At 45.8% G+C, this 57929-nt stretch overlaps 3 protein-coding genes across 5 annotated transcripts in view; all 3 read right to left on the bottom strand.

Annotated features, from left to right (window-relative positions):
* Window positions 1-276: 276 nt before the first annotated feature.
* LOC117444219 (NLR family CARD domain-containing protein 3-like) lies at window positions 277-36758 on the bottom strand. 3 transcript variants are annotated; one of them, XM_071202709.1, is made up of 11 exons: window positions 36668-36758; window positions 20691-21332; window positions 19760-19996; window positions 18253-18513; window positions 17874-17981; window positions 17559-17637; window positions 10755-10980; window positions 7470-9261; window positions 7193-7366; window positions 6672-6848; window positions 277-460 (listed from the first exon to the last, which is right to left on the bottom strand). In XM_071202709.1, exons 2-11 carry the CDS (start codon window positions 21323-21325, stop codon window positions 337-339), a joined length of 3813 nt encoding a protein of 1270 aa, XP_071058810.1. In that variant the 5' UTR covers window positions 21326-21332; window positions 36668-36758; the 3' UTR covers window positions 277-336. The 3 variants fall into 3 exon arrangements, with proteins under 3 accessions (XP_071058810.1, XP_033935766.2, XP_033935767.1); XM_034079876.2 differs by lacking the exon at window positions 20691-21332 and having other exon boundaries at window positions 281-460; window positions 36668-36732; XM_034079875.2 differs by lacking the exons at window positions 17874-17981; window positions 18253-18513 and having other exon boundaries at window positions 279-460.
* Window positions 36759-37212: 454 nt separating this feature from the next.
* On the bottom strand, window positions 37213-39402 carry LOC139433625 (filaggrin-2-like). The gene is made up of 2 exons (XM_071202708.1): window positions 39378-39402; window positions 37213-38582 (listed from the first exon to the last, which is right to left on the bottom strand). Exons 1-2 carry the CDS (start codon window positions 39400-39402, stop codon window positions 37213-37215), a joined length of 1395 nt encoding a protein of 464 aa, XP_071058809.1.
* A 16385-nt stretch (window positions 39403-55787) lies between these two features.
* Window positions 55788-57929, bottom strand: part of LOC117444220 (NLR family CARD domain-containing protein 3-like) — a 15022-nt gene continuing 12880 nt past the window's right edge. Inside the window, exon 6 of the mRNA XM_034079878.2 lies at window positions 55788-57859. Within this exon, the coding sequence (XP_033935769.2) occupies window positions 57318-57859 (542 nt within the window). The 3' untranslated portion in view covers window positions 55788-57317. The remainder of the gene's footprint in view (window positions 57860-57929) is intronic.

Genomic DNA, 57929 nt, shown 5'->3' with positions numbered 1-57929 from the left:
TGAAGGGGAATTCTAAAAGCAAACATTAAAGGGGAGGCATGTGGGAGGGAGGGGGAGGGGGGAGGCATGTGGGAGGGAGGGGTAGGGGGGAGGTTTGGTCAGTGTTTGTTAGTTTTGAAAAATGAGTGGGGATGCAGTATTAATTTATTAATTTATTGGAGTCATGAAAATCTTGAATATAATGTAGTTCTACCCTCACTCATCCTGTTAAAAACATCTAATTATACAAAACAAAAAAAGATTACATTTGAAACCCTAAATATATGAGAATATACCTATAACAGTGAAAAGAAGAAGTGAGCTTTCTGTAATGAAATGTATCTGTTGGTTCTGTGTTCACTGTGTTGTGTTGTGGATCTCATGTGCAGTGTAACCTGAGCAGCTCTGAGGAATCAAACTGAAAACACACTCACACTTCCTCACACCAGGTTTCAACCACTGCAGTCCACCATGGTCCATCCTGCAGGAAGAGACAGTCAGAATCAACTTCATACGCCTTCCCTCAAATCCACCATTAAACAGGAATCTGTCTGTCTGTCTGTCCGTCCGTCCGTCCGTCAGTCAGTCAGTCAGTCAGTCAGTCCGTCTCTCTGTCCGTCTCTCTGTCCGTCTGTCTGTCTGTCTCTCTGTCTGTCCGTCAGTCTGTCTGTCTGTCTGTCTGTCTGTCTGTCTGTCTGTCTGTCCGTCTCTCTGTCTCTCTCTCTGTCTGTCTGTCTGTCTGTCTGTCTTATGTCTTTATTAGGATCCCCATTAGCACTATTATGAGCATTGGCTATTCTTCCTGGGGTCCTCACACACTCAAAACATACAACAAAATTAAAACAAAACAGCTCATAATTGCATGCAATTTACAGTGAAATTAAGTGAAAACTAAAATGGTTATCCAATTATCGCCATCCTAAGGCCAAACAAAAGTAAATACAAATAAGTGTACATCATAATGCATACATAGCCACATCAAAATTACTTTATAATACTTAAATAATTTTTTAACAACCTTTTGAAATGTACTTGAGAATTTTCCTGAATGGTGTGAACCGGTGCAGAGCTCCAGCTGATCACGGCTCTGGACTGTTTTCTGTCCCATATTTGATTTAGATTTGGTAATACGAACCTTTCTTCTATTGTATGTCGTGTTTGATAGTTATGTTGAGCACACTGCGCTATAAACCTTTGTGATAATATATCTGCTGAGTGAGTCACTGTAATATTTCTGACAAATTGTAATAAAATATAAGTTGACCTCTGTCTGACAGTTAACCATTTCAGTGTCTCCAGCATCTCAGTGACTCTGTTCTGTAGGAGCTCTGAGTGCACATCGTGCTGCCTTATGTTGTGCTACTTGTAGTTTGTTTAAATCCTTTTCAGCAGCACTGACCATATAACCAAACAATAATCAAGCTGCGACAGAACCAAAGCATCCAAAACTTGTCTACTGACATCCATAGGCAAATATTTTACAATTATTTTTACAAGTGACACACCCCTTCCCATTTTACATACAACACTATCAATGTGTTTAGACCAAGATCATTTATGATCCAGGGTTATACCTAGCAATGTTGTCTCCTTGACCTGTTCAATTTCAAAATGGTTTAAATGTAGTTGCAATTTTGGTTCACCTTTTAACTGATGATTTGATCCTATTAATAACGATTTTGTTTTTCCTGCATTAAGTACCAACTTATTATTTATGACCCACTCTGATATCAGTAGTATATCTTTATTCATAACATTTGGCAACTCTCTTGGAGTTGATGCTGCATAATATATTGTTGAGTCATCTGCATACATTACAATTTTAGCTTTTTCTAACACTAATGGTAGGTCATTTGTAAAAATAGAAAATAAAAGTGGTCCCAAACAACTACCCTGAGGTACTCCACAAGTGACTGTTTTCATCTTTGAGACTTCCATTAAAAAAAAACAGTTGATTTGTCAGGTAACTTTCTAACCACCTCAGCGTTTCAAAATGAAAACCATATTGTTCCAGCTTGTGTAACAACAAAGAATGGTCAATGACATCAAAAGCAGAACTAAAATCGAGTAGTATTGCACCCACTAACTTCCTATTATCTAGTTCGCCCTTCCCCATCTGTCATTTGTGTTAAAGCGGTGCATGTGGAATGGCCAGGTCTGTAAGCATGTTGATACACAGTATTAAGTTTGTTACCTTCAAAGTATTTTTGTATTTGATTGAAAATGATTCTCTCCATTATCTTTGCTAATGCTGGTAATAAACGTATTGGACGGCTATTTGTACCAGAATATAGTCCGGCTGTATTTTTTGCAAGTGGAATAATTGTTGCTATTTTCCATGCCTGTGGGAAAATATATTTATCAATACTCAAATGTATAATATGACAGATAGGCTCTGCAACAAAATTAGCAACATATCTAAGAAATGATCCACTAAATTATCCACTCCTGGTGGTTTATCATTTACATAGCAGACATTCAACATCTGTAATTGTCACTTTTTCTATTTTAAATGTACACTTCTTATTTTTCATAATTAAATCCTTTTTAGAAATGTGGAGTTACTATTTATAGTTTGATTAATATTTCTCCTCAAATGTTTTACTTTATCAAGAAAATAATCATTCAAATGATTAGTAATGTGTACTGGTTTAGTTAAAAATGTCCCACCTCAAGATATGTTGGGTGGATTTCGGCTTACGGCCCATCATGCCATTCACTAAACTCCACAGTTTTTTCTTGTCATCCTTTATCTCTTTAATTTTATTTCCATAATACAACTGTTTTTTATTTGTATTTAATACTGTAACATAATTCCTTAACCTTCTATACATTTGCCCATCTGACTCATAACTTGATGAGAGAGCTACATGTTTTGCATCATCTCTTTGTTTCATTAGATCCCTTAACTCCTCATCTAACCAGGGTGCTCTAAAGTCCCTTACAGTCTGCTTTCTAAGTGCAGCATGTTTATCAATCACCTGCTTGAATAACAAATTAAAGACATCAAGAGCATCATCTGGATCGACTTTCTCAAAAACATGATTCCAACATCTCTTTTGAACATCCTGTATAAATGACGCTTCACTAAAATATTTCATTGATCTCCTCACAATTACTTTTGGTCCAGCTTTTGGCACCTTTGTCTTTCTCACGATAATTATTACATTATGATCAGAACACCCTACTGGAATTGATATTGCCTGAGAACATACATGGCTAAAATTAGTAAATATATGATCAATACAAGTTGCACTTTTTGACCCATCTTTCTTTAAGCATATCCTGTAGGTTTAGTCACCAAGTTACACATTAACTATTGTCTGCAGCTTGTTTTTAAAGGCACAGTGCAACATATTCCAGTCAATGTTTAAATCTCCGATAAAATAAATCTCTCTGTCAAGATCACAAACTTTATCTAACATTTCACATAATTTGTCAAAATAAATGAAGTTTGCATTTGGAGGTCTGTAACAACATCCTACCAACAAAGGTTTCAAGTGAGGTCAATTAATTTGCAACCAAAGTACTTCAATATCAGCAGACATCAAATAATATCTCACTTTAGCTGGTATTTGCTTTTGAATGTATACTGCCACCCCACCTCCATATGCATTCCTGTCCTTTCTAAATATACTATATCCATCAATGTCCAGAGCAGCGTCATTACATGTGTCATCTAAGTGAGTTTCAGATATTGCTAACAAATGAATACCACATCATAATATTTCCTCTATCTCAGACACTTTATTTCTTAAACTACATATATTAATGTGAGCCAATTTAAACCCTTTACTTGGTAACTTCTTCGACATTAAGATGGCAATTTAAATGTTATCTCTTTTTCACTTCCTATCAAAATGAGAGCTGAACTAAAACATACATGTAACACAATTTCAACCGCACACACCATCACATACATAACCCAACATTTATCTGCACATAGATTGCTATAAATGTGCAGACTCACTCGCTCAATTAGACGAGCTTCACGGTAGCTCCCAAACATCTTTAGATAATAGTATGAAACAGATTCTAGAGTAATGTCTCGCAACACCAGATCTAGTTTATAAATAACAATTACGTTTTAGGAGGAATGAACAACAATAGAGACCAGTTGAAATGTGTCTCTATTCAAAATCTAATAAACCTAATTTCATACTCGCAGATGATGAATTAAATAACTTCAAATAAATGAGTAGATAACTCATAGACCAGAGAATATTGGCCCACAAGAAAATAAAACAATTGTTGAAATCACCAAAACTGCAACAATTCCCATTTTCATAATACAATCAATTTCTTCTCCTATATGTATAATCATACCCTCTATCTGGTCATGTCCATCAGTCATTTCTGGTTTGAACTGAAACTGGGCTTATCACTGTTTTATAGAAATGCTCAGCTTCACGACAGTCACTTGGTTTGTCCATTGAAGGTTACGATGAGCGTTGCGGGGAACAAGAGTCCATGCCTCGCCTCAGCCTTGCGCATCCTGACGTCATTGAATAGGGCTCTCTTCCTGGCAATATCCGGAGTAATATCAGGAAATATCTTCACTCGCATGTCACGGAAAATAATCTCTCCCGTGCTCCTTGCCAGCTTCAAGGTAGCTTCCTTTGCTTGATATCTCTGCATAGTGACAATCATAGGTCTGGGTCTCAAATCATTCCCCTGCCCAATCCTGTATGCAATCTCAACTGCCGGTTCACATGAGAGCTCACTTCCAAACACCTCATTTAAAAAGTTTGTCACAAAGGCAATGGGATCGCTCTTCTCAATGTCCGTTTTCAGTCCAATCACAGGTAGATTAAACTTTCTGCTTTGAATCTCCATCCTCTCTATTTTGTCTTTCAACTCTTTGTTTTCCTTCTTTAGATTGCCATTTGCTGTTTCGAGTATAGCAACCTTACAATCCATGTCGGTCAGCCCCTCCTCCATATCACCGAGCCTCTGACAACATGAGTCAAGTTCTCCCTTTAAAGCATCAAGCTGCGGCCGGAATCTCTCGAAAGCAGCCCCTATCTCCTCTCTCCCCCCCCTCCCCCATCAGAAGCAGCCCCTATCTCCTCTCTTATTATGGAGCGTATTAGTGCCGACAGCTCCGAGTGGTTCACCTGCGAGGCCCCGCTCTCCATGGCGTTCCCCTCTGCTGCTTGTGTGTCACTCACTCCCGAAAGACCGCTGCTCTCATTCAATGGCACTTTAGCCTTTTTTTTTGGTTTCTTCGGTGGCATTACATTCCCCGCATTGTATTTCACTATACACTTTGACTGAACAACTTGCTCATCTGATCATAACCTGATTTTTTTTAAAGTTTGCTACGGGGGCTACATGCTCTCAGACTTCACACACAACTTCCGCGCACGTGTGGTACACCCCAAAAATGGTACAATTATTTGTGTATTATTTTTGCTAAACAGTGAATTTATTGTTTTGAAAAGCCCAACATTATCTGTATTTATTTTGGTGACATTCATATCATTTTATGGTTTATCTGTACTGTTTGAGAAGCAGTACGAGTAAGTAGCGCCAAGGTGGAACCTTTGGCATGTGAGCGGTGACATCTGGGTTATCTCAGGGGGGACAATTCCGCCCCCTCCTCAGAAGCAATCCAGACGATCAACCGGATCCTGTGTATAATTATTGCTGCTGCACTTTTCTGTTTTCTACAGGTCAGTACATAATGAAAATGATCGATGTTAACTTGTGTGAATTAGATATGATGTTGGAGATGTTTAGGAGAGTGTGTCAGAAAGTTTTTAGCATGTTTGACATAGTAACGGTATTTTAAAAATACTAAACTGTCGGCAACAATAGATGCCATTTTTGCGGGCTTCAGCCGCGCCTGGGTAAATGTGACCTGAGCGAAGGCTCGCAGGCAGGTTAGCTGCTGCGCATGGGTAATATGTTTTGTTTACCTGAGTGGAGTCTTGCAGGCACATTGCCTTGTTTTTTTGTTTATTAACATTGACAGTGTATTTTTGTGATCTCCATAATATGTTATACTTGGTAAAGATAGATATATTGATAGAAAGTATTATTTGATAGCGTTATGCGTTTATATTGACTATGTTGAATTTCTCCTTGAGATACAGTAATTGACTGTGACAGACGGATAACTTAAATGGAGAAATGTGATGTTTGTAAAGTACAGCTATTTGAATGTAACTGTGTACTTTCAATTTTGAATAAGAAGCAATCCAGACGATCAACTGGATCCTGTGTATAATTATTGATGCTGCACCTTTCTGTTTTCTACAGAAATCATTTATTGTTGCTGTGGTACCCAAGCTTTTGGGATCCGTAACGAATTTTGGGGGCTCGTCCGGGATCTGTCTTCACAAATCAATGGGAGCAGATTCAGAGATATCAGAACCACGAGGCCAAGGTGACGTGACTGCGTCTGTGACGACAGCTGGTGGGTGTCCACGAGGGGAGAACAGAGCCAGGATAAATCATTTATTGTTGCTGTGGTACCCAAGCTTTTGGGACCCGTAACACACGCGCATTGTCATGGATAAAATCCCTCTCTTGTAATCCTGATTTGTGTAACTGTAAGGGAATACCGTTTTATTTGTATCCTGATTACTTAAAGGTGGGGTAGGTAATTTTGGAGAAGCCAGCTCGAGTGTCTGTCTGTCCTTCTTTTGTCTGTCTGTCTGTCTGTCTGTATGTCTGTCTGTCTTTACCTGAGAGTTTCCAGTCTCCAGAGTGGATCCTCACGTCCAGCAGACAGCAGCTTCTCTCCTGAGTCTCCTGGATGATTGTAGCTCAGGTCCAGCTCTCTCAGATGGGAGGAGGGGTTGGAGCTCAGAGCTGAAGCCAGAGAAACACAGCCTTCTTCTGTGACCAGACAGCCTGACAGACTACACACACACACACACACACACACACACACACACACACACACACACACACACACACACACACACACACACACACACACACACACACACACACACACCCACACACACACACACACACACACACACACACACACACACACACACACACACACACACACACACACACACACACACACACACACACACACACACACACACACACAATGAGGTCGATCATCTTCGTCTTTTGTAGCTGAAAACCTTCAAACAAATATTGATGACCAGCTCTGTGGTGGTTTCATCCGATCTGCAGTAACATTTCTACAGTCACAATTTTAACCAATTTTAAACAGTTTTTCACTAACCTGAGAGTCTCCAGTTCACAGTGTGGACTCTCCAGTCCAGCAGACAGCAGCTTCACTCCTGGATTCAGCAGGTCGTTGTTACTCAGGTCCAGCTCTCTCAGACTAGAGGACTGGGAGCTGAGGACTGAGGACAGAGCTGCACAGCTTCTCTCTGACAGGTTACAGACACTCAGTCTGGAGAGGAATCAGTAATACAGAAGAAATCAATAACAAACTTGTATTTGTTTCTGATTAAATAATAAATAAATGTAATCTGGATAGTTATGTGTTCACGTACAGAGCTTTCCTGGAGGCTTTGACCACTGGCAGCAGCCTCAGAAGAGCCTCCTCTGAGGCAGAGTATTTCTTCAGGTCAAACACGTCCAGATCTTCTCCTGATGACAGTAAGATGAAGACCAGAGCTGACCACAGAGTAGGAGACAGTTTATCTGTGGAGAGACTTCCTGAACTCAGGTACTGTTGGATCTCCTTCACTAGAGAACGATCATTCAGTTCATTCAGACAGTGGAACAGGTTGATGCTTCTCTCTGGAGACAGATCCTCTTCAATCTTCTTCTTGATGTACTGGACTGTTTTCTCTTCAGTCCCTGAGTCACTTCCTGTCTGCGTCAGCAGGCCTCGTAGGAGTTTCTGATTGGTCTGCAGTGAAAGACCCAGGAGGAAGCGCAGGAACAAGTCCAGGTGTCCGTTTGGACTCTGTAAGGCCTGGTCCACAGCCCTCTGGTAGAGATGTGTTAGTTCAGGTTTGACCTCAGACTCCTGGGAGGTTGCTGGTTCTTCTGCCAGCAGGTTGACTCCAGAGTTGATGAAGGTCAGATGGACATGGAGAGCAGCCAGAAACTCCTGAACGCTCAGATGGACGAAGCAGAACACCTTTTCCTGGTACAGTCCTCTCTCCTCTCTGAAGACCTGTGTGAAAACTCCTGAGTACACTGAGGCTGCTCTGATATCGATGCCACACTCTGTCAGGTCGGACTCATAGAAGATCAGGTTGCCTTTCTGCAGCTGCTCAAAAGCCAGTTTCCCCAGAGCCTCCGTCATCTCCCTGCTCTCTGGACTCCAGTGTGGATCTGTCTCGGCTCCTCCATCATACTTGATGTTCTTCACTTTGGACTGAACCACCAGGAAGTGGATGTACATCTCAGTCAGGGTCTTGGGCAGCTCTCCCCCCTCTCTGGTTTTCAACACCTCCTCCAGAACTGAAGCAGAGATCCAGCAGAAGACTGGGATGTGGCACATGATGTGGAGGCTTCGTGAGGTCTTGATGTGGGAGATGATGGTGCCGGCCTGCTCCTGATCTCTGAATCTCTTCCTGAAGTACTCCTCCTTCTGTGGGTCAGTGAACCCTCGGACCTCTGTCACCATGTCCACACACTCAGGAGGGATCTGATTGGCTGCTGCAGGGCGTGTGGTTATCCAGAGGCGAGCAGAGGGAAGCAGCTTCCCCCTGATGAGGTTTGTCAGCAGCCGATCCACTGAGGTGGACTCTGTGACATCAGTCAGGACCTCAGTGTTGAGGAAGTCCAGAGGAAGTCGACACTCATCCAGACCGTCAAAGATGAACACGACCGGGAACCGATCGAACCTGCAGATTCCTGCGTCTCTGGTTTCAGGGAAGAAGAGATGAACGAGTTCCACCAAGCTGTACTTGTTCTCTCTCACCACATTCAGCTCTCTGAAGGTGAATGGAAATATGAACTGGATGTCCTGGTGGGCTTTGCCTTCAGCCCAGTCCAGAGTGAACTTCTGTGTGAAGACTGTCTTCCCAATGCCAGCCACGCCCTTTGTCAGCACTGCTCTGATTGGTGCATCTCTTCCAGGTGAGGCTTTAAAGAGGTCTTCTTGTCTGATGGTTGTTTCTGGTCTGTGTGGTTTCCTGGATGCTGATTCAATCTGTCTGACCTCATGTTCCTTGTTGACCTCTGCAGACCCCCCCTCTGTGATGTAGAGCTCTGTGTAGATCTGGTTCAGCAGGGTTTGGTTTCCTGCTTTAGCGATGCCCTCAAACACACACTGGAACCTCTCCTTCAGGGTGGACTTGAGTTTACTGCACCCTGCAGCAGGAGATCCTGAGTGAACAAACAACAAGTGGAATCAGTGAGTGGGTCCTGCAGAAACACTGAGACTCTGAACATTTAGGTGTGGCTGTATAGTAGGGCTGTAGCGATACACTAATCTCACGATACGATACACGATATTCAGCCAACGATACGATATATATCACGATATTCAGCCAACGATACGATTCGATACGATTCGATATAAGTCGATACACTTATATCATTTTCTGAAAGATTGTAAAGGGACAGTGGGATTTTGGTGACATCTTGTGAGTGTTCCATTGACTTGGATTGAATTAATTCAACTGAAAACTGAAAGCATCCATTATACAATATATGGCTCTGACAGAGAGTCTCCAGCTCGCAAATGCTGGACAAAATGAATCAAAAGATGTGGTGAGAAAATTAGTTTCATTTATTGAAACAGTGCAAACTGTAGCTGTAAAGTGCAGTATCACGATGGAGAATGAAAAGGTGCAGCAGGAGGCGGAACACGGGGGATTTGAATGGGACTCGTTAGAAATTAAAATCAATGTTTTGATGGCATAAAATACCACAAACATACCGTCAGTTTAAATGCTGTTTTATACTGAAAAACCAGAAGTTCTTGTGCACAACCAGTTGTTAAGCTTTTATTCTGAAAATCCTTCATCTCCGGTTAGCATTTAGCATGTGGCTAATATACCATTTCCTATAGAGATGAATTTAGTAGAGATATGACACGGAGTGTTGCACACCGAAACCTACTGATTTCAACACTACAACTATAGACGTCGAGATATTATTATTGCTGAATATTAAATGAAGGTACAGTTTATTTGAATACGTTTGTTTACAGACGTGGGTAGCATGAGACAACATTCGGAACTACCGGAAATGAAACCAGCCGTGAGGTATTTTTGGAGTATTGATTACAGCGTTTAAAATGTATTAAATGAAAAGTCATGAAAGAGATAAGGAGGAGAAAAGGCGTATATTTAATGTACAATGACTGAATCCTCAACAACGAACATTGGAGACGTGGAGGGCCGGCCCCCAGCAGCGCCAACCGGCCCCCGGGGAGGAGCCAGCAGAGGATATTTAACAGCTGGAAAGGTGGAGCTCGCTCTCTTCCCTTCGCTCACGAGAGCCAGAACACAGCTGTTTTTCTGACTGAACCATCTCCTGCTTGTAACATTACCGCGCTTTTTATTAATTAAAGTATACATTTGAACCTTCTCAGAGACTCAATTAGTCTCCTTTTTAAAGCTTCTCTCCTGGACGCGAGGATAACGAACACAGTTATCGATACCCGCGGCTGAAATATCGATACTTTCTCGGGAAACTAAATATCGATATATATCGCAGGAACGATTAAATTGCACAGCCCTACTGTACAGTTTGAATCAGCTCCTCAGAGGACATGTGACGCAGACGTGTGCAGCACATTAACAGCAGAGTGTGAACTCCTCCATGTTCCTCCATCTCCTCTCCGTCACATTCAACGTGTTGAACCCTCTTACTGCTCTGCAGGCGCTCAGCCAGCTCCTCCTGCTCCATGCTCCTCAGGAAGTGCAGCGAGATGCTCAGAACTGCCTCTCTGCTGCTCCTCTGCTCTTCATCCTCAGCCTCCAGCACCTCCTCTTCCTCACTCTGACCCTCTGAGCCTTCTGGGTAATCTGAACTCAGAGCCTTCTGGATCTTCTTCAGCTCGTTCTTCACAAAAGCCACGATGTTCTCCTCCAGCAGCTGGAACAGAGTGATGAACATTGATCAGATGAATAACGTTAAAACTAAAGTTATTATGTTATTATGTAAAGGGTCACCCGACTCCAATCTTGATATCCTCTTTTTTCTATAATCATCCCACCCTCTTGGATTGCTCGACTGCCACCCTCACACTTAGGCAGGGCCACACCTCACTACAGAACCCTCTGGGATCTCTTAAGCAGATTTAGTCGCCTGCCTTCAAACAGCAGTTCATTGAACCTGGTTCTCCAGAAGTTAGCAGAGGTGAGACCTTTCAGATCCAGGTGGATCCGATCCTAAACTTGCATAGACTCATTAGCTTCTGATAGGTCAATCAGTAGGTCTGATCAATAGTCAGAGATGAATTAAAGTAAGACGTAGTTGCACCTTGCAGCGGAAGGAGGAACCTATTGCGGTGAGCACGTTGTAACTTCCGGTTGTTGTTGTCATCTCCGGGTATCCTGTGTGACTGTTCTGTTGCTGATAGCTTATTAACTTAACTTAATCGATCGTTTTAAAACTCTTGATCACGGCAAGTGCCTGACGTTGTAATCACACGTTACTACAGCTTAAGCACTCACAACTCTCCTTCTCTTAGCGACTGTAACTCCACAGTTGCCTACACTCTTTTCGGGTTTGCTAACGGTAGCTACTTTAGCTTGATAGCTAGCCATGGCTCTTTCCCCACCCTCTGGTGCTATTTCCTGCTCTTCCTGTCTCATGTTTGGTTACTTCCCGGCCTCCCTTACTGGTAAGGATACATGTGTTAAATGTAGTATAGTTGTTAGGTTGGAGGCGGGAATCATAGCCATAGAAGCCCGGCTCCGCATCTTAGAAAGTAACTCAGCTAAAGTAAAGCCCATGTTAGCCAGTGCGGACCGGCCAACGGTAGCTCCTCTTAGCCGTCCCCCGGCAACTCCCGAGCAGCAGGGAGGCTGGGTGACTGTTCAGAAGGGGCATAACGCGAAACCCGCAGGTCCCCACCAACCCGTTCACGTATCTAACAGATATTCCCCACTCAGCGAGACACCCGCTGAGAAGCCAACTCTGGTTATTGGTAGCTCTATTATGAGACACGTGAATTTAGAGACCGAAGCCTCCACAGTCACATGCATTCCGGGGGCCAGAGCGGGCGACGTTGAGGCGCATCTTAAACTGCTGGCTAAAGATAAACGTAAATACAGTAGGATTGTTATTCACGTCGGTGGTAATGATGTTCGTGTACGCCAATCAGAAAGCACCAAACTTAACGTGGAGTCGGTGTGTAGTTATGCTAAAACAATGTCGGACACCGTAATCTTCTCTGGTCCCCTCCCCAATCTGATCAATGATGACATGTATAGCCGCATGTCATCATTTCAGCGCTGGTGGTCTTGGTGGTGCCCAGCAAACAATGTGGGCTTCGTAAATAACTGGACAGCCTTCTGGGGAAAACCTGGTCTGATTAATCAATCAATCAATCAATCAATGTTTATTTATATAGCCCAATATCACAAATGTTACATTTGTCTCAGTGGTCTTCACAGTGTGTACAGAATATCAGTATGACAATACGACACCCTCTGTCCTTAGACCCTCACATCGTACAAGGAAAAACTTCCAAAGAAAACCCAGTTTAAAGGGAAAATGGGAGAAACCTCAGGGAGAGCAACAGAGGAGGGATCCCTCTCCCAGGACGGACAGACGTGCAATAGATGCCGTGTGTAAATTGAAAAGATAATACATTTGCAACATAGGTAGTCCAAATGTTTGGAAATGCATGTGTGTATAATAGGAAGATGAATCCACGAGGATATCCATCCAGGACCGATGATCCAGGACCACAGCCACGACTCAAGATCCAGCGCTCGCGATCCAGGACTCAGGACCGCAGGATCATCCATGACTCCGGATCCCAGCGTATATAGACACCAAAAAGAAAGACATTTGGGGAAGCTGGGTTAATCGGAACATGAGTGTACACGGGTATAGACAGAGAGAAGGAAGAAGTAAGATGTCCCCCGACAAACTAAGCCTATATCAGCAAAACTAGGGGCTGAATCTAATCAGCCCTAACTATAAGCTTTATCAAAAAGGAAGGTCTTAAGCGCACTCTTAAAAACGGATAGGGTGTCTGCCGCCCGAACACAAACTGGAAGCTGATTCCACAAATGTGGAGCTTGATAAGAAAAGGCTCTGGCTCCCATTGTACTTTTAGAGACTCTAGGAACAACCAACAACCCTGCATTCTTGGAACGCAATGCCCTAGTAGGCCAGCAGGGTATAACTAGTTCTTTAAGGTAGGATGGCGCCTGCCCATTAAGGGCTTTGTAGGCGAGAAGAAGAATTTTAAATTCTCTCCTGTGTTCTATAGGGAGCCAGTGTAAGGCAGCCAGAACAGGAGTAACGTGGTCCCTTTTCCTAACTCTGGTTAGTACACGAGCCGCAGCATTTTGAATCAGCTGAAGCGACTTGACTGACTTCTTGGTACTCCCTGATAATAAAGAGTTACAATAATCCAGCCTAGAAGTAACAAATGCATGGACTAGTTTCTCTGCATCGTTTTGAGGCAAGATATGCCTGATTTTTGCAATGTTACGTAGATGGAAGTAGGCGGTCCTTGAAATTGATTTTATGTGGGCGTTAAAGGATAAATCCTGATCAAATATAACACCAAGATTCCTTACAGTCTCACTGGAGGCCAAATTAATGCCATCCATAGTTAGTATATCTTTAGATAATTTGTTTCGTAGATTCTTCGGGCCAAGTACAATAACTTCAGTTTTGGTCGTGTTTATTAAGAGAGACGGCATTCACCCTACTCTGGAAGGTGCAGATCTCATTTCGGCAAACATCTCAGGGCTTTGTGGACTTAATCCATGACGAACTGGAGTTGAGCCCAGGAGGCGGAGTCGCAGTCTTACACGCTTCTCTGCGCTCTCTCCTAGGCAGTCATCCATAGGAATCCCGAATCCAATAAAATACCCAATATTAGCGGTGTGTGTGTCTGCCCAAGGACAATTTAAGGTAAAACCTAATAGAGGTGTCATACATAATAACCTAATAAAAGTAAATGTAACAACTACTACAGTGCAACAAAACAGGAAGATTAAATGTGGTCTCTTAAACATAAGATCTCTAGCATCTAAAGCAATATTGGTAAATGATTTAATATCAGATTATAATATTGATATATGCTGTCTCACTGAAACTTGGTTGAGACATGAAGAATATGTCAGCATAAATGAGGCCACTCCACCCAGCCATATCAACACTCATATTGCTCGAGGCACGGGCCGAGGAGGTGGAGTTGCAGCAATCTTTGACTCAAGTTTACTTATCAATACTAAACCAAAATTAAATTATACCTCCTTTGAAAGCCTCGTTTTTAGTCTTACGCATCCGACCTGGAAAACTTTGCAGCCAATCTTATTTGTTACAGTGTATCGTGCACCAGGTCCTTATTCAGAATTCTTATCAGAATTCTCTGAGTTTTTATCAACTTTGGTTCTTAAAACAGACAAAGTAATTATCGTAGGTGACTTTAATATTCATGTTGACGATGATAAAAATAGCCTTACTGTCGCATTTAACTCTATATTAGATTCTGTTGGTTTCTGTCAGAGTGTGAATAAACCAACCCACTGTTATAATCACACTCTCGACCTTGTTCTGACTTATGGTATTGAAATTGAGCAACTATTAGTCGAACCGCATAATCCTGCTTTATCCGACCATTTCTTAGTAACTTTTCAAGTACTGTTACGAGACTACAAAGCATTAGTCAAAAGCTCTTGCAGCAGAAACCTGTTAGTGCTATAGCCACATTTAAGGAAGAGATTCCACCAATACTTAACTCGATAGCATGTCTGCATGTAGGGGAGGAAACTTATACAAAATGTACACCACCCCAAATTGATCATGTTGTTGATAGTGCTATAGATGCGCTGCGAATAAAATTAGACTCCTTTGCTCCTTTGAAAAAGAAGAAAATAAAACAACATAGATTAGCTCCATGGCATAATGCCGAAACCCGCAAAATAAAGCAAAAGTCTAGACAACTTGAAAGGATATGGCGTTCCACTAAACTTGAAGAATCTCGTTTAATTTGGCATATTACTCTCAATGAATATAAGAAAGCACTGCGTAAAGCGAGAGCAGCTACTACTCTTCATTAATAGATGAGAATAAGAATAATGCAAGATTTCTTTTCAGCACTGTAGCCAGGCTGACAGAGAGCCACAGCTCCATTGAGCCTTCTATTCCCTTAGCACTCAGTAGCAATGATTTTATGTGCTTTTTTAACCATAACATTGTTACTCTTAGAAACAAAATGAATGACCTCTTGCCTTTGACCAGTATAGTGTTATCAACAGCTCCCGGAAACGTAAGTTCTAATATTACACTAGATAGTAAACTAGAATGCTTTTCAGCCATTAACCTTGAACAATTACATTCAATGATTCTCTCTTCTAAACCATCAACGTGCATGTTAGACCCAATTCCAACTAAGCTGTTGAAGGAAGTGTTTCCATTAATTAGCACTTCTTTATTAAATATTATGAATATGTCTTTATTATCAGGCTATGTTCCACAATCATTCAAAGTAGCAGTGATAAAACCGCTTCTTAAAAAGCACAACCTCGATCCAGAGGTTTTAGCCAACTATAGACCTATTTCTAATCTTCCGTTCCTCTCACAGATTCTTGAGAAAGCGGTCGCAAAGCAGTTGTGTGATTACTTAAAAAACAATGATTTATTTGAAGACTTTTAGTCTGGCTTTAGAACACATCATAGCACAGAGACAGCTCTGGTTAAAGTCACACATGACATTCTAATAGCCTCAGACAAGGGACTTGTCTCTATTCTTGTTTTGCTCGATCTCAGTGCTGCATTTGATACTATCGACCATGACATCCTATTGCAAAGACTAGAGCACTTAGTTGGCATACAGGGAACTGCTTTAGGCTGGTTTAGGTCCTATCTATCTGAACGCTCTCAGTTTGTACGTGTTAACGATGAATCTTCCACGCAAACCAAAGTTAGCCATGGAGTGCCACAGGGCTCAGTGCTCGGACCTATTCTGTTCACATTATATATGCTTCCATTAGGCAATATTATAAGGAATCATTCTGTAAACTTTCATTGTTATGCGGATGATACTCAACTATATTTATCAATCAAGCCTGATGAAATTAATCATCTAAATAAAATTCAAGACTGCCTTAAGGACTTAAAAACGTGGATGACCTTAAACTTTTTGATGTTAAACACGACCAAAACTGTTATTGTACTTGGCCCGAAGAATCTACGAAACAAATTATCTAAAGATATACTAACTATGGATGGCATTAATTTGGCCTCCAGTGAGACTGTAAGGAATCTTGGTGTTATATTTGATCAGGATTTATCCTTTAACGCCCACATAAAATCAATTTCAAGGACCGCCTACTTCCATCTACGTAACATTGCAAAAATCAGGCATATCTTGCCTCAAAGCGATGCAGAGAAACTAGTCCATGCATTTGTTACTTCTGTTACTTCATTACTCCTGTTCTGGCTGCCTTACACTGGCTCCCTATAGAACACAGGATAGAATTTAAAATTCTTCTTCTCGCCTACAAAGCCCTTAATGGGCAGGCGCCATCTTACCTTAAAGAACTCATTATACCCTGCTGGCCTACTAGGGCATTGCGTTCCAAGAATGCAGGGTTGTTGGTTGTTCCTAGAGTCTCTAAAAGTACAATGGGAGCCAGAGCCTTTTCTTATCAAGCTCCACATTTGTGGAATCAGCTTCCAGTTTGTGTTCGGGCGGCAGACACCCTATCCGTTTTTAAGAGTTTTGCTGATATAGAATTAGTTTGTCGGGGGACATCTTACTTCTTCCTTCTCTCTGTCTGTACCCGTGTACACTCATGTTCCGATTAACCCAGCTTCCCCACATGTCTTTCTTTTTGGTGTCTCTATACGCCGGGATCCGGAGTCATGGATGATCCTGCGGTCCTGTGTCCTGGATCGCGAGCGCTGGATCTTGAGTCGTGGCTGTGGTCCTGGATCATCGGTCCTGATGGATATCCTCGTGGATTCATCTTCCTATTATACACGTCCAAACATCTGGACTACCTATGTTGCAAATGTATTATCTTTTCAATTTACACACGGCATCTATTGCACGTCTGTCCGTCCTGGGAGAGGGATCCCTCCTCTGCTGCTCTCCCTGAGGTTTCTCCCATTTTTCCCTTTAAACTGGGTTTTCTTTGGAAGTTTTTCCTTGTACGATGTGAGGGTCTAAGGACAGAGGGTCTGAGGACAGAGGGTCTAAGGACAGAGGGTGTCGTATTGTCATACTGATATTCTGTATAAACTGTGAAGACCACTGAGACAAATGTAACATTTGTGATATTGGGCTATATAAATAAACATTGATTGATTGATTGATGAATTCAGGTCCCCCGACGCAGCAACAGTTAATTTAAAGAAGACAACATGTGATCATCTGTCCGTCTGAAGGCCTGCTGGTCCAAACAGCAGCATGGACACAGTCTGGACCTGAATGGTACATCATCTGTAGTTCATAGTAAATGTATATTTGTACACACCATAAATATGGAGTCCAGGTCTGTGTGATGCTTCGGGGCGGACTGATCACTGGGAACCTCTGAGAACTCCTGCAGAACTCTGTGGAGAAAACATCCAGAACATTTAGAGAGTCTAATCTGCACACAGCTGACTGAAGGTGTCCTGAGATGGAGACAGAATAACAGGGTGACTGTGGGACCATCAGAAGCCTCCCAGCAGCTGATGGTGCGAGGAACAGAAAGCCCCGTTATGATCTGGAGCCTGATCTGAACCAGTCTGTGGTGCCTTCTCCAAAGAGAGTCGGATGGTAACAGAGTCCAGTTTGACATTCTTACCGTTCATCAGCACTTTGTCCAGCTTTAAAGTTCATAGGAGACTCCATAGAAAAGACACTCTTCATGGACTCACAGCGGGGTCCAGGTCTCTGCTGCTGGATCCTGACACTGATAAAGAACAGAGTAATAAAACCACCAGACACCTCACGCCGCGCTTCATCACCAGCTCGCTGCCTGCCGTCAAACAGAAGAGGGGGTCGTCTAAAACAATCCATGATTAAAGTCATCATTTGGTTGAGTAATCTGTCTTTGCTCATTATATGATTCACAATACAAATAGAAGTCATTTGAAACCAACTCAAGAGAGGTACGTTGGAGCAGGATTTACTCTTCTCCAAAGAGAGTCGGATGGTAACAGAGTCCAGTTTGAAATTCTTACCGTTCATCAGCACTTTGTCCAGCTTTAAAGTAAAGAGGAGACTCCATAGAAAAGTCACTCTTCATGGACTCACAGCTGGGTCCAGGTCCATCTCCAGGTCCAGGTCCATCTCCATCTCCAGGTCCAGGTCCAGGTCCAGGTCCATCTCCAGGTCCAGGTTCAGGTTCAGGTCCAGGTCCATCTGCAAGTCCATCTTCAGGTCTAGGTCCATCTTCAGGTCCAGGTTCTGGTCTGGGTTTAGGTCCAGGTCTCTTCTTCTTCCTGATACAAACAAGTCAAAGTGAACAAAGTGAGTTACAGCAGATTCTCTCTGGTTCCAGTTCTTGGATCAGTTTGCTCTTTCTTTAGCTTCACATCAGTTCCAGATGTCCACTTCTTCTTTAGCGTACCTCTAGAGGACATCTGACTTCTAGCAGAGAAAAAACTACCACAAAACAACAACAACAACAACAACAACAACACAAGAACCAAAGAAACCTCTCTGAAAGGATGGAGGGAGGTAGAAGAACCAAAGAAACCTCTCTGAAAGGATGGAGGGAGGTAGAAGAACCAAAGAAACCTCTCTGAAAGGATGGAGGGAGGTAGAAGAACCAAAGAAACCTCTCTGAAAGGATGGAGGGAGGTAGAAGAACCAAAGAAACCTCTCTGAAAGGATGGAGGGAGGTAGAAGAACCAAAGAAACCTCTCTGAAAGGATGGAGGAAGGTAGAAGAACCAAAGAAACCTCTCTGAAAGGATGGAGGACGGTAGAAGAACCAAAGAAACCTCTCTGAAAGGATGGAGGAAGGTAGAAGAACCAAAGAAACCTCTCTGAAAGGATGGAGGGAGGTAGAAGAACCAAAGAAACCTCTCTGAAAGGATGGAGGGAGGTAGAAGAACCAAAGAAACCTCTCTGAAAGGATGGAGGACGGTAGAAGAACCAAAGAAAACCTCTCTGAAAGGATGGAGGGAGGTAGAAGAACCAAAGAAACCTCTCTGAAAGGATGGAGGGAGGTAGAAGAACCAAAGAAACCTCTCTGAAAGGATGGAGGACGGTAGAAGAACCAAAGAAACCTCTCTGAAAGGATGGAGGAAGGTAGAAGAACCAAAGAAACCTCTCTGAAAGGATGGAGGACGGTAGAAGAACCAAAGAAACCTCTCTGAAAGGATGGAGGGAGGTAGAAGAACCAAAGAAACCTCTCTGAAAGGATGGAGGACGGTAGAAGAACCAAAGAAACCTCTCTGAAAGGATGGAGGAAGGTAGAAGAACCAAAGAAACCTCTCTGAAAGGATGGAGGACGGTAGAAGAACCAAAGAAACCTCTCTGAAAGGATGGAGGGAGGTAGAAGAACCAAAGAAACCTCTCTGAAAGGATGGAGGACGGTAGAAGAACCAAAGAAAACCTCTCTGAAAGGATGGAGGAAGGTAGAAGAACCAAAGAGCTACAGAACAATGTCCCGGCGTCCGGGAGAAGAAACTCTGAACTCCTCAGAAAGAAGCTGATCACGTGACACACTTCACATTCTCACCTTCCCTCTGCAGGACGTCCAGATTTAAAGACAAGAGGGGGGTCCATAGACCTGCCACTCTTCATGGACACACAGCTGGATCCAGGTCCAGGTTTAGGTCCAGGTTCAGGTCCGGGTTCAGGTGCAGGTCCAGGTTCAGGTCCAGGTGCAGGTTCAGTTCCAGGTCCATCTTCAGGTCCAGGTCCATCCTCAGGTCCAGGTTCTGGTCTGGGTTCAGGTCCAGGTCTCTTCTTCTTCCTGATACAAACAAGTCAAAGTGAACAAAGTGAGTTACAGCAGATTCTCTCTGGTTCCAGTTCATGGATCAGTTTGCTCTTTCTTTAGCTTCACATCAGTTCCAGATGTCCACTTCTTCTTTAGCGTCCCTCTAGAGCAGTGCTTCTCAAAGTGTGGTCCGCGGACCACTGGTGGTCCGTGAGCGCCCCCTAGTGGTCCGCGAGTATATTGGTAACATTTGAAATTAATTAATTAATTTGAGTTTTCCGCACTCTCGCGGGAATATCTCCGCAAAGCAGCGAGCTTAAGTTTCACTTTTAATTGCATTATATAGCCCCGCGCAACACCTTCATCACACATTTTGCCACTTGTTTGTACCATATTCAGGCGATTTGTAATCTGTTCTAGAAAAACGATGTAATTTTGGATATTTGTGAAGTTAGGTGGTCAGCGAGTGTTTTTTTATTGGTTAAGTGACTCCTTGGAATGAAAAAGTTTGAGAAACACTGCTCTAGAGGACATCTGACTTCAAGCAGAGAAAAAACTACAACAACAACAACAACAACAACAACACAAGAATCAAAGAAACCTATCTGAAAAGATGGAGGAAGGTAGAAGAACCAAAGAGCTACAGAACAATGTCCCGGCGTCCGGGAGAAGAAACTCTGAACTCCTCAGAAAGAAGCTGATCACGTGACACACTTCACATTCTCACCTTCCCTCTGCAGGACGTCCAGATTTAAAGACAAGAGGGGGGTCCATAGACCTGCCACTCTTCATGGACACACAGCTGGATCCAGGTCCAGGTCCAGGTCCAGGTTCAGGTCCAGGTGCAGGTCCAGCTTCAGGTCCGGGTTCAGGTCCAGGTCCGGGTTCAGGTCCAGGTCCAGGTTTAGGTCCAGGTTCAGGTCCGGGTTCAGGTGCAGGTCCAGGTTCAGGTCCGGGTTCAGGTCCAGGTCCAGCTTCAGGTCCGGGTTCAGGTCCAGGTCCAGGTTCAGGTCCGGGTTCAGGTCCGGGTTCAGGTCCAGGTCCGGGTTCAGGTCCGGGTTCAGGTCCAGGTCCAGCTTCAGGTCCGGGTTCAGGTCCGGGTTCAGGTCCAGGTCCAGCTTCAGGTCCGGGTTCAGGTCCGGGTTCAGGTCCAGGTCCGGGTTCAGGTCCGGGTTCAGGTCCAGGTCCAGGTTCAGGTCCGGGTTCAGGTCCAGGTTCAGGTCCAGGTTCAGGTCCAGGTTCAGGTCCGGGTTCAGGTCCAGGTTCAGGTCCGGGTTCAGGTCCAGGTCCAGGTCCAGGTTCAGGTCCAGGTTCAGGTCCGGGTTCAGGTCCAGGTTCAGGTTCAGGTCTCTGCTGCTGCATCCTAATACTGATATGAGAGAAAGATAAAGATGGCGTCTCCTCTCCGTTAACATGAGTCAGCAAAATGGCTCCTGAACCCAATCAATGAGTTCATTCATTAATAAAACAAATGTTGATTTGAAAAACAAAACAAAATAATTCAATTCAAAACAAATTTGATTGATTTTAAAATATTTTCAAATTAAAATCTACGTTATTGATTTAAAGAATATTTGTCAGATTTACACATTTTATAAACATCTTTATTTATTTTTACATAAGTATTGTATTTATTTTATAAATGATGTGAATGAAAAGTAAATAATAAATTGTGTATTATTGTGTTGATTTAGGGAAATTATTTTATTGAATTCAATTTTATTGATTGATTCTTGTAATTGATGTAAACATTATGAATTTATCAAAATGTATTTCATTGATTAAACAAATATTCCTCTTCATTTCAAAAAGGTTTTAATTGAATGCATTAAAGAAGTTAAAAAAATGCATTATTACATTTATATTTAAATCATTAAAAAGTAATTTTACTGATAAAATATATTGTATAAAACAATATTATTGATTTGAAAATAGGGCTGTCAAGTTAACGCAATTTTTTTTTAACGCCATTAATTATTTTAACGTGCGATTAACGCATGTGTATTTGTCCTCGGCCGCCCCGTAGTTTCAGAGCCCAAAGGCTTGACCTAGTTGTTGTTGTTAGTTGGATGGTGGGAGTTTCTAGCGAGACATATGGATACAAAAAAGGTGTTTGAAACAGCAAGCCAAGCACCTGAAGTTACCTACTGTAACCCTTTAGTATCGGCTAAAGGGTTACGCATGTAAACCCGCGCCAGAGATGGGGACTCGAGTCTGCGACTCGGACTCGAGTCGCACTTAAGTCGCACACACAGAGACTTCAGACTTGACTTGGACCCGTGACCAAAAGACTTCAGACTCGACTTGGACTCGCGTGTTGGGACTCGTGAACAATCATTGTGTTTTCTATTGTTGGCATATTAAAGGTGGGGTAGGTACATCTGAGAGAAACCGGCTCGAGATCGCTAGAATTTGAAAATACACAACCGGAGATAATCTGCTAGAGGCTGCTACTTCCTTATAGAGCCCCTCCTCAAACCCAGATGGAAGGCTGACAGGCAGGTAGGCCATCCAGTTATTTTATACGCAGACGTGCGCGCCTCTGTTACTACCTCGTAGTAACACCATGGCGACCGGCGGCACACCTGCGGCTGTCCCGCTTGTAATTAGGTTCAACTACAACAACTTCGAACAAAACGCCGGCGGCACCAACAAAAGGAGCACACTGCAAAGTCTGCAATATCAAAATCAAGGATGCTGGCGCAACAACGTCGGATTTCATCAGGCACTTGAAAAGTCACCCGGAGAGGTTAGTCACATTAACGCATGGACGGTTAGCAAACATGTTTAGCTCAGCATCAGCTGTGTAATGCTAACTTAGCTTGCTGCTAGCTTTGTCTTTGTAATGCTAACTTAGCTTGCTGCTAGCTTTGTCTTTGTGATGCTAACTTAGCTTGCTGCTAGCTTTGTCTTTGTGATGCTAACTTAGCTTGCTGCTAGCTTTGTCTTTGTGATGCTAACTTAGCTTGCTGCTAGCTTTGTCTTTGTGATGCTAACTTAGCTTGCTGCTAGCTTTGTCTTTGTGATGCTAACTTAGCTTGCTGCTAGCTTTGTCTTTGTGATGCTAACTTAGCTTGCTGCTAGCTTTGTCTTTGTGATGCTAACTTAGCTTGCTGCTAGCTTTGTCTTTGTGATGCTAACTTAGCTTGCTGCTAGCTTTGGAACTGAATATTTGAAAAGATTAGTGCATGTTTGTCACACTTGTTTGAGTTGAGTGGCGTTGACATCCAACTCTTGACATGACATAAAAAAGGTCGGTAACGTTAATCATTACGTTCCGCTGCCACCATCTACTGGCTAACGTTAAACGTAGAAAAATACATAGTTACATACATAAATACATCTGTGGGTTTATAGGCAGGTTACAGGTTTATTGTTGACCGCGTAACGTTAATGTTACAGGTTTATCAGGTTACCATGACACTGGCTTTGAGTGAGAGGATAGAGGAATATGTTTATTAATAGTAGACTTAAAAGATGTCATTAGAGACCCAGTGTAATTAAACAATACGGTTGCAGAGGTGCAGTATAGAGCTGTGCAGTATTCTGAACAGACTGGATAGCAGCAGACAATAGAAGGCTGATTACAACCAGAAGAGACATGAGACTTTTATTTTTTAGAGACTTGAGACTTGACTTGGACTCGTGACCAAAGACTTGAGAACATCTCTGACCCGCGCAGCACTGAAACACTTGTAGTCCATGCCCACCTGCGAGGTGGGCCCCACCCTCAGGCTCCCTTCCAGTATAAATAGGAAGGAGGCCAGACAATCTGCTCCCACACAAACAGCTTTTCTTCAGCTATTCGTGGAGCCAGTGGGGCCCAGCACTTAGAGGGCTGCGCCATTACTCATAGAAGCTGGGTTACAGAACTTCAGTTCTATTTCGTATATGGCTTCGCCCTCGAAGGCTATCGCTGTTGGGTTAAGAACGAAGCATGATGTAGTCTGCGCCCCACTGGGTCCGCCCGGCACTAGAAGCACAGACACACCTGCTCAGATAATAACCCATGCCTATTGCGCCATGCGAATGGTGCATCACCGTCCCTGGAGTATAGCATAAGATGAATATTTTCCATGAGGGGACGAAGGCTGGGAACAATACAAACCTGCCGCTGTGAGAAAGTAGAGACGAAGGTCACACTTTGCCCAGTGACAAAAAGAGGGGGGAAAAGGGCCGCTCTCTGCGTGCAGACAGGCAGGAGAGCGCACAGCTGGATCCCTGACGTCACTCACTCTGACAGGACACCCAGTACAGGGTGCGTCAGAGAGGAAAGGGAGACATCCCTCAAATACAATTGAGTAAATGAACAGGGGGAAGACCAAGATGCAGCAGGGCAAATGTCTTCCACTGACATTCCTCCGTGCAACGCCGTGGAGGAGGAAATTCCTCTGGTGGAGTGCGCACTGATGTTCTCCGGGGGCTCCACCCCAGAGGAGACATATGCCTGCGACACAGCCTCACACAGCCCGAATGAGCGCTCTCTGTAATGCACAACCAGGCGCTTTGCTGGGCGCAAAGCAGCCGTACGCGCCACATAGCAGGACAGCGCGCGCACGGGACAGAGGAGATGAGATGTGGCTTCCTCCTCCGACCTGTGAGGGGGAGGGAGGAAGCCATCCAAGGTGATCAGCACAATTACCTCTGACGCACAGGGTCGATGCGCAGGCGAAGGAACCACCTCTGGAGTCTCCTCCTGTGGACATACAGCTGAGCAGCTGTATCTCGGAGAGGGCTGTCACCACGCTGACCAACGGAGGAGAGCCGTCTGTTTCTCCACTCTCTGCCGCGAGAACCGCGCTCTCATGCTGGCTGAGTTTAATTCCACTCCCAGATAAATGATTGTCTGAGAGGGAAGAGGACAGATCTTCTTCCAATGTATGAAAAAACCCAGACTTTGACAGATGCGATACGAGATGTACCGTCTGTAAAGCGACTTCCTCCCTGGAGCGAGCCAGCCAATAGCAGGTCGTCCAGAGGAAACCACCCTCTCATCCCTCCTCTGTGTAGCGGCTCCAGCCTTCTCTACAGGGAGGGGTAATCACGAGACGAGAAGCAGCCGGGCAGGGGAGGAGAAACACAAGGGCAACAGGTGAACACAATCAGACAATTAGACACACCGGGGACACTAACGACAGGGAGGACAGAACAGCAAAATAACCCCAAAACTAGACACACAAAAACTCACACCCTGACATAACCCCCCCCTCAAGTGACGGATTCCAGACGTCCCTAAACAAAGTCAAACATTTCACATTTGGGTGGGTGGAGGGGGTCCGGAGGACGGGTCTAGATCAACAGCCCAGAAAAGGCAGAGTCCATGGAGGGGGTCTCGGGTGGACGGCCCGGGGGCAAGGCAGAGTCCATGGAGGGGGTCTCGGGCGGACGACCCGGGGGCAAGGCAGAGTCCATGGAGGGGGTCTCGGGCGGACGACCCGGGGGCAAGGCAGAGTCCATGGAGGGGGTCTCGGGCGGACGACCCGGGGGCAAGGCAGAGTTCATAAAGGGGCAAAGGCCACAGCGGGCGAACTCAGGGGGCCGAGCATGAGGGCGAAGGCAGCGGCCGGGAAAGTCAGGGGGCCGGGCTCGAGGGCGAAAACCGCGGCTGGGGAACTCCGGAGGACGGGCAGGTAGGCGCTGACGGGACAGCTCCTGAGGGTGGGCAGGACCCGGTGTCGGCCGGACAGGAACCGGAGCCGGTGGGACAGGCGTAGACGAGATCCTGGACATGACATGGGCTGGTGTCAATGGGACCCCGGATGGAGCAAGGGCTGGTGTTGATTGGACCACCAACGCAACAGGGCAAGGAGTAGGCAGGACCCCCGGCGAGACAGGTGTCGGCAGGATCCCCCACGGAAGAGGACAAGGAGTTGGCAGGACCCCCGGCGAGACAGGTGACGGCGGGACCCCCAACGGAACCTCCAACGGACCAGGACATTGGTGAGGGAATGCTCCAGTTCAGATTGAATACAACATCAACCCAATTTCTCCGGTCAATGACGGGAGAGTTTTGAAAGTGACAAAACACTGTTCCACACATTTAAAAACACTTAAACAATATTTACCCAGGATCCAGGCACCTTCCCTGGCTTGTAAAATGCGGTGATGCGCACTGGAGGTATCAGACTATTTAAAACATGTATACCCAGGATTCAATCACTTTTCCTGGCTTGTAACGTGCTGTGAAGCAGCCTGTTCTCTGGGTGCAGTCTGGGTGCAAGAGCCATGGAGCAAGGAGATCTCTGGGTGCGCTCTGTGGCTCTCACAGCCCGTTTCTCTCTGGCTGCTCTCTCCCTCTATTCACAGCACTTTCCCCCAGCTTTCAAAGACTTATTGCTGGGTGGAAGAGCCATGTGCATCACCCTGGGTCTCTGCCTGTGTGCCTGTGAGTCTGAGACCCTGCTTCTCCGGGGTGCTGGAGAGTCATTTTCAGGCTCCTCTCCACAGTTGTCCCCTAAAACTGATTTGTAATCATTATTTTTGCATTGAAATGAGTTATTGTATCATTAATATGGTTCCATAACACAATGCACATAGTCTGGAGCTCACTGGGGTCCTGCATATGCTTTAATCAGGCCTTTTAACACTTTTCTCCATGAAAATGATTTGTATTCACTATCATGGGGCTATATAAATCCAATTCCGGGTAATTCGGAGCACAATTATACCTTTTACTATTTAAATGCATTTTTATTATATATGTTTGGGCTATAAAAGTGACATTTCTGGGTGACTTTGTCAGTTTATGGAGCTTAGCCCACAAATTCTGGAGGTTCCTAGGCCGAATTTGGGAGCTCATAGGCGGCCTGCCATGCGCGCCCACCCGTGGAAAGAAGAAAAAAGTAAAGAAAACGGTCAATTATATCTTAAAATAATCAAAAATGAAGTTTTAAAAAAATGGTTGAAAAAAGTGCCAACAGAGAAGGGGCTTTGAAAAGCTCAACCTGTCGGCGCTTCCGGCCGAAGCCCCGGACACTTTTCCACTCCCCCGTTGCAACTTGCAACGGAGAGGGGAAACCAAGCCTCCCTTCTCCGTCCAAAAAATGCATTCATCATTTTCAAGCTACCATCTGCACGAAATCGGAAACCCAGTTTTTGAGAGGACTGAGAAAAAAAACGGCTGTCTCACTTCATGGAGGAATGTGTCCGCTCCTAGTGCACTCTGGCTCGGATGAATTTGTTGCCTAGAGACCCCCCAGCATGGTTCTTACCAAACTTTAAGTTTTTGAACTGGTCTCTGGAGGAATGCAAGGGGAGTTTGAGGGGACTCTATCAGCATTATGAGGCACTATTTTCAGATACATTTTATCACTTTTAGCCCTTTTTTATGGTTCTCCAAAAAGTTAACTCAGACTTTTTTCTGACTCTGGAGGAATGTAAGGGGAGTTGACAGGGGACCCTACCCGCCTTATGAGGCACTATTTTCGGATACTTTTTTACATTTTCACCCCTTTTGCCTGGTTCTTTTTATTTATTTCTGTTTTGGCCCGTTTCACCCGGCTCCTTCTACCGGGGGCACTGCCCGGTCCTGGGTGCCCCCCAACGGCCTTTGTCCAGCCGTTCCCCCCCCCCAAACTCGACCGTACATTAACGGATTTTGTCCATTTTTGCTGCGTTCTTCTCCTCTCACCTCACTGATCGAATGGCAAACGCGACCCGCCATCGGAGGGTCTTCTCCCCCGGTCCACGTGCCGGTGCTCTGGCTGTCGGTTCCTCCGAACTGCGGGTTCGACTCTGATGGCCGACCGATATGAAGCGTTTCCAAAACGAACCGTCTGACTCGGGGGTCCCACCACGGGTTCCGCAGCGGGGTGGAAGTTCCACCTCCCCACTTCGCCGCGGAGTGCCAGGCAAACACCAGTTTCTCTAATCCTCCACTGTTGCATAGCGGCCTTAGTCGGCTGCGGCATTCAGCAATTGGCCTTGCTCCGGGCACCAGTTCCCTCGGGGACCACGGCTTGGTGGCTTCACATGATATAGGGTCGACCCTACTTCATCACAGGCTACCGGTTTGATCCTGCGTAACAACCACATATGCTTGTCTGCAAAGAGGGAACTGCCTGGTCCCGCCCTGGTGTTCCTCCACGGCAGGGGTGGGGAACCTCCGGCCCCCGGGCCGTATACGGCCCACGAGACCTTTTGCCACGGCCCTCGAGGCAATTTATAAACATAGGCAAAAAAGAAAAAAATTAAAGAAATGTAGAGCGCAAAAAAACAAGCGAATGCCTGTTTTTCCTGGCCAAGGTCAGGGTCCTTGAACACAACACGAGCCTAACGTGTCCTCACGTGGTATATGTCTCGTCTGACTTGGATACAGTTCTGACGGAGAGCACCAGAACACCGCTCCGGCACTTCCACAAACTGCAGTACCCATAAGGAGCCGTACACATGCCGCAGTTTCTGCGTGGCTGTGTCTTTAGTTGAAAGCCCAGTGGCATCTGTTCATCTGTCACACTGATCATACAGTCAATAACTTTGTTGTTATTAGCATCTGGTTAGCTAGCTATGCTAACGAATATAAGAAGCTTTTTCTCCAACCAGTGAGGTAAAGGCACATCTTTATATGATCATTATCGTTATACAAAAATAAGAGAATAAAATACTATGACAGTAAATAACAGTTGTTATTAATAAACAAGAATCCAGTTTGAAAGGGGAGTGATTTGTAAAATATCCATAAAGAAAAAGAAAATCTGCTTCCAGTTCTGTTGCATCTGGGTGTTGAGAGATGTTTCCATAGATCTCCTAATGTTGCTCTCAAAGTGCACCAGATGGATGCTTTCAACTTCAATATTTAAAAAAAAATCTTCCTGGGGACACCCCCCTAGAGGAGGGTAGGTCCCCCCCACTTAAATCATGTCCACATGGATAGGAAACTAAATACATTTGCACACATCTTGTGTCCATATCTTTCTGTTTTGGTGGACATGCCACACCGTGCACATGCATGCGTGAGTCATGGTGAGATATCTGGATTCAGAGGTTGCGTTTTCTTTGCACAGCATGAAAGAAAGGCCAAATGAATGGGCTGTGATTTTAGTATTTTTAAGCAGAGGTCAATAATGTGTACGGCCCTCGGAGGATGTTGGAAACATTTAAATGGCCCTTGAGAGGAAAAAGGCTCCCCACCCCTGCTCTACGGCTAGTGTCCAGCCGTCAGCTGTGCTATCAGCAAATTTGACCCGCCATCGGAGGGCCTCCTCCCCGGGTCCACGTGCCGGTGCTTGGCGGTCGGAAGAATGATATTTTGCAGGACATGACGGAGCTCCTGAGTCTGCACTTTGAAGCTCCTGGAGCGGACAAAGATATGTGTATTTGCCTGAATGATGGAAATAAACAAAGAATGATATTTTACAGGACATGACGGAGATAGGTGTATTTTCCTGGCTTTTTGGAAATACACCAAATGTGATATTGCAGGGCAACACGGAGCTCATTTACCCATGTGATGTTGTGCAGTACATTACTGAGCTCATTTAACGACATGGAGTACCAGGGGCACTAAGGGGCACTAAGGTCTTACCCGGGTGTCCTTATGTGTTTAGTCAGAGTGAGAGTGCTTGAGTTTGGGTACACAGCTTTGCCAGGCGCACCCACTCGTGGAAAGACGAACTATGACAAAACAGTTAAAGTGTGAACCTCCAGCACAGGGGGGGGGGGTGCCGTGAAGAAGGCCGAATATGGATGCTGATGGGCGGACGGTAAAGCACCGCAAAATCCACCCCCCTTATAGGGTTTCCAGGGGCATGAGGTTCTGTAGGGTGTGATCATCTGGGTTTAGTCCGTGGGGGAGTGCTTAAGTCCGGGGGCCCGGGGTCTCACGGTGTGCAAGGTTATGGAAGTGCCCATGTTAGGGAGACATGCTGGAGGTCTGTAGTCCGTCCTTTGGTGGTCTGTGAGGGGCTACAGAGAGGTGCTTTTCGCGGTCTCTCTCCTGGAGGAGTGAAATAACCTGAGTCCCCATTTCAGGGACACATGCTGGAGGTCTCTCTCCCGAGAGTGGACGTCCATTGCCTCTAAATAGAGGTAGGGACTTGAGAGGGGACTCGAGAGGTGACTTGAGAGGGAACTCGAGAGGAGACTTGAGAGGTGACTTGAGAGGGGCCTCGAGAAGGGACTTGAGAGGGGGCTTGAGAGATGACTTGAGAGGGGACTTGAGAGGGGACTAGAGTAGGGACTAGAGTAGGGACTAGAGTAGGGACTAGGGTAGGGACTAGAGAAGGGACTTGAGTAGGGAGAAGGGACTTGAGAGGAGAGTAGGGACTGGAGAAGGGACTAGAGAAGGGACTAGAGAAGGGACTGGAGAAGGGACTAGAGTAGGGACTTTAGTTGGGACTAGAGAAGGGACTTGAGTTGGGACTATAGAAGGGACTTGAGAAGGGACTTGGGAAGGGAAAAGAGTAGGGACTGGAGAAGGGACTAGAGAAGGGACTGGAGAAGGGACTAGAGTAGGGACTTCAGTTGGGACTAGAGAAGGGACTTGAGTAGGGACTGGAGATGGAACTAGAGTAGGGACTGGAGAGGGGACTAGAGAAGGGACTAGAGAAGGGACTTGGGAAGGGAAAAGAGGAGGGACTTTAGAAGGGACTAGAGAAGGGACTAGGGAAGGGACTAGATGAGGGACTTGAGAAGGGACTTGAGAAGGGAATTGAGTAGGGACTAGAGAAGGGACTAGAGAAGGGACTTGAGAAGGGACTAGAGAAGGGACTAGAGAAGGGATTTGGGAAGGGACTAGAGAGGGGACTTGAAAAGGAACTAGAGAAGGGACTAGAGGAGGGACTAGGGGAGGGACTCGAGAAGGGAATTGAGTAGGGACTAGATAAGGGACTAGAGAAGGGACTGGAGAAGGGACTAGATAAGGGACTAGAGAAGGGACTGGAGAAGGGAATAGAGAAGGGACTAGAGGAGGGACTAGAGAAGGGACTAGACAAGGGACTTGAGAAGGAAATTGAGTAGGGACTTGAGTTGGGACTAGAGGAGGGACCATGGCTGCTGGGGCCGGAGCCAGGGCTGTGTGGGCCGGTACTGGACCCGGAACCAGGGCTGTGTGGGCCGGTACTGGAGCCGGAACCAGGGCTGTGTGGGCCGGTACTGGAGCCGGAACCAGGGCTGTGTGGGCCGGTACTGGAGCCCAAAGCATGGCTTCTGGGGCTCGGGCTGCTAGCCTGGACTTGCGTCTCCTTCTCTTAGATGGCTTTTGGAGGCTCCGTGGACCTCCAAAAGCCAGACGAGTACCCAAGAACGGCTCCTGGACAGGAGCAGGAAATGGGGAAGAAGCAGGGGTTGACTCCAGACGGAACACACCGAGACGTATGGTGTCAGGTTGGGAATTGGGAGGCAGGGAGCTAGCATGCCTGGGGCTAGCAGGCCGGGAAACAGGTTTGACCTGGAGGCTGGGTAGGAGTCCTCTGACTCCTGCCCAGCACTCGGATCCAGGAACTCAAGGGCTGGTCTACGGAGTAGGACTCCTGGACTAGCCAATCACCCTCCTTGGCCGCAATAGCGAGAGCGTCCGCTCTTCGCTGTCTGTCGGCCAGAGGGAGACGGGCACAATGACAATGAGCACATGACACCTGCTGGGCGAGAGCTGTGTGCGCGTGCTCCGACCCCAGGCAGGATGCGTCTGGCATGAGCAGCAAACTCCAACACAACCCTGTGTACTCATGTTTAAGGATCTTTTTCGAGGTGGCTCTGAAAAGAGCCTTTACTCTTTAGTGTCTCTACAGTGCTTCAGTGCCGCGGTGCTGAAGAACAGAGGGAGCAGATTGTCGGGCCTCCTTCCTATTTATACCGGAAGGTAGCCCAATCATGCAGAGTGGGAAGGCTCCTGGCATAGACGGCCTGCCTGCAGACTTCTAAAAGGCTCTCTGGCCAGTTATAGGTGACGACCTGCTGAGTGTGCTCAGAGACAGTCTAAGTAACGGGAGGTTGCCTCTGAGTTGCAGGAGAGCTGTGCTCACTCTCCTCCCTAAGAAAGGAGACCTGCAGGAGATTAGGAACTGGCGTCCTGTGTCTCTACTCTGTACCGACTACAAGCTGCTTTCCAAAGTGTTAGCGACGAGGCTGAGGAATAAAGTAAATAAAGACGCTCTCTTAGCATCCCCTCGAGCACCGTTAATGTTTAAAGAGCCCAGCTTTATGTCACTCATAATGAAATTATAGTTGCATCCTAACAAAATCAAAAACCTGGCTGAAGATAAATTAAAAATTAAAAATAAAACCAAGATGTACTTATTCATAATTCTTTGCAGTTTCCTCTCTAATCCTCTGAAGTATCTTCTTTAACCTTCTCTGGGCCGCTGAAGAAAGGTTCCCTAAGGCTTCTGGGCGCCGCATGAGAGCCCTGGCAGCATCGTGAAAGATCTGCAAATCTGCAAAAAAGTCCTCTACCTTCACCCCTTAGTTTCCGCCAGAAAGGATCTGATCCTCTGGAAAGAGGACTCCTCTCCCTTTGCTACCTCAACGATGTCAAAGAATGACTCGCTGTCACTGTCCTCTGGGACTCCCTCTGGGACTCCCTCTGGCTGAGAGGAGGAACACAGCAACTCCTTCTTTGACACCTTCCCTGTTTGAGTCACACTTCCTTTGCTCACTTGTTTGTTTTTTCTTTTAACAGGTAACTTTAATAAATCCTCATCCATTACCACATCCTCCAGAACAGACTCAGCCACTCTGGCTGCAGTGTGCTCACTATCTGCTTCCTGTGTGACCTGAGTGTCCGTGTGTGTGATACTGTGTGTACCGGCTGCCTGTGTGCTTTCCACGCGTGAGACCGTTGGCTCTGCCACGGACCGACCGACCTGCGGCTCCACCAACGGCGTTTCCGCCGCGGACGCAGCCCCGGCCGTGGACAAAGCACCCGGTAGCGGCTCTGCCGCGGACACCGTCGGGCCGGCTGCGAGCGCGGACACCACGGGCGCGTCACCCGCCCTCTCCGGGCACACGCGGATCTGGTGTCCTGCCGCTCCACAACCACAACATCTCAAACTGTCAGACGTAACATGGACAGTATACACAAAACCCTTCATCCTTCTTCAGGACATAAGCACCTGTCTCCTAAAAGACACCACGTGCTTGAGGTGCGGGGATTTGCAGCCCTGTCCGTGTCGAGCCAGCTCTCTCTCCAACAAATCGTTTCTCAGAAACGGGGGTACATTTGAGATGAGGACTGTTTAGCTGGAGTGACAAGGGGTAGCACGGGTAACAGCGTCCCTTTAATCACTAGCCCGCTCTCCACCAGCTGGTTAGCTTTCTCCGTGCAGTCTAAACAAATAACCACTGCACTGTTCACCACACTCCTCCCCCACAGCACAGGGAGAGAGAGAGAGAGGGGGAGAGAGGGGGGAGCGAGAGAGAGAGAGAGAGAGAGAGGGAGAGAGAGAGAGAGGGAGAGACAGAGAGAGAGAGAGGGAGAGAGAGGACAGAGAGGGAGGGAGAGAGAGAGAGAGAGGGAGAAGGGGGAGAGAGGGGTAATAGGGTGAGGGAGGTTTTTCGTGCTTTCTCTTGGAGGCTCGCTCTCTCTCGTTTTCTTTCCTCTCTCTCTCTTGCTTTCTCTCTCTGCTTTCCTCTCTCTGCCTCAGAGCTACCTCGCTCTCTACTAACGGCCTAGAGAGAGAGAGAGGAGAGGAGAGGATGTGAACCCGTGTCCTCTCGCGTTAAGAACAAGACCAGGAAGATCAGAGACGGATCAGAGACGGGTCAGAGACGGGTCAGAGACGGGTCAGAGACGGGTCAGAGACGGGTCAGAGACAAACAAGACTCTCCCGTCTCATCCTGTAGGGCTGGGCATCGGTTCAATTCCCACCATTCTGATCTCGAGTCCGGTTCTTACCGGTTCTCGAGTCCGGTTCTTACCGGTTCTCGAGTCCGGTTCTTACCGGTTCTCGAGTCCGGTTCTTAACGGTTCTCGAGTCCGGTTCTTACCGGTTCTCGAGTCCGGTTCTTAACGGTTCTCGAGTCCGGTTCTTACCGGTTCTCGAGTCCGGTTCTTTGAGGGTAACAGAATGATACGTGCTTCTTCCACCAGAAGATTACATTTATTAGAGAAACTTTTCCACAGGTTAGTTTCCAGTAACATCACGTGAACCCGTCTGTGTTCCCTGCTCTGCAGCCGACCTGAGCCCTGAGGCTGCAGCTGACCTGAGCCCTGAAGCTGCAGCTGACCTGAGCCCTGAAGCTGCAGCTGACCTGAGCCCTGAGGCTGCAGCTGGGCGACTCTCAAAGGACCCCCCCCCCATTTAAAGACAGTTCTTGTTGAGAAGAACCAGCATCTGCCTCTCAGGCGTACCGGGAAGAAAGGTCTGAACACTTTAAAGCAGAATGCTTCAATCTGGTGCACTTTGAGCAGAATGACTAGAGACCTGATCTAGGGGGAACGTAAACACCCAGATGACAAAGATCGGTTTACATTTTAATAATTAAATAAGTATGTGAGCATAACCAGTAACCCATAGCAACAACACATACATGTAACGTGTTTTATGTTTGTTGTTCATTCAGATCTTATTTTACTATTTTATTTATGCATATTTTTTTATCTCTCCAGTTTAAACGATGTGTCTGGTTTACTGTCCTCTAGTTTACACTGGAATGATTTCAAACCTGTTTCATCCCAATCATTATAAAGAGAGCCTTTAAATATGTGTTTACATCGTGATCAAACCGTTTGAGACGCACTGAGACAACTGAGACTAAAGTGAACTATCTCAACACAAATAACAACAGCTCCCTCCCTCTCTCCCTCGCTCACGCGCACTGTGGCTGTGAGCTGCGGTTGCCAGATAAGCCAACATCCCCCATTTTCATCCCTTGCAGCGCGCATCATACAGGGCGAATGAAACGTGTAGCCGGGGTGGAAAGGGTGCTACATTTACTTAATTATGAATGTCGTTACATCGAGGCCAAACATCAGGATGAGCGCCAACGGCCAACACATTTGTTTCCTCCCAGAGCTGTCAGCACGGCGCCTCCACAGGTCTGGCGCCCGAGGCGAACATTTATAACGCCCTGGTCCCAGGTTACGCGGTAGGAAGTGTCGGTACAACCGCAACGTGTGGGTTGTTGTCGTTGTACTAACTGCGGTCAACTCAGCCGTCTCTCCAATCTGCTTGGTTAAATGAGCAGTTCTTCATTTTTGAGTGCGCGATGTATAGCGCCTTTACGGTAATCGCTAGAAGCGGCACTGACGAGAAGGAAAGAATGCATGCTTTTTCTGCTTCATGCGATACAAATTATTTTTACCATGAGTTCTTAAAAAAACTAACACTGTTTGACTCAGTACAATAAAATGAAGTACTTTTACTGTCTTTTTTCTGAGTAATACTCTCAATTCCCTCCTGAGAACAAAAGCATGCAACTTCTGCTATATTTGATGAGATAAAATGATTTTTAGCGATACCTCCTTAATAAAAGTGATACTGTTGGACTCAGACTACTACCACAAGTACAATCAAGTACTTTTACTGTGTACTTTTGAGTAATACTCGTTTAAACTCCTGTCCTGAGTTCAATAATGCATGTTTTCTGCCATCTTTGATGAGAGATAAAATGATTTTGTGCAATAAGTTCTTAATGAAATTGGTACTGTTGGATTCAGTACTACTTGGACTACTACCAAAATCATTTTATCTCTCATCAAAGATGGCAGAAAACATGCATTATTGTACTCTGGAGGGGAGTTTGACAGGGGATTACTCAAAAAGTACACAGTAAAAGTATTTGATTGTACTTTTGGTAGTAGTCCAAGTAGTACTGAATCTAACAGTACCGATTTCATTAAGAACTTATTGCACAAAATAATTGTATCTCATCAAAGATGGCAGAAAACATTCTTTTGTGTACTCAGGACAGGAGTTTAAACAAGTATTACTCAAAAAGTACACAGTAAAAGTGCTTGATTGTACTCGTGGTAGTAGTCCAAGTAGTACAGAATTCAGCATAACCGATTTTATTAAGAACTCATTGCAAAAAATGATTGTATCTCTCATCAAAAGGGGCAGAAAACATGCATTATTGTACTCTGGAGGGGAGTTTGACAGAGTATTACTCAAATAGTACACAGTAAAAGTACTTGATTGTATTTGTGGTAGTAGTCTAACATGTACTGAGTCCAACAGTACCAATTTTATTAAGAACTTATGGCTAAAAATCATTTTATCCCTCATCAAATATCATTGATTGATTGATCAAATATAGCATAAGCACTTGTTCTACCGTCAGCGCCACTTCTCATGATTACCGTAAAGGCGCTATTAATCGCGCACTAAAAAGTGAAGCGCTGCTCATTTGACCAAGCAAATGCGAGAGACGGCTGATTTGACCGCAGTTTGTACAACAACAACAACAACAACAACAACAACAACAACGCTACACTTTGGGTACAACGCTCCATCTCCGGCCCCTTCGCAGTCATACAGTAGGCTACGGAGAGCGGCGAGAAACATTTCCTCAGGCATCGAAAAGCGGAACCGAAATTCACATGTCTAAATGATGCTGTTGGAATCGAAATGTTGGAACCGGTTCCGAACCGGAACCGGTTCTCGGTACCCAACCCTATTCCTGAAGTTTGATTTGAGTTAGCATGTTGTTAGCATGTTGTTAGCGCAGCTGCAGCTGTTAACATCAATAATATAAATAAATGTTATAATAAACACATGAGAGCTGAGTCTGAGCTGAGAGGCACTTCACTCTGAAACGGTCACTTACCGAGAGATGAACGAGGAGGAAAACTGCTGCGTCACAACGGGAACAAAGTGAAAGTAACTTCTGACACCGGAGGTCTCGAGGTCCCCACAGAGCAGAGGAAGGGAGAGAAGGTGAAGTGAACCATCAGCTTCACCCTGTGGCAGCTCATGGTATCACAACTACTGTCAGTGCATATTACGGTTTTTCTCGATTGCGACACATTTAGTTTTTTAATTGCTCAGTTTCTCAGAACTCTAAACCCAATTCACAAAGCCCGCACCCGAGGGTGCCGAGCAGCTCCTCTCTGCTGCTCAGCAGAACTCACACTACATGGACACCACATGCAAACTTTAGCACCAGATATAACTCCATTCCTAATGCTAGATAGTTTGAGCACCCAACTACACACTGCTGAGCACACTCCAAAGCACTCTCATCTGCTCTGCTCTGTGCAGAGAGGGCTCTGCAGAGACAGACTGCGGGTTCACAGAAACACACACATGAAGAAACACAAACGAGTTGTTGAAAGAAATCACATTGTATCAAAGACAACACTGAGCAGCCTCTCAGCTGCTGCCCCGCCTCGTGGAGCTGCTGCCCCGCCTCGTGGAGCTGCTGCTCCGCCTCGTGGAGCTGCTGCCCCGCCTCGTGGAGCTGCTGCCCGCCTCGTGGAGCTGCTGCCCCGCCTCGTGGAGCTGCTGCTCCCGCCTCGTGGAGCTGCTGCTCCGCCTCGTGGAGCTGCTGCCCCGCCTCGTGGAGCTGCTGCCCCGCCTCGTGGAGCTGCTGCTCCCGCCTCGTGGAGCTGCTGCTCCGCCTCGTGGAGCTGCTGCCCCGCCTCGTGGAGCTGCTGCTCCGCCTCGTGGAGCTGCTGCCCCGCCTCGTGGAGCTGCTGCTCCGCCTCGTGGAGCTGCTGCTCCGCCTCGTGGAGCTGCTGCTCCGCCTCGTGGAGCTGCTGCCCCGCCTCGTGGAGCTGCCTCGTGGAGCTGCTGCTCCGCCTCGTGGAGCTGCTGCCCCGCCTCGTGGAGCTGCTGCTCCGCCTCGTGGAGCTGCTGCTCCGCCTCGTGGAGCTGCTGCTCCGCCTCGTGGAGCTGCTGCCCCGCCTCGTGGAGCTGCCTCGTGGAGCTGCTGCTCCGCCTCGTGGAGCTGCTGCTCCGCCTCGTGGAGCTGCTGCTCCGCCTCGTGGAGCTGCTGCCCCGCCTCGTGGAGCTGCTGCCCCGCCTCGTGGAGCTGCCTCGTGGAGCTGCTGCTCCCGCCTCGTGGAGCTGCTGCCCCGCCTCGTGGAGCTGCAGCTCCGCCTCGTGGAGCTGCTGCCCCGCCTCGTGGAGCTGCTGCTCCGCCTCGTGGAGCTGCTGCTCCGCCTCGTGGAGCTGCTGCCCCGCCCCGTGGAGCTGCCTCGTGGAGCTGCTGCTCCGCCTCGTGGAGCTGCTGCTCCGCCTCGTGGAGCTGCTGCCCCGCCTCGTGGAGCTGCCTCGTGGAGCTGCTGCTCCCGCCTCGTGGAGCTGCTGCTCCGCCTCGTGGAGCTGCTGCCCCGCCTCGTGGAGCTGCTGCCCCGCCTCGTGGAGCTGCTGCTCCGCCTCGTGGAGCTGCTGCTCCGCCTCGTGGAGCTGCTGCCCCGCCTCGTGGAGCTGCTGCTCCGCCTCGTGGAGCTGCTGCCCCGCCTCGTGGAGCTGCCTCGTGGAGCTGCTGCCCCGCCTCGTGGAGCTGCTGCTCCGCCTCGTGGAGCTGCTGCCCCGCCTCGTGGAGCTGCCTCGTGGAGCTGCTGCTCCCGCCTCGTGGAGCTGCTGCCCCGCCTCGTGGAGCTGCTGCTCCGCCTCGTGGAGCTGCTGCCCCGCCTCGTGGAGCTGCTGCTCCGCCTCGTGGAGCTGCTGCTCCGCCTCGTGGAGCTGCTGCCCCGCCTCGTGGACACCCCGAGCCGTCCTCCTCGTGTTCCTCAGTCCTTCAGACAAAACAAAGACAATTGATGACCATTTTAGTTTTCACTTCATTTCTCTGTAAATTGCATGAAATGATGAGCTGATTGTTGTTGTTGTTGTTGTTGTTTGTTCTGAGTGTGTGAGGACCCCAGGAGGAATAGCCAGTGCTCATGCTAGTGCTAACGGGGACCCTAACGAAGACAGAGACACAGTGCTGGTCAGTCGGAGTCACCACAGTGCGCTGTGCAGGATGTGAGTTCAGCTATAGTCTGCTTCATGCCAACAGCTCAGTGACGCAGGAAGTGAATACGTTTCACACAACAGTCGTGAGCTCCGAGACGTCGTGAGCTCCGAGACGTCGTGAGCTCCGAGACGCCGTGAGCTCCGAGAGTCCAAACATCTGGAACAAACTCCCAGAAACCTGCAGGTCCGCTGCAACTCTGACTACTTTCAAATCCAGCAAGAAGACTTTTCTCTTTGCCGCTGCTTTTAATTGAACTATTCACATCTTAAACTGCACTGTAACTTTTATCTTTTAATGTTTATTTTATTATCTTTTATTTTTAATGACTGATTTTAAATGCCATTTTCTAAATGTCTTTCATTTTTTGTAAAGCACTTTGAATTGCCCTGTGTTGAAAGGTGCTATATAAATAAACTTGCCTTGCCTAATAAAGATTTCATGTGACACATACAATGGATTTGTTGATACAAATCCATTGTATGTGTCACATGAAATCTTTTATTGGAGCATGAAATCTGAATTAATGTGAATAAATGAACTCTAGGTTAACGGTTCTCTTGCTATCACTACTCACCGACACTATAAACCTTGTCCCTCATGCCCTGACAACACCGGTGAGCACACCTTCATCTCGGCTGCACTGCTGCACGTGTCCTGACTTGTAGTGGTTCTCTCCTCTATCTACGCTCTTCTTGTCATCTTTGTAAAACGATATCAGACTGGTCATTGACACAGCCATGACTTCTAGTTAAATTCAGTGTGGCTCAAATGAAAAGCTTTGTTAAAATATGCAAGCACGCGGAAGTCAAAGTCAGCTTTATTGTCAACAATTCTACATGTGTTATACATCCAGAAATATCGAAATATCGTTTCCCACAGTGTGACATGTATACATAAAACAAAACGGGCCTAGATAAACGGGGTATACAGTTTAAAATGTCAATATATTTAAAGTGTTCAAAGTGCAGTTTCAGTGCAAGTCAGTTGAAACGATCTTAAGTTGGCGTGACGTTGAAGTCGTGCGACCCTGCTGCTGGACTGGCTTGTAGTTCGTTTATAGCATAACGTTAGCATTTTGCTTCTGCGACTAGATTTATGATTCAAAAATTATAAAAGTAGGGGAGACATGTGGAGATTATCCGGCGGAACAAAACGTGATCCTTCTCTTAAATGTGTGTCAACCACAGACCTTATTTCGAGCTATTTCCCAAAATCCTATGGAGAGATTGCGTTGCGTTTTTCACGAAGGAACCGGAAGAAGTTTACTTCCGGGTTTTACGACGCGTCACTGCGGTTCTCTACAGCGGGCCCTCTGTGAATGTAGAGAGGGACCAACAAGCTCTCCCGTCTTCACATAACTCGCAGACGGCATTTAACCCTTCACATTCCAACAGAAACTGAACAGGCAGATTCCAAGGATTTATTTATTTGGAAATGTTATTTTAAACACAATTAAATCAAGTTATTTTGGTAAAACTAATGAAAAATGTAACAACAACAAAATATTAAAAAATATATTTTACAAAAAATGTTTTTTTTTTATGTTTTCAAATATAATTTTTTAGAATATCTTAGGCCCTCACAGAGGGCCCAGAGCCGTATAATAGAAGAGTTACGACAACGGAAGTCCAAACACGGTTATCGTCACGTGGTTCCTGGAGAAGAGGATCGTCCCCGGAGTTCATGGCGGGCGATGTGAATGCATTGAAAACAGGAGATAGAACTACGATGTGTGGTAATCATTAGTGAATAAAGCTTTTGATTTGCAATATGTATACAACAAGTCGATGTGTGTTTGTATTTACATCAATATGTTTTAAAACATAAAATAGAATGTGCTAATATTAAGTGATAATATCAGGATTAGTGTGAACAGCTAGTGTACATGTCACTAACAGCGCCTTGTTAAAGAGCCTGTTCTGTTTATTTATAGCTTTGAATTCTTTCAACCCAATATTATCTTCTTAAACCTGTATGGTAGTCAGGAGCTCCACTTTCTAATGTTTGATAGATTTAGAGGAGGGGATCTAAAGTAACGCTTTAACATTCAGATTGGATTCATTTCCACCATTTTCTTAAATCCATGGTAGTTTCAGTAATCCCCATGGTAACAGAGGACACAAGCTATCTACATGACTAATGTCGTCTTTATGGCTTTCAGAAAGGACAGGAGACCGACAGGTGACTATCAAAGGACGAGCAGCAGCAGCAGCATGATGATGATGATGATGATGATGATGATGATGATGATGATGATGTTAAATGTGTTGTTTTAGGAACATCCATTGCAAATACATGGAATTCAATCAACATTGAATAGCATATCATGCAGTTTGTCGGTGCCTTTTCCTCCGTGTTGTCCTGGTGTGCTGTGCTGCCTCCTAGTCGCCACCATGGTGTGCTGTGCTGCCTCCTAGTCGCCACTATGGTGTGCTGCCTCCTAGTCGCCACCATGGTGTGCTGTGCTGCCTCCTAGTCGCCACTATGGTGTGCTGCCTCCTAGTCGCCACCATGGTGTGCTGTGCTGCCTCCTAGTCGCCACCATGGTGTGCTGTGCTGCCTCCTAGTCGCCACCATGGTGTGCTGTGCTGCCTCCTAGTCGCCACCATGGTGTGCTGTGCTGCCTCCTAGTCTCCACCATGGTGTGCTGTGCTGCCTCCTAGTCTCCACCATGGTTTGCTGCCTCCTAGTCTCCACCATGGTGTGCTGTGCTGCCTCCTAGTCTCCACCATGGTTTGCTGCCTCCTAGTCTCCACCATGGTGTGCTGTGCTGCCTCCTAGTCTCCACCATGGTGTGCTGTGCTGCCTCCTAGTCTCCACCATGGTGTGCTGTGCTGCCTCCTAGTCTCCACCATGGTTTGCTGTGCTGCCTCCTAGTCTCCACCATGGTGTGCTGTGCTGCCTCCTAGTCTCCACCATGGTTTGCTGTGCTGCCTCCTAGTCTCCACCATGGTTTGCTGTGCTGCCTCCTAGTCTCCACCATGGTGTGCTGTGCTGCCTCCTAGTCGCCACCATGGTTTGCTGTGCTGCCTCCTAGTCTCCACCATGGTTTGCTGTGCTGCCTCCTAGTCGCCACCATGGTTTGCTGTGCTGCCTGGGGATGCTCAAATCGCTCCGAGAAAGGAGTACGAATGTACGGCTTCCCCACTGACACAGAGCGGAGGAAAATATCTGGCTCAAGTCAGCAGGAGCAAATTCACGACCAACAGCAACACAATATGTGATTTATATACAAACACTGCATTTGCACTTTTTCACAAAACGAAAACCACACCATTGGGAAAGCTTCATGTTTTGTTTAATACAAAAAAACAGGGAAAGGCTTGAAAAACACTGAGAGTTGAGACTCAGGGTGCAGGGTGAGGGTCTCAGTGCAGGGTGAGGGTCTCAGTGCAGGGTGAGGGTCTCAGGGTGCAGGGTGAGGGTCTCAGGGTGCAGGGTGAGGGTCTCAGGGTGCAGGGTGAGGGTCTCAGTGCAGGGTGAGGGTCTCAGGGTGCAGGGTGAGGGTCTCAGGGTGCAGGGTGAGGGTCTCAGGGTGCAGGGTGAGGGTCTCAGGGTGCAGGGTGAGGGTCTCAGTGCAGGGTGAGGGTCTCAGGGTGCAGGGTGAGGGTCTCAGGGTGCAGGGTGAGGGTCTCAGGGTGCAGGGTGAGGGTCTCAGTGCAGGGTGAGGGTCTCAGGGTGCAGGGTGAGGGTCTCAGGGTGCAGGGTGAGGGTCTCAGGGTGCAGGGTGAGGGTCTCAGGGTGCAGGGTGAGGGTCTCAGTGCAGGTATTCAGGCTCCATTGAACCCCCCTCTGGTTCTTGTGCTGAGAGAGGGAGCAGCAGACAGGAGAAAGGGTTACACACACAGCACACCTATTGCCTTGGGGAGATAAGGTGTTTACTTATATAAAACAGTAGTATTAAACGTACCTTGTGTTTTCACTCTCACTTAAGTCCCTCTCCCTTTGCCATCAATCCAGAATCAGCTGAGCTGCAACATTATACAGACAGGTAATAATCAACAGAATCACAAGGACACAATATGGCTCTGCTAAAAACACTCACTCTTACACGCACCAAAGTTATATGTATCTAATATTTAACTCCCTCCACCCCCGCATACAATCCCGTTCAGAAGCCCCTCTTCTCTAATTCAACATGTTGGACCAAATGACATTAAGAGAACGGAATGTACAATTAAAAGGCTGTTCAACGTGTGTTGCTAACTTGCTTCGGTATTTTAGCTTAATCTGTTATCTGTAAACGTTCCCTAAATCTACTAATTTAGGGATAATCCACTGACATCCTTTAATACACATGTTCATTAGAATCAGATGTACTGATAATATCCGCAATATACATCTTTAAACTTCTTCTTACCTTTAAAAGTCCGTCACGAACGGTGTATTATGCAGCAACTCCACAGCTCTGCCAGCCTTGGCGCTAACTTCCGGGGAACGATTGAGAGGCTCCACGATCCGCCATTGCTGTAACAAAGTGGTCCATTGGAGTGAACGGAGATGACGTAACTCTTCTATTATATGGCTCTGAGAGGGCCTAGAGGGCCCTGACGGCTCGCCACTGCATCTTGAAAGGTATGTTACCGGTGAAGAAATAAAACTAAAATAGTTGGAATTGTTCCTTAATGCATACAGAGTGACCGTGAGAGTTTGGGGGAAATGTTAGTAAGTTTTAGAGGAGTATAACCGTGTTTTGACTGACAAGGAAGGTTGGACAGGAATGTGTGTGTAAGCTAGGTCCCCGTTTTGTTTTGGAGACAGGTATACAGTGGAGCTGAGCACTCGTGCCTCCATATTACAGTATGACTGTTAAGCTGTAAAGCTAAAGATGTGTACTTTATTGTGTATTTTGCTAATGCAAGGTGTTCAATGCACTTTAGTGAATTTATTGCTGTTTATAAAACATGTGTGACAGTTGCAAGTCATGTAGTTTCACACTGAATTATTATAGTGTGTGATTATCAGAAAGTGTTTATGTAAAAAGGGTATATTTTATGCTTCAAAGGAAATCTCATGTTAATATGTTTTTGTACAATTTCTGTGAATTTCTAATTTTGTATTTTGATTGTCATTTGATGCAAAACACTGGAGTAAATGTACGTGATGAAACACAAATGTTCACTCTTGTGATTATATCTCCCCATCTGAAAGGAAAGGGGCTCAACATTAGCGTTGTCTGCGTAGTATTTTGTAACGTGACGCCCCAAACAGCGCCCGTCTGTTTAGGCCTGTCGCGATAATCGATAAATTGACTCGATAACTTTTCCGAGCTCGATAAATTGCCGTTTACATAAGGATGTGACCAGCATTTTAGCTAGGAGCGCTGTGGCTGCCAGGCGCGCTGTGAGGGGCGGGGCACAGCCAGGTTAGGACACCCCGCGTGCACGTGCAGCAGCGTAGCAGCCGCATTAATAATATAGCGACAAGCGGGAGACAAGGTGTGACTTACTCGTGGGGAATTTAAAGTGAAATAGAATTGGTTACAAAACCTAACTACACATCTCGATTCTCCGGTGTGGCAGTATTTTGGATTCAAGCCAAATCAACGAGGCGAACCTACGGCCTTGAATGAGCCGGGCGGTGTGTCGCATTTGTTTAAAAAAGGTAGCGACAAAAGCAGGCAATACCACGCATTTTAAACTACACCCAAAACACAACCACCCCATTCCGTTTTCCCAGCTGGTAGAAGATAGAAGATGAACTTTTATTAATCCCTCGTGGGGAAATTATTTCTCTGCATTTGACCCATCCTAGTGTTAGGAGCAGTGTGCTGCCATTTTGAACGGCGCCCGGGGAGCAATGTGGGGAACGGTGCCTTGCTCAGGGACACCTCGGTAGCACTTGGTCTTGCCGGGACTTGAACTGGTGACCTTCCAGTTCCCAAGCCAAGTCCCTATCGACTTCGCCACCACCGCCCAGCAAACACGGCACATGTCGATATCCCGGACACGCCTACTTTCCGTTTCACTTCGTGAGCGTGCCGTACCAGGAAGGGATTTCTCCCCACTGTTGATTCTTGTTGATGGCTCTGTGGTAAACCTTTTGGAAGGAAAGGGACACTTTCTTTAGTGTTCTTTTATTGTACACACTACTCGTGTGCTGCTCTGCTGTGCTGTTGATCATTTACCACGGAGATATTCGCGGAGAGACCGCAGCGCCTCCACGCTCGGGCCGGGGCCTGCTTTCGCCTTTTCCGGTGTTTCTGTGCTCAGGAGAGCCGCCACGCTGAGCTACTGTGCGGAGGAGTTTATCCACCTTGGAGACATCGCGGTGGGAAACGAGCGCCGGGCTGCTGTGCAGTGGAGTTTTCTACCCCTGAGACATCGCGGTGAGACCGGTGCGCAGCCACGCCGGGCTGCTGTGGAGATATCACGGTGAGACCTGCAGCGCCTCCAGGCTGGATATATCTGGCTTTGGGATCTGAAGGATTCACCGTAGAGGCCTGCTGTCTTTCTTCAGCCCTGCATCTCTGGGCCTCCCACCTCCAGTGCCCCGGGCTCGGTGAGTGATGCCGCTTCACTTCATAACGGGAAGGGAACATCGTGGATGCTGTGCTGGCCTGGGGAAATGGCCACTATCGTGGCTCTGCTGTGCCTGTTATCTGTCTTGGACGGTGAGAAGATCTCTAGTCATTCTGAGAAGACTACTGGACTCAGGTCTGTTCTGCCACCCGCAGTGGGCATCCCCTGCAAAGGTTCGGATGTGTTGCCTTGTCACAGTCAATCTGCTCGACAAAATATGTTTGTCTTTTTTGTTTTCCTGCGATGATGGTTCTTCAGGACTGCTTCTTCAGCTCTAATCACACTCTCGCAGACTTTTCCGGTGTTTCTAAAGTAGATGACGGTGTATGTGTGTCGCTTAAGAGGAAAAGATGCCTGTTTTTGTTGTTGCTATTACTGTCAGGAAATGTCCAACCTAACCCTGGTCCGCCCAGTAGTCGTAGTCAGATCGCTACTCCTGCTGATCTTAGAGCTAGGTCTGGGTTGGGTTTCATCCACTTGAATGTGCGCAGTCTGTCAGGTAAACTCGATGTTGTCCGTATCTGGGCTCGACTGACGCTGACGTCATTGTCTGATCTGAAACGTGGCTAAACAAGTCTGTTCTGGCCTCTGACGTCGCCTTAAATGGTTATAATGTGTATTGTTATGCTGGTTCGTTATTCTAGCGTCCCGGTAAGAAGCTTAAAAAGGAGACTAAATGGAGTCTCTGAGAAGGTTCAAAATTGGTACTTTAATTAATAAAAAGCACGGTAATGTTACAAACAGGATATTGTCCAGTCAGGAGTGAAAGTCTGCAGCTCCCTCTCCCTGTGATGGCCGTGCAGAAGAGAGCTTACAAGCATTCGTCCTTCCCGCTTGCTGCTGTTCGCTCCTCCTCTCTAGGGGCTGTGGTGACGTAGGGGACTTCCCCCCTCGTTCTCCTGTGTCCGATATCGTGTTAAACAGAGGATTTCGACATTTTACATTCATTGCTTACTTCCACATGCCTTTTCTCCTCCTTATCTCTTTCATAACTTTATAACACATGTTAACGGCATCAATAGCCACTTTAATGATACTAATGGGCAGTAGTCCCGGATGTCGTCATGAAGTATTTTCAGAATAAAAGCTTGGTATTGAGAACTTCCGGGTTTTTCCAGAATAAAATAGCATTTAAACTGACGGTATGTTAAAGGTACATTATGCCATAAAACATTGATTTTAATTTCTAACAGTCCCTCCTTACACACCTAAAAGGTGTGTATAATACTGAAATCAATGAGTTCTTCATCTGAACTCTGCATAGTACATAACTCATATTAAAAACATACAATCAAAATGGAATGGTGCAATAGGCTCAACTTTACAAAAATACAGAAAATACTTTGACTGCTTAAACATAAAAGTTTTCCCTTGTGCATAACTTCTAGTGTTAACATTCAATATCATTCTTCAAAATGGCAGCAATGGCTTGGTATTGGAACATTTCTTCCTCCCTCCTTTCACAGAAACCGTTCTCATACCACGCTCAGTGTTAAGGCACTTGTTTTTACAAAGTGAAAAGAAACAAACCATTTTAGAATAGCAATGATTTATAAGACATGAGATCCACCATATTAGAATAGTATAAAATAATAAAGAATAAATATGAAGCTCAGCGCAAGTTCAGACAGGAAGACCCATCACTCCGTATTGCACGTCATGGCAATACTCGCTCCTTTCACTAGATGAGAGAGAGCGCCACTCCTTAGCCAACCTGTCACTTCCCTCCATTCACAAGCCTAATTATCGCACCTGTTAATCCCTCTATATATGCTCTCCCCTTTTCTACCAGCTGTCTTTCAGGTGTCAACGCGCAAAGGTGTCAACGCGCAACTGTAGTGCAAACAAACCTCCGCGTACGACAAAACTAACCTCAAAGATGTCCAATTCGGACGATTCCGAGGACGAACTCTTCCAGGAGGATCTCAATCCCAGCCCTGACGCTCCGCCCGAGGCAACTTCCCCCTCCTCAAGCTACCGGCGCCCGAGCGGGTTCCCGCAGCAGCTCTCATTCAGCAGAGGCAGATCTCCTCACTCTTCAACTGCAGCAGAAGGGCATTTCCCCAGCCCCAGGTACTCTCTCCCAGCTTCGCGAGCTCTCAGACCAAGTAGCAGGCGCCGTCCCCCAGCTCACGCCAGCAGCTCCAGCCGGCCCCTCCGACAGATCGCGGCGCGGCCGAGGCCGCGGGGGTAAGAGGACAAGGAAGTCGCCCCCCCCAGTAGCTCATCCGTCCAAAAAGTCAACTTCCTCCCAGGCTCGCAGCAGCCAGAGCCTCCACTTCATCAACTCACAGGGCTGCGCTTCCGGCCATGGCGCCGCCGGGGTTAATGCCAGTCCAAGCCCCTACATTCCCTCACAGCGTAGCCTCCCCTCATTCCCTGGCTTCCGCCCTCCCAGTCACCCTTTCCACGCCTGCAACGATGCTCATCCAAGGTCCGTATGTCCCAGGCGCAGCCGGCCTAAGATCCCCGCCCTGCTCCAGAAACCACATGGCGGGAGATTCTTCTGATCATTCACCCCTCCACTCCCTTAATATCACTCGCTTAGCAGCGTCTCATCTACTCACCCAGATCCCGTGCTCTTAGAACTATCTTCCCTTAGGGCTCAAACACATTCTTATTTGATTTTTTATTTTTATTAATAAATAAATAGATACAAAATGCCTATATAAAAAATTAAAATTAAATAAAAACGTCGGTAATCACGCATATAACTGGTGGTGGTGTCATTAGCATATCAGCTCACATATCATTGTCATGTTTTATATCTGGATCTATTGCATCATCAATCTAAGATCACAGGCACATTTACACTACAGGTCCTGTCATGTTACATGGTTATTCAAGTCATGTTCCACGTGTTCTGACCGAAGGGTCTCCGGCTCGAGTGAGCCAGGACGTGACATCCACGCATTTTTATTTTCATGTTTGACCGGAAGGGTCCCAGGCTCTGTACATGACAACGCTCTGTTTATATGCCTTGACCTGTATCTGTCTGCTTTGTTGAATTTGTATTTTAGTTTTTATGTTTTTATATATGCTTGTATTTTTGTTTAGTTGTTATGTTTTTATATATGCTTTTATCATAATATAAGTATCTCCGTTGAATGTTGTTTTACTGATTGTATTTACCTGTTATTTGAAGTGAATTTTGTTGTTATTTTCATGTTTGACCGGAAGGGTCTCAGGCTTGTGAGCCAGGATGTGACATCCACGCATTTTTATTTCACGTTTGGCCGGAAGGGCTTTTACTTTTCATGTTTGACCGGAAGGGTCCCAGGCTCTGTACATGACAACGCTCTGTTTATATGCCTTGTATCTGTCTGCTTTGTTGAATTTGTATTTTAGTTGTACGTCCAGGATATATTTCATTATTTTGGGGATTCATCGGATCGGTTCTCCCTTCCCGAATGATATTCCTGCACAGCGGGAAACCCCGTATGTCCGGGATGCCCCGTATGTCCGGGATGCCCCGTATGTCCGGGATGCCCCGTATGTCCGGGATGCCCCGTACGTCCGGGATGCCCCGTACGTCCGGGATGCCCCGTACGTCCAGGAGGCCCTGTACGTCCAGGAAGGATGCCCGAGGAATCAGTACGTCTAAATCCCCACATGTATTAACCTCTCATTTCATCCATAGATTTCCACCGCATCCCACAAGGTAAGAATTCTTCATGTTCAGTACTTCATACTTCACTTCTTTTGGGGGTTCATCGGAAACGGTTCTTTCCCTTCCCGAATGATATCCTACAAAACCTGGGCCTAATCGCCAAACACCATTTCGTTCTTTTGTTATAAACTATCATTATGTTTCATTTATATAATGTGACGGATAATAAACATGTATTACATACATCACGTCTCTCCTGATTGAAATGAAGCTCAGCGCAAGTTCAGACAGGAAGACCCATCACTCCGTATTGCACGTCATGGCAATACTCGCTCCTTTCACTAGATGAGAGAGAGCGCCACTCCTTAGCCAACCTATCACTTCCCTCCATTCACAAGCCTAATTATCGCACCTGTTAATCCCTCTATATATGCTCTCCCCTTTTCTACCAGCTGTCTTTCAAGTGTCAACGCGCAACCCTCCTCCACCCCTTCGCCTCCTGCTTTCAACTCCATGCATGCACACACATGCATTTCCAAACATCTGGACTACCTATGTTGCAAATGTATTATCTTTTCAATTTACACACGGCATCTATTGCACGTCTGTCCGTCCTGGAGAGGGATCCCTCCTCTGCTGCTCTCCCTGAGGTTTCTCCCATTTTTCCCTTTAAACTGGGTTTTCTTCGGAAGTTTTTCCTTGCACGATGTGAGGGTCTTAGGACAGAGGGTCTAAGGACAGAGGGTCTGAGGACAGAGGGTCTAAGGACAGAGGGTCTAAGGACAGAGGGTCTAAGGACAGAGGGTCTGAGGACAGAGGGTCTAAGGACAGAGGGTCTGAGGACAGAGGGTCTAAGGACAGAGGGTCTGAGGACAGAGGGTCTAAGGACAGAGGGTCTGAGGACAGAGGGTCTGAGGACAGAGGGTCTGAGGACAGAGGGTCTGAGGACAGAGGGTCTAAGGACAGAGGGTCTGAGGACAGAGGGTCTGAGGACAGAGGGTGTCGTATTGTCATACTGATATTCTGTACACGCTGTGAAGACACTGAGACAAATGTAACATTCGTGATATTGGGCTATAAATAAACATTGATTGATCGATTGATTGAACTCAGGACCAAGCTTAACCTTCTCTCTTCCAACCGGACCTAACCACTTATCACCATCACCAGTGTCTAGACCCGGGGGGGTTCATCGGAAACGGTTCTTTCCCTTCCCGAATGATATCCTACAAAACCTGGGCCTAATCGCCAAACACCATTTCGTTCTTTTGTTATAAACTATCATTATGTTTCATTGATATAATGTGACGGATAATAAACATGTATTACATACATCACGTCTCTCCTGATTGAAAAACTATCTTGGAATAAAATGGATTCACTCCATTTTAGCATGCTCACTTCTTCACATGATTTCATAATTTAAAGTATCACATCAGCTGGACATTCATCGAACAATCTCATCATGTTCATCAACATCTGTATATGGGGGTGGGTCGTCCTGTTCTGCTAGCATTTGTAACCGTCTCCTCATGATAAATGTACCCTCCCTCCTTTCATACCATTTAAGGTATGAAAGTAATATGTTCTCTAGAAGAGGCCGTCGTGATCAATCGGTACGTTATGCAATGCAACATCTGGCCCTCCCCTGGGCCCCCTATGCTATCCCTGTACCCTGGAGCCTAAACTCCCCCTGGGACTGGTCTATTAGCCCTACTGGCTTTGGGGGTTTCGCCATGTTGATTAACTGCATAAAAACATCACTGGCTGTGCTAGTGCACAGGTCCCAGTCCAATCCTGTGGCAAGACTGAGTACAAGGTTTTAGTTCCACGATACCACCAAACATCTACTCTGGGGTACGGCATTCTAGACAGTCATTTCTGGGAGTAGAATTTGGTCAGTTACAACAGTTGTAGAGTTTCATCACTTGAAAGTTCCCACTTCAGTAGCTTTGGGGGTCTGTTCTAATGATTGTGATAAGTCCCTGAAATGGTGTGAAAACCAGTGGAATATCACCACGCATTATACTAATTTATCTTCAATTCTGGTCTCCTTGAAGAACCATGCTAACCCCTTTAACAGTGTGGAACCTTGGGTGCCCGAGCATGTGATAATCACTCCCTCCTTTCACAAGGACTTTCAATTCAGGAAGTTCACTCATGGCAGATATGTTTCTCCTTTAAATAACGTCCCTAACTGTCAGGTCATCACTGATTAATGGGTGAGCATAGGAGGTGGTGGCACTTGTCTTTTAAAACTCATACTCTGGTGCTGTGCGCTCCCCCTGAAGCGGCAAGTAAGATTTAAAACATCTGCAGGGTGGGTTGAGCGACCCCTTCTCCCTGAACCATATTTGTTGTTGAAAATATGCACCATTAAAATGAGTGATCCAAGGCCCCGCATGCATTACTCCAATTATACTAGTTTTTCAGAATTAAAATTTGCAAATCGCTCTTTGCCTAGTTTCTTTTAAAACTCTACATCGTGGGACGACAAACAGATGTTGTTTCCACCTTAACAGTTCTCCTGAGGTATATCCATGCTACAATGGAGACATCAATACTCTAGATTGGAATACCTTCTTTGGCTTGGTTCTAGCTCGACCTTTAACATTTTCCATTCAAATAAAGATGTGTCTGCTTTCTATATTGTAACAAATGAATCTTCCCCAAATGTCTCACATGAATAAGAATCTCTAAAAGAATAATTTCTTTATATGATGAAAAGATTGAATAATATGTTCTTCCTCAGTGTGTTTTTAGGATTCTTTTCTAATAAGTGTGTTTATGTGTAAACTCACTCACTCCCCGTGTTCCTTCTCTCCCCTCTGGTCGTCAAGCCACGACCCCCTCAGGTTCTGCTGGCCCATGCCAACTCCTCCGTCCTGTCCTCTCCTCCGTCCTGCCTTCTCCTCAGTCCATCCGCTCTTGGATCCTCCCGCTGTAACTCTTTCCAGTGGCCCAACTGCTTTGCATTTCATCTCCTCCTTTTCAGTCTCTACGCTGTTGCATGGAGGGCGAATTCAGCTCTCATGTCCCACACTCTGCTCTTGTGCCAAATCTCGTGGCTCAGTTTGGAACTTTGTGTCCTGATTGAGGGACCGATGAGTTTGCCTCTTTGTCAGCATGCTGGTTTGGTTCTGGATGCCTCAGGTGGAGATGGTTCTGGATGCCTCAGGTCGTTGTTGGTTCAGCTCGGATTCTCTGTCTGTTCGATGGAGGAGGAGTCTCCTGTGGTGAGGTCATTTGTCTGAAGATGGGGTCGTAGCAGTCTGACAGGCAGAGAGAGAGAGAGAGAGAGAGAGAGAGAGAGAGAGATCTCGGGACGCATTACCTATAGCTAATTCCAACACACTGAGGTAAAATATATCCAATCCTTTCCACTCTATTTTCATAATCTTACTATCCGTCTTAGATGTTAAATGCCATCTAAGCCCAATTAATGTCTACTAATGGTTGTGCCATATCCCTAAACATTGCTTTCACCCACTGTAACATGGCTACTCCAAATAACTCTTTCAGGAAACCATTTTCTTCTATAAATTAAAAATACCTACACGTTTCAAGCACCACATATTTCACACACTATAAAATAACGTCCCCATATTTTCTCCATCACTTTAAATCTCACTGTTATTTAGAACATAAGTAACTTTTGTGACTGGACATATCTGCAATGTCGCCACAATCTGCTGGGGAATTTTGTTCATAGAGTTTGTACGTTCTGCTGTACCTGTGGGTTAGTAGCCTGTTTCTACTGTAATCATTTTCAATAATTGTGCTCAGGTCACCGGTCGGTTGTCCATAACTTAACGGGGTGTTTCTGGCACAGACTAAAACATGGATCCAGTGTGTTTGGAGATTCCCCTAATCTGTAAATCCCCATCACTTCCATATCCCAACCACTTAAACCCATCTCATCATTTGATACAAGAACTGCATATATGGGGGGTGAATCATCTTGATTGTAACCGCCTCACCTTTGGGACCGAGTATTTCTAACTCCTCCTCTTGTGGCTCAGCTGATCTTTTGGCTCTGGGGATAAGTGAAAGTCTCTGAAACACAGCTGGAGTTTTGTTAGTGATGTGGGCATTATCTATGAGTGAACTAATGGATCCATGTCTTACTTGATATTGTACTCCCCATCCAACCAGAAAGGTGCCCAGTGTAATGAGCACAATCAACAATGCTATTCTGACTCTTATCCCTAGGCGACCCCACCATTGCTTTGGCTTTGTTCTTGACATCATCTCTATTTTGTCCATGGTTGTGTCAATTACAGAATTTAAATAATGAGTACTATAATAACGTATACGAAAATTGGACTCTTTTTCAGATGTAAAACAAAAAATAGGTTTTCACTTTAGTGTACAGTCTATACAAATATATAGACAATTCGTCTTTTGAGCCGTTTCTATCTTTATCTTATTTTTATTTATTGTTTTGTTCCAGCTCTGCCAAATCAGTCCTAACTCCCAATAATGTTCTGGAAGTTGCCGGTGAAGGGTGACCATGTGTGAGGTGGTGTCAATTTGCTCCTTTGTCTTTACCTTTAAAACCGGAGCGCGTGTGAAGTTCATTACGACTTCTCCCGGTTCCGTCCACCGGGGTCAGCTCACTGTCTTTTGTGAACTTTCACCCTCACCCAATCACCTGGCCCGAACAGGAGTCTCTTCTGGAGTCCGTCTGGTATCTCTGTAGCTTTCCTAGCCTGTGTAGACAAAACTTGGATAATATTACTCAGAGTTCTGACACATTCATCCCTTCTATTCGTCTAATATCTTAAACTGGACCACTCCCTCCTTGGAGGAGGCCCAAGCTTCGGCATACCTTTTGTCGTTATGAGACCTATTATTAACTACATGTTATTATTTATTAACTACAACATCACTGAAATCAACATGTCTGTATAATCATGACACTCCCTCCTTTGAGCATAACATGCTCAATTGGTATTGCAATGATTACCCTATTCTGAACAGGACATGTAAAACCCATAACGTTGCACAACATAAATATAACTTCTCCGTGTACCCATAAGGTGTACAAAAAATATCGTATGATGTATGGCTTTCTGATGGTATACAAACATATTCACTTAAATCTGCCATTAGCACAAAAAATGGTTTACTTGTTTCAGGAAAGGCTTGTCCTGGTATTATGCATCATTGTTGCTGCGAAAAACAATAGCCCTGGTGTCGCTAATGCGTCTCAATAATTCTAGGATTAGAGGATTGGTTGATACCGCTGAATTAACATATGATTAAAATAATATTTCTCCAAACTAGAGGGAAAATACGAACTATTCTCACAGAGGGTGACATGCATGAAGGGCTGGTGCCCGTCACTCAAAATTAGATATTGCCTTACGCACTACATTATAAATCAGTAAAGTCACTCAAGAATAATAAATAAAAACTGATTCCTGGTGTTGTAAAAACCCCTACAACTTCTTCTTCCAAGCTCTCAATCAGTGTTATGTTATTTAGTTTGCAGCTCATTGCCTTAAAACAGATACTTCCGACCGATTATACAATTGTGTTTACGTATTCCACCCGCAATATCTTGGTTGAAAATAGAACAGTTATGACCACTGATAAAGGCTTACACCTTAATCAAGCCTTTTCCTAAAAAAGGACTTTTTTAAAACAGTTCTCAACTGTTTTCGACTAGCACTGTCTTCAGTTACTCAACTCTAAGTTGACTCGCAATGCCTTGTTGGTTTTCAATTACTTGGTCCGTAACCAACTCGCTATGTCTCATAGATCTTAACAAAAATCGTTAAATGGACATATATATCCTTACGTCATAGGCTAACTAACTACTAACGTAACAAGAGACACCTACATGAAAACGCAACAAGACACCTATCCAAAGTACAATGACCACACACATTTATATTTAAAATACTAACACACACAAATTAGTAGCATGCAGGGTTAAATGTAAGAAAAAGATGAAATATGAACTCACCCTGCTTGGGACAAAGCAACGCCCCAAGGTATATAATTCTTATTGTTATACATTTGGTTGTTTTAACATTCATTTAGGCAGTCTTTCTCAGGAGTCCAACTTACCAGACAGACACTCCTATTGTTCACTATGTAATCTATTGAAGATTTTGAATAAACAGGTACTTCTTTTACCTTTCTGTATGGGCCCGAGTGTATATCTGCCAGCATTGATAAAACTCCTTTGAAAACTGCAACTGCTCTCCCGGTGGCACGAGATCACGTCAGGGTCACCAATTGTTATGCTGTGTTCGTTATTCTAGCGTCCCGGTAAGAAGCTTAAAAAGGAGACTAAATGGAGTCTCTGAGAAGGTTCAAAATTGGTACTTTAATTAATAAAAAGCGCGGTAATGTTACAAACAGGATATTGTCCAGTCAGGAGAGAAAGGCTGCAGCTTCCTCTCCCTGTGATGGCCGTGCAGAAGAGAGCTTACAAGCATTCGTCCTTCCCGCTTGCTGCTGTTCGCTCCTCCTCTCTGTGAGCTGTAGTGACGTAGGGGACTTCCCCCCTCGTTCTCCTGTGTCCGATATCGCGTTAAACAGAGGATTTCGACATTTTACATTCATTGCTTACTTCTACATGCCTTTTCTCTTTTGTTGTTTTTAAAGCTCGGTTCAATCAGAAGCTATTGGTACCTGTTTATGTGGATAATTATGTAAATGATGCTGTTTGATGTCCTTTTGTTGTTCTGTTTATGTTTTTATGTTTCATGTGGAACTACTTGAGCAGGTCTCCCTTGGAAAAGAGATCAATGATCTCAATGGGATTTATCTGGATAAATAAAGGTTTGAAATGAAATGAAAATCAAAGTGATCAATAAACTAAAGCTCAGCCTCAGAATCAAGAGAGAGTCTTTTATTCAACAATAATTAGAAACATTGGAAGAGAAAGATCACAGTTTGACATTTAGTACATATCAGGGTATATGCAGGAATCCTGAAGTCAAATGTAATACCTTTTAAGACCCTTTCCATACATTTTAAAACCTCATCGCAACTTCGAGTTCTCACCGGTTACATTGGCGACACACTTTACCTCACATTTACTATATTGATTGTAAGATAGCACAACTAAACAGAGTGCACACAGACGACTGAAGCCTCCTCTCCACATTAACTGCAACCTCTCTGTGAAGGTCAGGTTTAATGCAGCATGCTGCTTTGTTGCTTCTGTGCTCTTTCATTCCAGTAGAACTCCTCAGAAACCATTAGAAACCAGTTTTTGACCAATAAACAAAACAATTGACAAAACTTTGAAATATATTAAACGTTGGTGAGCTTCAGCGGGGTAATGCCATATAGGAGCTCCCTCACAAATACCCAGGGGTTAAATTGGGCTGGGGCTGTCCGGGGCTAAGCCCGGCACAGAGGACGATGCTCTGACGGCATCCCCCTCACACATTTGTCATATGTTTACAAAAATATATATGTTAAGACTTTTATCGTTCTTAATATAGACTATATTTAGGGTCGATATGTGTTGACCATAGACTGTATATATATATATATGTGTTGACCTTACTTTAAAATAGCAGATCTCTGTGACCGGTTATAGTTTGGCTTAGACCCCGGCCCCACGAGGACGCATACAGTAAAACACATACGCAACACGCATTCGATTCATTAACATGTCCGTTCACACTAGACTGCTGGAAATGCTGGAAACGCTGTAGTACATATGCCAGGCCTGTAAGTGGCGCTGCTGCCGCCACAAAAGACACCAAAAGCAGCGAAGAAGACCCCGGAGCATGGTTGCTCTTCTGTTTATTCTCCGCGGTGGACGCAGGGTGGACGGCGTGTTCTCCTGCTGTACATCTCTCAGGTAGTCCACCAGCAGATAACCCCCCCCCCCCCCCCACAGAGCGGAGCAAGGCAACGAAACTTAAAATAAGAAGCAGCATTTTATGGCACGCTATGCATGGGGCCGCCTTGAGGGGGTTTCCCGACATGTTGTTTCAGTAAATTAAAGGGTGTTTCATGTTGTCGTTGCTGTGGACCTTCTTAATACCTTGGAAAATGCCGTTTAATACTTTTTAATACTTTTTAATAGCCTTAATTTTCGCTAATTGATTTATCAACTTTTAATACTTTTTAAGACCCCGCGGACACCCTGACATATATATATATATATATATAGTATATTTACAGTATGATTCCAGATATTACATGAAGAAGAAAAGAAGGCAATTGGTTTCAGATGTTTACCATTATAAACACAAGACGCCATTTTGTGAATCCAAACAGAAATGTTACATGTGTCTTTAAGAGAAGAGACCAAGTTAATCAGACTCTCAGACCTGCAGAGGAACCAGAGACGCTGAGGAGAGACTCTCAGACCTGCAGAGGAACCAGAGACGCTGAGGAGAGACTCTCAGACCTGCAGAGGAACCAGAGACGCTGAGGAACCAGGTGACCCAAACCCAAACCCAAAGCCAGCGTAGAGAGGTTCAGTGAATGTGGTTCTGAAGGTGTGCAGGTGGATCAGTTTGTCAGAGGAGACTCTGTAGAAGGAGAGAGAGCCAGCAGGATGATCCAGATACACTGCTACTCTCCCAGAGGGGGAGGAGGAGGAGGTGATGCTTGTTGAGCTGTTATTGTGCCAGACATAGTAACCCCCACCAGAGCAGTACAGACTCCAGGACTGATCATTCCTTCCAAACCCACAGTCCTCTCTCTCTCCTCTCCTGCTGATTCCTCTGTAAGTGACGGATATATAAACCCTTCCTTTCCACTCCACCTCCCAGTAGCAGCGACCAGTCAGAGCTTCTCTGCACATCAGCTGAGGCCAGCAGTCTAACTTCTCTGGATGATCAGGATCAGGCTCCTCCTCCTGAGCTGTCACCGTCCTGTTGTCTTCAGACAGTTTGAGGTTCCTGTGAGCTGTGTTCGAGTCCAGCTCCAGTTCACAGGCGTCTGATGGAGAGAACAGCCGCAGGTTATCATCTGTTCATTTATTAACTACTTTACGGACTGACAGGAAACT

This window comes from Pseudochaenichthys georgianus, unplaced genomic scaffold (assembly GCF_902827115.2).
Source record: "Pseudochaenichthys georgianus unplaced genomic scaffold, fPseGeo1.2 scaffold_755_arrow_ctg1, whole genome shotgun sequence".
In the NCBI taxonomy this organism is placed as follows: Eukaryota; Metazoa; Chordata; class Actinopteri; order Perciformes; family Channichthyidae; genus Pseudochaenichthys; species Pseudochaenichthys georgianus.
This window is presented reverse-complemented; position numbering and strand designations above follow the sequence as displayed.

Bases quoted from the DNA above. Each gene is read 5' to 3' on its own strand.
- LOC117444219 (XM_071202709.1), bottom strand. From the start codon at position 21,325: ATGCAGCAGCAGAGACCTGAACCTGAACCTGGACCTGAACCCGGACCT. The intron at 18,514-19,759 runs GTGAGAATGTGA...TGTTTGTATCAG, and splicing joins GGACGTCCTGCAGAGGGAAG to GAAGAAGAAGAGACCTGGAC. The intron at 461-6,671 runs GTAAAGACAGAC...CTCTTCCTGCAG, and splicing joins TGGAGACTGGAAACTCTCAG to GATGGACCATGGTGGACTGC.
- LOC139433625 (XM_071202708.1), bottom strand. From the start codon at position 39,402: ATGAGGGACAAGGTTTATAGTGTCG. The intron at 38,583-39,377 runs GTGAGTAGTGAT...TTTTGTCTGAAG, and splicing joins GGACAAGGTTTATAGTGTCG to GACTGAGGAACACGAGGAGG.